Raw genomic sequence first — 57,337 nt, forward strand, 5'->3', positions numbered from 1 at the left:
TTTTTTTTGTTTTTTCTCTAATATCTAAGATTTCTACTTTTTTTTAGTTTTTTCTCAAGATTTCTACTTTTTTGTTTTTTTTCTAAGATTTCTACTTTTTTGTTTTTTCTAATATCTAAGATTTCTACTTTTTTGTTTTTTCTAAGATTTCTACTTTGTTTTTTCTAATATCTAAGATTTCTACTTTTTTGTTTTTTCTCTAATATCTAAGATTTCTACTTTTTTTGTTTTTTTTCCTAAGATTTCTACTTTTTTTTGTTTTTTTCTCTAATATCTAAGATTTCTACTTTTTTTTTTTTTTTAATACTAAGTTTTCTATTTTTTTTTTTTTTTCTCTAATATCTAAGATTTCTACTTTTTTGTTTTTTTCTCTAAGATTTCTACTTTTTTTGTTTTTTTTTCTCTAAGATTTCTACTTTTATTTGTTTTTTTCTCTAAGATTTCTTTTTTGTTTTTTCTCTAAGATCTAAGTTTTCTACTTTTTTTTTCTGTAATATCTAAGATTTCTACTTTTTTGTTTTTTTTTCTAATATCTAAGATTTCTACTTTTTTTTTCTGTAATATTAAGATTTTTACTTTTTTGTTTTTTTTTTCTCTCTAATATCTAAGATTTCTATTTTTTTATTTTTTTCTGTAATATCTAAGATTTCTACTTTTTTGTTTTTTTCTCTAAGATTTCTACTTTTTTGTTTTTTTCTTTAATATCTAAGTTTTCTACTTTTTTTTTTTTTTTCTGTAATATCTAAGATTTCTACTTTTTTGTTTTTTTCTAATATCTAAGATTTCTACTTTTTTTTTTTCTGTAATATTAAGATTTTTACTTTTTTTTTTTTTTTCTAATATCTAAGATTTCTACTTTTTTTTTTTTTCTGTAATATCTAAGATTTTTACTTTTTTTTTTTTTTTCTCTAAGATTTCTACTTTTTTGTTTTTTCTCTAAGATTTCTACTTTGTTTTTTTCTCTAATATCTAAGTTTTCTACTTTTTTTGTTTTTTCTTTAATATCTAAGTTTTCTACTTTTTTACTTTTTCTCTAAGTTTTCTACTTTTTTTTTTTCTTTAATATCTAAGTTTTCTACTTTTTTTAGTTTTTTTCTCTAATATGTAAAATTTCTACTTTTTTTTTTTTTTCTAAGATTTCTACTTTTTTTGTTTTTTTCTCTAATATCTAAGATTTCTACTTTTTTTTGTTTTTTTTCTCTAAGATTTTTACTTTTTTTGTTTTTTTCTCTAAGATTTCTACTTTTTTGTTTTTTCTCTAAGATTTCTACTTTGTTTTTTTTCTAATATCTAAGATTTCTACTTTTTTTGTTTTTCTCTAATATGTAAAATTTCTACTTTTTTGTTTTTTTCCTAAGATTTCTACTTTTTTTTTTTTTTTCTGTAATATCTAAGTTTTCTACTTTTTTGTTTTTTTCTCTAAGATTTCTACTTTTTTTTTTTTTTTAATATCTAAGATTTCTACTTTGTTTTTTTCTTTTTTCTACTTTTTTAGTTTTTTCTTTAATATCTAAGTTTTCTACTTTTTTTGTTTTTTCTCTAATATCTAAGATTTCTACTTTTTTTTTTTTCTCTAAGATTTCTACTTTTTTTTTTTTTTTCTCTAAGATTTCTACTTTTTTGTTTTTTCTCTAAGATTTCTACTTTTTTGTTTTTTTCTCTAAGATTTCTACTTTTTTTGTTTTTTCTTTAATATCTAAGTTTTCTACTTTTTTTAGTTTTTTTCTCTAATATCTAAGTTTTCTACTTTTTTGTTTTTTTTTTAATATCTAAGTTTTCTACTTTTTTTTTTCTCTAGTTTTTTTCTCTAATATCTAAGATTTCTACTTTTTTGTTTTTTTCTCTAATATGTAAAATTTCTACTTTTTTTGTTTTTTTTTCTAAGATTTCTACTTTTTTTAGTTTTTTCTGTAATATCTAAGTTTTCTACTTTTTTTGTTTTTCTGTAATATCTAAGTTTTCTACTTTTTTGTTTTTTTCTCTAATATCTAAGATTTCTACTTTTTTTGTTTTTTCTCTAAGATTTCTACTTTTTGTTTTTTTCTAATATCTAAAATTTCTACTTTTTGTTTTTTTCTGTAATATCTAAGTTTTCTACTTTTTTTGTTTTTTTTCTCTAATATCTAAGATTTCTACTTTTTTTGTTTTTTCTCTAAGTTTTCTACTTTTTTGTTTTTTCTTTAATATCTAAGTTTTCTACTTTTTTTGTTTTTCTCTAATATCTCAGATTTTTACTTTTTTGTTTTTTCTCTAAGATTTCTACTTTTTAGTTTTTTTTTTTTAATATCTAAGTTTTCTACTTTTTTTAGTTTTTTCTGTAATATCTAAGTTTTTACTTTTTTGTTTTTTTCTCTAAGATTTCTACTTTTTTGTTTTTCTTTAATATCTAAGTTTTCTACTTTTTTTAGTTTTTTCTCTAATATCTAAGTTTTCTACTTTTTTTAGTTTTTTCTCTAATATCTAAGTTTTCTACTTTTTTTAGTTTTTTTCTCTAATATCTAAGATTTCTACTTTTTTTTTTTGTTTTTTCTCTAATATCTAAGATTTCTACTTTTTGTTTTTTCTCTAAGATTTCTACTTTTTTAGTTTTTTCTGTAATATCTAAGTTTTCTACTTTTTTGTTTTTTCTCTAATATCTAAGTTTTCTACTTTTTTGTTTAATATGTAAGTTTTCTACTTTTTTTTTTGTTTTTTCTGTAATATCTAAGTTTTCTACTTTTTTTTTGTTTTTTCTCTAATATCTAAGATTTCTACTTTTTTGTTTTTTTCTAAGTTTTCTACTTTTTTTGTTTTTTTCTAATATCTAAGTTTTCTACTTTTTTTTTGTTTTTTTCTAATATCTCAGATTTTTACTTTTTTTCTCTAAGATTTCTACTTTTTTGTTTTTCTTTAATATCTAAGTTTTCTACTTTGTTTTTTTCTGTAATATCTAAGATTTCTACTTTTTTTTTTTTTTTCTCTAATATCTAAGATTTCTACTTTTTTGTTTTTTTTTCTCTAAGTTTTCTACTTTTTAGTTTTTCTTTAATATCTAAGTTTTCTTTTTTTGTTTTTTTCTTTAATATCTAAGTTTTCTACTTTTTTTGTTTTTTTTCTGTAATATCTAAGATTTCTATCTACTCTTCTATCTACTTCTACTATAAATGTTTCTCTAATATATACTAATATCTAAGCATTATTCCAGAAAGTAAGCGTATAAATCTTCGTTCATCTTCTTGGTTTCCACTGGTTTCAGTTTCTTTCTTATGTTGTTCGAAGGCTGGGTACGTGGCATCAGCTTTTTTCCAGGCTGCAATATAGACGAGATTTAACTCACGCTACTGATTCACGTTACAATATTTAATAAGCAAAGCCAAAGTACTGGACATGTATTGCTGGTTCTGTGCACCACTTACTACTCTCAGCGGTTGAGAAAGTGATCTCTCCAGTCTTTTCTGCCTCCGTTCTTCAAATAAAGCTTCACGTCTGAGGCGTTCCTCTTCCTGCTCCTGTGAAAGAGAAAAAAAATAGGTTTTAAAGAGCCACTCAATCCTGTACTGAACTGCTGATGATCACCCGTCAGCTTGTAGCTATGCATTCATTTATTTTACCTGTCTTTATTTTGTTTTGCAAATCTGCTTTTGTAATTTGCAGAGGTCCTCAGGAGGTATGTGTTCCGTCGAATCAAGAAAGACAGAAATACATTCCTCGAGGTGGAGCATCGTAATTAATGGATACACATCCCAGAAATCCGGCAAGCCATAGCTCTCCGTGACCTTCCCGAGCTCCTCACACAACTTTTTGTTCTCTGCCCGTTTCTGGTGAGACAGACAGAAAGGATGAGCTCGAGCTCGAACGCTGACAGAGATCTCGCAGTCTCTTACTACATTCGGACGCTTGCAGGACGCTTACTCGGATTCTTCTGGAGACCCGTTTTTATTTGCCATCTCCAGATTTGCTTTCACTTGATTATATTCCTTGTGCTTTTCTTGAATGCAGAGAGTAAGCCTCTGTATCTCCTCCTCCATGCGGACTCTATTCCTTTCACTGGACAAAAACAAACATACAAAGGCAAAACTCAGAGGGTCTTGGGTTTCCTCAGATTGGAGACTATTAAGAAATCAAACTTACTTACTTTTTTTTCTTTTCGTCCCTGTTGTCCTGGAACAACTTTTTCTTTTCCTCTTTTTTGGACATCAATCTCTTATTCTTAAAGTATAACCGTTCAGAGTCCAGATGTCTAGTCCTGTCCTCTTCCGTTTTGCGCTCGTCGTCTTCTTTCCACTGCATCTCTTCAATTTCTTTTATGTCTTCAACTCGACAGATTTTTCTGTAACGGAGATGGTTATAAATAATAGTATGTGAAGCAGCATCTTCGCTTTCAGGACGTGCAGGAATAATTGTGCATACTAACATGACGGCGCTTACCTTTGAAGAGCTTTTCCCTTTTTTTCTAATTTGAGCCTCTTCTCTAGTAATTCCTGAGCCCTGAAACATGACCGTGTGAGTATAAGCACCTGGCAATTGAAACTGCTTTATTTACAAGGACCACAAAAGCGTGGTTTCTAAATTTAAAAGTGACAACTAAATACTTTTCTGGAGCTCAAGGGATTTGCGTCTTTGTAGGAGACCAAGAAATTGGCCTGGTCTTGTTTTGCTTCAATCTCCATTTGGGACATTTCTCTTTCCTCTGCAGAATATTGTTGAGCTCTAGTACGCAGAATCCTTTTGTTTTCTTCTGTAAAAAACTGAGAATAGAACAGAAAAAAGAAATTAGGAGAGTACAGACACACAATCCACATCCACACAAGAGCAGTGGATATTTCACTACGTGTACAATTTAAAAGATTAATCACTCTCAAAAGAAAGGTTTTTGTGTTCCATGATATATGTGCGTATGTATATAGGCTATAAAATATAAGAATGTGAATACACTGACAGTATGAACACAAATAAAGTACACATTAAGTTGATATGGATGAATCAAAACATGCTAAATTAGCTTACGTTCAAGCGAGCAGCTTTTCTAATATCCTCGTTGTACTCCGAGATGCTTTGACACTTGGTCTTCTGCACACTGAGTTGTGGAAGGATGGTTTTGCTTCGGGGTCCTGATGCGGGGCGTTTCTGTCGTCCCTCTCTAAGGAACTGCCTGACTTCTTCCCCTGTTTTGTCCTCCCTGCATCGGAGACCAAAGTACTGAAACTTTTCTTCAGCACTGAGGCTGGATCCGTTCCCCTTCTTCTTAGGGCGGCGGATGTGGGCGCAGTCCTGCATAACATCGCATTTATTTCATGTTAGCACTCATGAAGGAACTTGTGTCTACTTCACACTGCAATCAAACTTAGAAAACGGGTTTGAGGTTGTTTTAACAGCTCACCTCCGGCAGGGAAGCTCCGTGGATGGGGAAGCTTCACAGTCTGCATTCGGCTGGAGATTGTGGTGATGTTGCTCATCTTAGTGGTGTGCTGTTGAGCTCTCGCACAGGTTTGGAGCCTGAGCTTGCGGAATTCGTTACAGTTCATTTTCAGGTTAAAAAGGGCTGAAAAGTACAACTGTATGATCTGAAATAGATACGGCTGCAGGCTGAACGCTAATGCAGATTCACAATCAGGCGCTGATCTGGAATCTAACGTTGATCAAAAGCCAACCGACACGAAATCAAACCGGTTTCTCTGATCAGGCCGAGAAGTTCTAAAAGCCATCGGTGCAGTGACGTCACAACCAGAAAGAAGTCACGCGCCACGGATCGTTGGATTCGAAATAGAATTCTTTTCGTTTTGTTTCAAAAGTTTAAACAGCTCGTGTATATAGGCAGCCCAGGAGAGTCCAGAATCAAAATAACCCACTTGTAAAAATATATTAATCCTCTGCGTCTGCGCTCGTGCAAATACACAGGATACTGACCGAATCGTGTCTCAGGAAATACTGAGCACATGTTGGCTCTGCTTGATAAGTGATGAGCGTGACAGCGGAACTGTCTTGTATTCTTGTTTCATAAAGCTACAGTTTAATAAAAGTAATTCAAAAGCCCACCTGTTGATCGTTTTGCTCGCACCTCCGGGAACCACTGTAAAAACGTCAAAGTTCTGTTGCTTTATTCGGGCACGTGTATTAATCACGCCGAGAAACAACCACGTTAGTTATTAGTTGATAACGTATATAGGTCGGATCTCTCGTCAGCATGATATTTCTCAATGCCAAATCAATTTATAAATCATACCTAGGTCGATAATGTGAAGCTGATTCCAGACTGCTTCAGCACACGCCCGGTAATGCTAATACTCAGTACTGAGCGTCAAGCAGACCTGTGTCGATTCAGTTAAGCCTTTTAAAATGCTTTTTATGTAAAAAGGAAACTATAACACTACAAGGATATACTTTTAAAGAGCAAAAGAGTAAAAAATGGCCAACGATTATTATAATATCTACAGTAACTCAATTGCGCATTATTCAGTAAATGCAGATAGTAACACCTACTTTGTTCTGCGTAACGAAAGTGCTCATATTATGCCGTATCGGAGCTAATTGCAAAAGTTATATATTACAGTAACGTATTACTTTTTTTCCTGTAACGCAGTAGTGTAATGAATTACTACTACGTTTTAAGCAATATTTTGCATGTACACGTTCAGTAAGGCTTGCGTTACAAGAAAACATTTCGCCCGCAAGACATGAACAAATCAAAAAGTTCTATTTCCTGTTAGTGAATAGACTTGCTGGGGAACTTTTATACTCGTAACGCTTAATGATTCAGCCTCTGAGCTCGGCGGTCCGAGGCTATTGGCAGGAAGTTCGCGGTAAGCCCTGGCGCGCATTGGAAACGCGGCAAATGGATGAAAACGGCGCGAGACGGTACGTGCGCGCAATATTTCGATTTTGTCCGAGATGAGGACAAGAACGTTATTGTCAAATGCAACTTTGTATTAGCAAGATCCCCGTGAGGTAAGCTAACGTTTGCATGATGACCAGGTAGAATTCTGTATAATCTAGTTCAGGAATGGGACCGTTTTGTATTTAAATACCTTTGAAAAACATTAAATGTATTTTGTATTTAAATGCGTTTAATCTCAGTATTTTCATATATTCAAGCTAAAATACTTTTTACCAATTAACCTTCTTATTAGGCTGCATTAATGGGCAGTATTTTGAGTACATCCATAGAAAAATAAAAAATACTATTATTTTGTAATATTGTATTTGAATGCATTTAATCTTGTATTTATTTTTGTATAGCCTAATACAATAAATCAGCCGTCTAATAAATAGGTTGATTGGCAAAATGCAAAGATTAAATTAAAATAAATATTATTTTTGAATTTCAAATACATAAGTCGGAACGGGCAATAAATATGCGTATGTGTGATTTTTAGCATAGCATGATCATGAACTGGAATTTTAATATTTGTGTATTTATCTTATTTTTTTCAGCATGTCCTGCCATGCAGAACAACAACACTCGCCAAGGAACTGGTTAGGAGCTATTCTGGCGTGGAAACAGAGCTAAAGAAATCAGTTGACGAACAGTAGTTTGTCAACAACTGCAGACATTTGGACTGAATACGACAAGAGCTTTTTGGGGGTGACGGTCCATTGGATTGATTCAGAGACGCTGCAACGGAAGAAGGCTGCTATCGCTTGTCGTAGGTTCAGAGGTAGACACGCATATGATGCAATTGCATATAAACTTGAGGATATTTTTTCCCAGTATGGATTAACTACTGAAATAGGGACAGCATGTGTGACAGACAATGGCAGCAACTTCATTGAAGCATTTAAGGAATACCAACAAGTTGAAGAAGAGGAGGTAGAGGAGGATGATGGGGAAGTGGCCTTCACCGATCTCTACAGCGTTCTCACTGGAGGATATGATGAGGATACCCAGCAAGGGCTGTGTGCTTCCTGCACATTCCAGATGTGCAGCTCACACACTTAACCAACATTGAGATTGGCAAATGGTTGGCATCAAACCCAGAATCCAGAGGTGTTTACCACAGTTCTACAGCTAAGTGTTCAGCACTGTGGACCAAAGCTAGCCGGTCCACAGTTGCATCTGAGTTCCTAGATAAGATCAGTGAATGGAAGCTGATTGTGCCTTCAGTAACCCGGGGGAACTCATTTTATGATGCTTATCTTTGGGTCGTAGAAATGCCACTAACTGATATTAACAATCTATGCGCACAGCTTCAGGGAATTCCAGTTTCTGACGGAATACTGTACCGTTATGAAGCCTTTCAGCATTGCATTGACATCCTACAAGGTGAGGAAACAACTTTTTTATTTTATTTTTTCTATGGGGCACTTCAACCAACACTTGAAGTTCTAATAGCCAAAACCTTAGCGATGCAAAATGGCCTTTCACAAATGACCACTGGGTTGCCGGAAGTAATTGTGGGAGCAATTAAAACTCGCTTTGCCACAACAATTGACTCCAAGGAAGCTCTACTGGCCGCCGCCTTGCTGCCCAAGTTGAAACTGCGCTGGGTAAAAGAGGAAACCAGAAGAGATCACCTCAGGTATCTCCTCACCACTGAGTGTCGCTCCCTAACAGTACAAGAGGTCCTCACTTCCTGTGAGCAACCCCTATGATTGATGCTCCTCAACCTGCTGCAGTCACTTCCTGTGAGGATGACTTCTTTTCATTCAATGTACAGCCCAATGGCATGGCTGATGCACATGGCAGAGATGACATCTTTTTTTTTTCTGGTAATGGAAAGCCTGCATCAGTTTCCAAGAATTAAAACAATTTCACTATGCTATAATGCACCAACACCATCCAGTGCACCGGTTGAAAGACTTTTCAGCCTTGGGAGTATGGTACTCACCCCAAAACGCTTTCAGCACCTTATTCTTATGCGCTTTGACAGATATTTCAGTCAAGGGGGTATAATGGAATAGGCTAGCTATGTCTGACCATTACTGACGGTTTTTGAGTTTGATTATTGATTCATATTTGCTGTCAGGCCATGTGGGCCCAAACATCTTAATTTCAGTTTTGTATTTCTAAGATGTTTCATTTTTATATTTTGTTGGACTTCCCTTTTTACTGACTTTTTTTTCCCCCCCAAATTGTACTTAAATGACTGAACCATATTTTCTGTTAGGCCTTGTAGACTCAAGCACTTTAATTTCATTTTTGTATTGAAAGGTGTGTCTACTTCTATAGTTTCATAGAGCCAATAGCTATCTGTCTTGTTGTTGTTGCCTAAGTGGATTAATTTAGTCTTTTTAGAGGCATTTAGATCTCTGTTTGATCTGTTTTCTTTTTAAGCAGTTAGGCTATGTTTAGCCTATATGTTTATTTCTATGGTCTAAAAACCTGTATTTCTATGATTTCATGTGTTTCTATGATACAACCTGTGTTGTTAAAAAAGCGCTATATAAAAAAATAAAATGACTGAGGTCGAGGGGTTGGTCCGTCCTCTAATTGTAATTTATGGCTATTTGGGGCATGTTATTACAATATACAGAGTATCAGAGCCGGGCAGACATTTTGAGGGGCACTGACTCAAACTAAAACAGGGTTGATAAGGGGGTGGGTGCATGTTAATACAAATTATTATACTATCAGTCAAATGTTTTTGAATATTGTTTTTTTTTTTACGTTTAGTGCTTTTTTGTTTTGTTTTTCTTCAGAATCCTCCTCTGCTCACCAAGCTTGCATTTGTTTAAACCAAATTACAGCAAAACAGTATTATTCATTATTATTATTATTATTTTAATTTACTGATTTCTATTTTAATATTTTTACATTTATTTTATTCACATTGTCCTTCCGAAATCATTATAATATTCTGATTTACTGTTCAAGAAACACATTTTTCAGGGTTGTTTGATGAATATAAATATCCAAAGATTAAATTAAAACTGATGAAGACTTTATGATAAATTGAGAATTTACAATGTTACAAAAGAATATTTTTCAGACAAATGCTGTTCTTTAGAACTTTCTATTCATCAAAGAAACCTGACAGCAATTTTACTCAACTGTGTCAACATAATACTACCAATAAATGTTTTTGAGCAGCAAATAAGAATATCATAATATTCTTAGGGATCGTGTGACTGGAGTAATTTAAAATCACAGTAATCCATTAATTTAATATATTCAAATAGAATATATAGAATGAAATAACTACTTCAGGTCTGGGCTGATAGGGGTGGGTTTTGCTGAGAGGGGCACCTCAGCCAATGAGGGCAGAGTATGTTTTTACGATAGGATTCTGCCGGTAGGCTATATTTAAGGCTTACAAAACTTTACTTGGTCTTAAAAAGTCTTTAAAAAGTCCAATTTATCCTTCAGCTTTTAAACAGTTCAGCTTTTCAGTTGTAATCTGCCTTGCCACAATGTGCGTTAAATCTTTTTTTTTTTTTTTTTTTTTTTAAGCTATTAAAAAGTTAAGATGACATTGGAATTTTAAGTTGGAGGACATAACCTGATTTGCTCTATGCTATTTTTGTTTGATATGTTCTTGAAGTATCAAAAGAAGATCGGTTAACAATACAAGTTGTTAAGCCAGTTAGAAACATCTTTTAAAGCAATTAGTGATTTCTGTAAATGAAGACCGATGATTTGTGAGCACGCATTTGTTTGCTTGCCTTTGTGCCATTGCTGACCTTTCACCTTTTCCCCCCGAATAGACCATCTTGTTCCTCTGCGTGAGGTTTTTAGATACAAAGATGCTTTTTAAATGTACAATGCGTTTTAATGAAAAATACATTTAAATAAAACCCAAAGAATGCAAAACAAAAGGCCCTTAGAGGAAAACGTTTGGCTGTTTAGTTTTCTTCCCTGTGTCGTTCTCAAAATGAGAAACCACCAGACTGAGACTTCTGTGTTTGTTTTTCCAGAAGAGCTCACGGTGAGAGGGAGCAGCACAAGACCTCAAGATGCACCACATGTAGCTCTGGGGTCTGCAAGCTGGAATTCAACCCATGTCTGTGGATGCAATTATCAGCAAACAAGACTTTACATTAAACACACCAAACCAACCCATGCAAGATCCAACGTTACATAGTGCCATAATAATATCCTAAATAAGTGTGATTTATTTTAAATGGGGGAACAGAGAAAGCTAAATCTTTTTTGGCAATGATAAAACTTTTCTACAATAAAAAAACGTAATATTTTATTAGGCCTGCAGGATACATTTATTAAAACTAATACACTTGCAGTCAAAAATGTGGACTGAATTTATGTTTCTTGGGACCTTTAAAATCAGGGTTTACATTGTGCTCACAGGAGTTTCTTTTCAATCTGTCTGTCTTTTTTTTTTTTTTTTTTTACCAATGAGCTGAATAGTAAAGGACAAGCAACCAAAAATTGCGGATGCATGGAAACTCCAGTGTTGTTTAAAAAGCATCCCAGGATGTACCTCATGAAGCTGGTTGAGACAATGACTGGACTGTGCAGAGTTGGAATCTACACACAAAGTTGCTACTTTGAAGAAGCCAAAATATTAGACACATTTATACATAATTTTATTATTTTTATGACTTCACTATTATTCTAAGAGTTTAGGCACTTTTTTTGTCACATTTTATAAAATCACATTTCTTCTTGTTTTTAAAAGTGTATTATTATTATTATTATTATTGGTGATCCCGACCACAAGATCAGTGATATTTATGGTCAGTTTGAATAAATCATCTAATAAGCTTTCCACCGATGTATGGTTCGTTAGGATTGGACAATATTCAGCCAAGATACAACTATTTGAAAATATGTAAATAAAAATGAAAATAATGAGAAAATCACCTTTTAAGCTGTCCAAACGAAGTTCTTAGCATTCCCTATTACTAATCAAAAGGGAGTCTTGATATATTTACGGTAGGAAATGAAAAAAATATCTTCATGGAGCATAATCTTTGCTTTGCATCCTAATGACTGTGGCACAAAAGAAAAGTCAATCATTTTAATCCAATGCTTATAGCCATTTCATGTGTTATGTTGTCAAATTGCAGACATGTTTTAGCGATTTTCACACTTCGATCACGTTAACAAACCCCATCTGGATATAAAAACTGTGTTTAATGTTTAGCTCTATTTACTTGCATTCTTAACACGTGTGTCTGTGTTGTTTCGTGTGTGTGTGTGTGTGTGCGTGTGATTACAATTCAAGGCTGTTACACGTGAACCTCGTGAAAGGTGTGATCTGTAAAGAGCCAGACTGCAGATGACGTCAGCGAGGTGGTATAAAAGAGACACAGACACGCTCAGAAGCTCAGATCTGTGGTCCTCCTGCCTTCACTCAGCATGCTGTGGACTCTTCTGTTCAGCTGCAGCTTTTATCTGCGCGGGGCTCTGGTTTCTGCTCAAGGAGTATCCAGAGGTGAGTTGACTTCTGCACGTTTCCGATCACTGAAAGAGCGATATTTGAGGTTTGCTTGCTTTTTGCACTTCTATTATTTCTCTTAAGTTGATCGTAAATGCATGCTTTTGCACGCATCCAGGATTTATAAAACATATATATATATATATATATATATATATATATATATATATATATATATATATAATAAATGACTTTTGTTTATTCGATTTATTAACATCTTCACCCAAAAAGTGCTTTAGTTCAAACGGATCTCACAATTAAAACTAAAACAAAGTGTACTGCAAGAGAGCTCGAAAGACAATATTCATATTCATACTTTTTCTGGATTATAAACATTGTCCTTGCTAAATGAATTTTTTTCTTTAAATTAGAGTAATTAAAAATGACTCCTTTTATGCTATAGAATCTTTTAACAGATACCTTTGTGACGTGTAAGATGAGAGAACCTGTCACGTGGGTAGATTTTGGTTTTAAAACACGTAACACTGCTGAATAGAACATTTATTAAAGATGAACATTTTTAGTGACCCACCGGGCAAAGATGAATAACTGATAAACCGAGCTTTTTGGAAGCCTGGAATGCATGTGGAAAACACTGATGGCGCTAATGGAAAGAGCACACTTCCCTTCTGTTTGTCTGGTCCGCCCTCTGGGGAGGGGAACCTCTGACAGAAGCTCCTCCTATTACATTTAGAAGTTGGATTTTTCATTTATTTTTTACTTTAATTTGACCACAGTCACTAGCGTGAAAAAGCTAACCCGAACCCCCAAGAAAGAAATGGATTCGGGTTAATTTGATCATTCTAGTCGCTGCTTGTGGTTTAGAAAAAAAAATAAAAGCTTCATAAATCACAACTGCAACGGTTTATGTGCTGTCATAACAACATGTTCACCCATGAGATTAATCAAAATGAAGCATGATATTTGGATTACATGTTACGGTCATGTCTAAACACAGACAACAGGATCCAGCGTTAGCCCTCGCCGAGGCTGCAGACTTGGACCGGGCTTTGCTTTTCACAAAAACACAGCATAAGTGAGAGAGTGAGTTCTTGGCAAATTGCTCTTATACGTTTCCTGACCGATGTAATGTCAGATGCTGAAAATCAACCGTGGGGCCTGCAGGAAAAGCCATTATGTTCCGACCGAGCTTTGTATGCATTAATCATGAAACCGTGCCTGTTCACCCAAAAATGAGTTTTTTCACTTTTGGCTCATTCCAAATCTGTATGGCTGTTTTTCTTCTGTTGTGTTAAAGCAATAATAACTATAAAGGTGCTTCATGTTGTATCCTAAGCCATTAGATGGCTGTAAACCGAATGAATCAGAAAACAAGAAATGGTGAGGGGAACTCGGCATGTTGCTATAAATCATCTTTGTGATTCTACATTGTTTTTACAGATGGAGAGATTATCAAGCAGATTAAAGGCACAAACCACGAGCTTGCTGAAATCAAAGAACTGCTGAAGCAACAGGTAATCATCTAAAATACTGGACTTTCTCGTCTGTTAAAGACCAATCTTAGTTCTTACGCATACTATTTTTTCATACTACTGAACTCTTTGCTTTATAGATACAGGAAATAGTTTTCCTGAAGAACACGGTTATGGAGTGTGAAGCCTGTGGTGAGGAATTCTAAGCTTGTGATTGCATTAGATTCATAACTGAGAGTGTATCTGCTAAAAGTTGCATATCTTTTCTCCCGTGTCCCGCTGTAGGCATGAGACCAGTAGATCCAATAGAGCCGTCATGCGTTCCCAACCCTTGCCATCCTGGTGTGGAATGCCTAATGACTCCCAGCGGGGGTGAAATGTGGTCCGTGTCCAGAGGGCATGACAGGAAATGGAACTCACTGTACAGATGTTGATGAGGTGAGCGGGCGGACTTTTTTTCTTTTGATATGTAAAGCCTCTACATATCAACTCTAACACCATACAGCTTGAAAGTCATATACATCTAGGGTGAATAAAATATGGGGTGCTTTAATTTTTGGGTGAACTGTACCTTTAAGACAACTGTTCTTGCAAAAACATCATTTGGAATTCACCCAGTTTTTTAAAGAACACATTTTGGTACAACTTTATATTTTGAAAGATGAATTTTTATGAAAAGACAAATCAGTGCTGACATGAATCGAAGGGGGATAATTGAGAAAGGTCCTCAGGACAACACAGGCCCTGTATGTCAGCACAGACAATAACACTTTAGTTTCATAATCTGCTTTAAAAATACTACTAAGTTACTAAACGCAACTATTAGTTTGCTAATAGTCTTATAATAGATTTTTAGTGGACTGTGGAAAAAGTATAATCCAGATATTTCCATTAAACGAATATTTTATGTTGACTAATATTTCTGTTCTCTACTGTATTTGCTTTGTACAGTGTGCTGTAATGCCATGTCACATGGGGGTGAGATGCATCAACACATCACCTGGTTTTCGCTGTGGCCCCTGTCCTGCTGGGTACATGGGCCCCCAGGTGCAGGGGGTGGGGCTTACCTATGCATCTGCCAATAAACAGGTATCATTTTTAAAGTCTTGCTTCACCCCAAAGTTAAAATGCTGTCATTAATCACTTACCCCCATGTCGTTCCAAACACGTGAAGGCTTCGTTCGTCTTCAGAACGCAATTTAAGATATTTTAGATGAGAACTGGGAGGCCTTTGACCGCATGACTGCAAAATTATGAACGGTGTCAAGGTCTATGGTCAAAATAGTCCATCTGCCATCAGTGGCTCAGAACATTCATCTTGATCCACTGATGGCAGAAGGACTATTTGACGACGCCTTTCCATAATTTTTGGACCTTCATGGCGTACATTACTTGGCAGTCAATGGGAGAGTCACAAGCCTCTCAGTTTTCTTTTAAAACATCTTCAACTGTGTTCCGAAGACAAACAAAGCTTTAACAGGTTTGGAACGACATGGGGGTAAGTGATTAATGACGAAGTTTACATTTTGCGGTGGAGTAACCCTTTAAATGGGAATCTTTTCATTTAAATACAAGCACTCAATGGATAAAATGGTCGAAATTGAATGTAAATTCTTGCATGCAGGTGTGCAAAGACGTCAATGAGTGTGAGAACTCGAATGGAGGCTGCGTGGAGAACTCCAACTGCATTAACACACCGGTGAGTGATGCGTTATGCTTTGTCAGTACCATCTGTTCTGGTTCGCAAACCAAAAATGGTTCTGTTTTGATAGACTGCGAAAAGGGAACAGTTGGTTACCTCAAGGAGCTATTTTTACCTTACCTTACCTATTTATGACCGAATGAGGTCTTATTTAGGAATATTTAGCTTGAATAAAAGCAGTTCATTTAGATGGGAACTTTGATTTGATGGAACGTTGCTTCAACACACCATAAATAGTCTACAACATTTGAGAAACGGGTTCATATCAGTCATTCTGTTCATGTGAGTCATTGTGTGTCCATGGCAGGGCTCTTTTCGCTGTGGCCAGTGCAAGGCTGGTTTTGTTGGGGATCAGGTGAAAGGCTGCAAACCTGAGCGGGCCTGTGGTAATGGTCAGCCCAATCCTTGCCATGCCAGCGCAGAATGCATTGTTCATCGCGATGGACAGATTGAATGCGCAGTAAGTCAGCGATCATACGGTATTTCAGATATTAAACTCATGGTCTGCATGGTCTGATGTAATGATATAATCTGCTTCAGTGTGGAGTTGGATGGGCTGGGAATGGGTACTTTTGTGGAACGGACACCGATATTGATGGCTTCCTGATGAAAAGCTGGAATGTGTGGAAAGGAACTGTGCAAAGGTAAAAAAAAAATGTATAAACATGTAATGCACTAAGCATTAATACTAATTAAAGTACTAAAGCATTCTCTTGAATAAAATGATTTTCTAGGACAACTGCCTCACCGTTCCAAACTCTGGCCAAGAGGATGCAGACAAGGATAACATCGGTGATGCTTGTGATGATGATGCAGATGGAGATGGGATACTAAACACAGAGGTCAGAGGTCATAACACCACTTTAATTAAAAGCAGTCACCATATACAAGAAAACCAATACCCTGCACGTGAAGCGCATAGGAGACTCTACTCTATATACAAAGAAAAGAAAATACAATGATGTAACCAAAATTTGATATGAGGATATTTTATTTCACAGTAATGATATATATCACAAGGTTATTTTTACTTTAAATAAAGTCTGTATGATATCAACATTTTGAAATTTCATAATTTTTGTCATCAGTGTCCATATCACAAAAAAGAAGATAATACTAGCCTAAAAAAACTCACTGAAGACAAGGAAACGTAATGTCATTACAGAAGAGTAATAAACTAATTACAAGCAATAGGGCAAAACATACAGTATAGAACAAATGTTTCATACATTGTATCAAGTAATTAAAATAATAAAAACATAATTTTCTTCACTGTGTAAATTAAATATATATTTCTTCTTATTAAAAATTTAGCAGTGAGAGTATTTTTTTTTTCAGATGTTTCTCAGTGCTTGCACTTAAGACCTTAATTATTTTGTTTACGATAATGCTTATAAATACAGGCATTTTGACACATCCAACTGCGTGTATTTAACTATTCAAAGCCTGTTAAGTGGCAAAATTAACTTTTCTCTGCCTTTATGTGGTTGTGACTCTCTGATAGTGCTCAGTAATGCATATGAGTTCTCTTTTACTGCCAGTTGCATATCAGTGGCTTAAAATCGCTGGTTTTAAAACTGCAATGCTTAAAACTTGTGCTACTTATACCTTTTTCTGGCCACATAGCATAGCAACATCACGTGAGAGTGTAACCTCTATAGAGGCGATAGTTCGGTTGACAAAAACAATCGGTTAATCATGTCTACTTGTATTCTTACTCATGATAATCTTACCGATTGCTCTGATAGGACAACTGCGTGCTTTCGCCCCCAACGTTAATCAGAAGAACACTGATCAGGACGATTATGGAGACGCTTGTGATAATTGCCGTCTGGTAAAAAAACAATGACCAGAAGGACACCGATAGCGACGCCAGGGTGATGAATGTGATGATGACATTGATGGGGATGGTAAGACTTCAGATGTTTTTTTCATTAGGGTAATATGCTTATTTGCATCGGTCAAACTAGTGTGATGTGTTTTGCTGTCCAGGAATCAAAAACAATAAAGATAATTGCAAAAAGGTGCCAAACCGTGACCAGAAAGATAGAGACGGTGATAATGTTGGTGATGCTTGTGACAGCTGTCCCTATGTCCGCAACCCTGATCAGGTCTGATTAAAACACTACGCTTTCTAACACTGAAGGTGTTGGAAGGAGATGGCATCAAACTAAGACATTGAGGCATGGGATAACACAATTTATCTTTTTTCCATTACAGACGGATGTGGATAATGACTTGATTGGCGATCCTTGTGACACCAACAAAGATAGGTATTACATCTCTCCGATTGGTGATTTTCATTGATCACACGCCAATTAATATGAATATTTTCAATCCAGTGCTTTGTTTTCTATCGTCAGTGATGGAGATGGGCATCAGGACTCTCGGGACAACTGCCCTGCAGTCATCAACAGCTCCCAGCTGGACACGGACAAGGATGGCATCGGAGATGAATGTGATGATGATGATGACAACGATGGTATTCCCGATCTTCTTCCACCCGGTCCAGACAACTGCCGCCTGGTTCCAAACCCACTGCAGGAGGACTTTGATGGTCAGGATTTAATGTTTAGAAACTTCACTTTACATCAAAATCAGTCACCCGCTTCATTTTCTCAATTTGTGGTTTACAGGTGATGGGATTGGCAACGTTTGTGAGAATGACTTTGACAATGACACATATAGTGACAACATTGACGTTTGTCCTGAGAATGCTGAGGTGACTCTCACCGACTTCAGAACCTACCAGACTGTGGTTCTGGATCCAGAAGGAGATGCGCAGATCGATCCAAACTGGGTGGTGCTCAATCAGGTCTGTCCACTGCCTCATGGAGATTTTGGGCTCAAAATTTCCACAGCATAACATTTTACCAAGGAATGCTTATATTTTTTTAACAGGGAAGAGAGATTGTACAGACCATGAACAGTGATCCTGGCCTGGCTGTAGGTAAAAGACTATTTCCATCCAAAGTTGTGAATTCAACATTAAATATTGCACAAAAAATATGTGAATAAAGCACCAAAGAGAACAAAATCCTGATAGTCTGGCACTATAGGAAAGTTTTGAATATAATTTTCATATATAATAAATTACTTGTGTCTTCGGCGTGGGCAGATGAAAAACAATAAAATGTGGTTATTTCATTGTGAGGTGGATGCCTGGACTTTGAGAATGCAGAAGTTCTTTGACGACAGACTTTGACAAGAAAAACTTCTGGTTTTTCTAACAGGCTACACGGCATTCAATGGTGTGGACTTTGAAGGACGTTTCATGTGAATACTGAGACAGATGATGACTACGCAGGCTTTATCTTTGGCTATCAGGACAGCTCCAGCTTCTATGTGGTGATGTGGAAGCAAGTGGAGCAGATTTATTGGCAAGCCAATCCTTTCCGAGCTGTGGCCGAGCCTGGCATCCAGCTGAAGGTCTGATCTGGTGGCTTTAATTACGGAGTAACAACTTACTTGATTTCTTAGGCGTAGTATGGTTCTTTGTTTCTGTATTTTTTGGCAGGCAGTGAAATCAGACACGGACCTGGAGAAAACCTGCGAATTCGCTCTGGCACACAGGTGACTCGACAAACCAGGTGAAACTCTTATGGAAAGATTCCAGAAATGTTGGCTGGAAAGATAAGACTTTCCTACCGCTGGTTCCTGCAGCACAGGCCCCAAGAAGGCTACATCAGGTAAATTCAGATCGGACGATGTTCCATATGCAAATCGTCCTGTCATTGCAATATTGTGCTATGCATGTTTAGGCAAACACTCTGCATATCTTGCATACAGGGTTCGGTTCTTTGAAGGTCAGCAGATGGTAGCAGATACAGGAATTATCATCGACACAACCATGAGAGGAGGCAGACTGGGAGTTTTCTGCTTCTCCCAGGAGAACATCATCTGGGCCAACCTGCGCTACAGATGCAATGGTCAGTTCTTTTAATCAAATACCTTTGGAAAATGGAAACAAGTGTACACTCGAGCAAAGAGCCACAAATGTTAATTTAACTACCAAGCATTTACAAGGTCCTACACATTTTTTTTTGGCTCATTTGAAAATACACTACATTGACAAATGTATTGGGAAAGACACAGCTTAATTGTTAAATCAAATTCAGTTCCCACAGATGTATAAAATGATCCGCCTAGCTATGAAGTCTTTATTACAAACATTTGGGGAAAAAAATGGGTTATTCTGAAGAGCTAAGTAAATTCAAATCGGCATGCCACCTTTGTGATAAGCCAGTTTGTGAAATTTCACCCCTGCTAGATATTCCACGGTCAACTGTAAGTGGTATTATTGGAAAGTAGAAGCAGAAGACCATGCAAAGTCACAGAGCAGGGTCAACTGGGCAGGGTCAGCTGCTTCCATAGCTGGAGAGTTACAAACCCTCACTAGCATTATTATCAACTGTGGTTGGAGCTAAATGTATTGGATTTCAGTGACAGAGCAGATGCATGTGAGCATCCTATTATCCAACGTAAGATAGAGTGGTGCAAAAACAGCCCTACTGGACCCTGGAGCAGTGGAAACCTGTTCTGTAATGAGTGACGAATCGCACTTCTCTGTTTATCAGTTGAGTTTTTTATCAGATGGTTGATGGTCAGGGTTTGGTCGATGCCTGGTGAATGTCATCTGCTTGACTACATTGTGCTGTTTGGTGGCTGTTTTTAGGGGTTGGACTACACTTCTTAAAAGAATAGTTTACCCAAAAATTTTATTACAATACAATCTACACTTTTAGGCTGGCTTGGAAAAGCCAGGACAAATTTTAAAAAAACTGTTTGTCTGAAAGTCATATACACCCAGGATGGCTCGGGGGTGAGTAGATTATGCCGTAATTTTCATTTTTGGGTGAACTATTCCTTTAAAAGCGATTGAAAGGAAATCATTTTGGACAATGATATGCCCCGTGCGCACAACGCAAGGACCACAAAGGCATGCTTGGATGAGTTTGGTGTGAAAGACCTTGACTGGCCCAGACATACCCCATTGAGCACCTCTGGGATGAACTGGACTTAAATGTCACACATTTAAATCTATTGCCTCCCAACATGCATACTATCTGTCCTAATAGGATTTGAAAATACAGTGAGTTTGCCCTAAAGCATAGTATGTTGAAATGAGTATGCCAAGATTGCCAGATGTTCTGCTATACTTCCAGTGAGAATTGGTAGTGCACATCAAGGCACACTCAACGCAGTATTTGACAAATATTTGAACTACAAACATAAGGAGTGTTAAAACTACAAACATGGTGGATATGCGAGAAGGATGGACAGGTAGAAATAAGGGTTTGTTTGATAATGTCTAGATTCATTCAAATTAAATATTTAATATATTCACCTTATATATGATCTGCAGCTACACTGCGAACTTTCATAATGGTATGTTCATTGTTCATTAACGTTAAAGACAGAGTTATGATGAATACTCAAGAGTTGGAGTTATGCTACATACTCAGAAGTATGTACTTTTTCCCCACAAAAGTTTCTTACTTTTAGCTGCCAGTAGGAGTACAGTACTCCTAGATCCGTTGAACACATAATTTATCATGAAATGGAAATTCTATTTATATTCTGCTTTATTGATACAGATTCCAGGTCTTTTAGCATGATTCACCGGAGCATGTTATTCCAAATTTATGACAGAAAGTAGTAGTTTCACAATCCATCTTCTTAACGTGGTCTTGCTTTTCACGATCCAGTTCCCAATTGATTTTCAAATAGATTTGAAAGAATCTGGGCCTGCTTGTTGTCGTCTTTTAACTAAATTAAATAGATTTTGAGCATACAAAATTCACAGTCACATCTGAGGAGAGAATGAATAAATCAGCCAGATTGTATTTGTTCTTTTTTTTTTTTTTATGCAGATACAATCCCTGAGGACTTTGAGACATTCAGAAGCCAGCAAATCCAGCTTTTTGAACCCAAACTTTTTTTTTTTTTTTTTTTTTTTTTTTTTTACAAGATTAATGAATGTGAGTTGTATATTTCTGTCGTGTGTGTCATATTTTATACTCCATTTTTTTTATAGCTTTCCTCATAACCCCTAATCACAGACGTAAATTGATGACACTGCATTAGCACTGAGAATTTAAATATATATATATATATATATATATATATATATATATATATATATATATTTATAAAAAACACGTACAGAAATACAGGTTACAAAATATAAATGATATAACAAGAAGGCTCTGATATATGCAGCTGAGACATCATGCACATCCATATTTAGCTTTTTTTTTTTTTTCTGAGAAAGGAAAAGGACCAGCAAAACGACAAAGACGAAATCAGTTCCTTCTACAATCAGTTACCACAAATAGGAGACAAAGATGACCACACCAGCACAGCGACTATAGAACTGGGCGCCTGGATAGATCCAACCCAATAAAAGCTCTAGACAACCACAAATTATATGTCCTAATATACCGTTAACTCAATAAAGAGTGAGCATTGTCTACGCTCACGAAATGAGAGATCACAAAGATTCGATGCACATTCTGCAAGCTAACGCTCTCTCTCTCGAGCGCTTCGATTACAGTGTCTTTTTAAATACTTATTAAACCTGCCTTAAGTGAGATGACAGTTGGCGCAATCAAAAATAGATCCATGTAGATGGCACTTAGTTTACGCTAATGCTATGATTTAAGGGGAAGGGGTTGATATACTGCTCAGCTCTATCCTCACGGGTCACTATCGGGCACGCTTATCAAGAAATACATCCCATCTAGTCAGCTACGTCCTTATTAGTCTTAATGGTACGGACATGGTAATCATGGTCACTAACTGCTCAGCAGTTCTATTAAGGCTTAAAGGGGAATTTACGCTAAAGGGGGTTTGCTCTCACACGAATAATCAGGACACAAATGAAGACCGCTCCAGTTTGGCTGCATGCCGCATGTGCATCAACAACAGATTATTTGTCCAGTAAACACATGCAGTCTGCCCACATCTCCTAATGTTTCACAGGGTAAAGCAACAAACAGACTGAGCCCTTTTTTTTTTTCGTTTGCATTTGCATTGGGAAGTATATATATACGCTTCCAGAATCGATTTCCCTCTGAATTATCAGTGCAATACAGAAAACGGTTCACAAAGAACACCTTCACGATAAACCAGAGTTTGGGAGTTGGGGCGCACGCACAGGGTCGAACAGTCGGCATTCTCAGAAGGTTAAACAGTCCAAGTTTCATGAGCAAAAGCTGCGGCTGAAGTTTCCAGAAGCAGCAGCCAGAGGATTTAGAAGAAATGCACATACTTCGGTATGAAAGCTGCCGTATCTTTGAGATTTCTGACGGGATTTCAGACGGAAATCCAAGATGCAAGGGCCGAGCAAATCGACAGGGAGCGGGTTGGGGGGGTGGGATTGGGTACGACCCAAACATGCTACAATCGCGATGAGCGGAAAAATGCTACCGTGACCGAAAACGAACAGAAAAACCAGCAATGTAACAGATCAGGAGAAAAAAAACAGTAGTGCTTTGGTCAAGCATTGTCAAGCAGGTCATTTGGTGTAATGCACTATCATAACACGGAGCCCCATAAATACATTCTGTTTCTAAACATGATCATAGTCGTGGTAAAGTGACACCACTAGCATTAACTAATACATGCACTGTGTCTCAGGGGTCTACATTGGTTTATGTGCAGTGAATCTTTTACTGGAATCAGCCAAGCTAATGAAGACTTCATACCAAAAGCTAACGGACACCTCGTTCTAAACATTTTTTTTTTCTCATTTTGACATGCAGTCGTCATATTCCAGTGATAAGCTTTATGTACACTATTTTCAGGAGAGAAACGCGCTCATGGTAAACATATGAAACACTATTCTGAATGGCACAGTTTGAAGAAGAAAAACTGAAGCGAGTATTGCAGTTTTTTGTGTTACGGCTAAATAAACTACAGTGTATCCACCGCCATCTGAGACCATCCCTATTTCTCAGCCCTAAATATGCTGCTTATATTAAACCAGAAATATTCCAGATTGTTGGTTGATTAATGCTTTTAGATTGCATAGGAATCACGAATTGAATTTGCACAGTTTTAAGGGTTATTATTTCTTTCAAGTACCCAGATGACCAATGTATCTGGCTGAAACAAAACGGCTAAAACTTCAGCAGGAAACATCTCGTTCAATTGCCAAAGACTTCAACTTGCTCTTCATCCCCTGTATTATAAACATGTTTTTTTAGATTGACAGATACAGTGGGGTCCAAAAAAAAATTTTTAAAATTCTCTCTCTCTCTCTCTCTATATATATATTCTATGGAATCTTGTTTTCACCATGGGATAAAAAAAAAGTTATCTGTGACTTAATCTCACAATTCTGACTTTTATTTTCTAAATTTGAGAATGTTTTTTTCTTCTAAAAAAGATAAAAAAATATATATAGATTTTTATTTCACAATTTTGTCTACTGAAATTTTGCGCTATTATTTTTTGATAAATTGCTAAATAAAACATTGTTACGATATATAAATATATAATATAATTGCATGAAACGATTGTACAATTAACACTTACAAATTTTTACTGCATGGCAGAAACAAGATTGTAATCAATAATCTCAAAATCATTTGATATATATATATATTTGATGATATGATATATATATATATATATTGATCGATCTTATCACACTTGCTTCATTGACCGCATGTACACAATCAACCTGTTCATAATTTTCTTTGTTTTTAATACAGTTCGCTGCAGGTTTAAACCAATAAGCTGTGTTTTTGGACCCCACTGCATACAGAGATCATAACTGTGTCACTGAATTGTAAATGAGTGATTCCTTAGATCCTTCCTATAGCACTCGAAGGAAAAACACGTCCACTTGATCAAGGTGCGACAGGGCTTGAACATACGCATGGGAATGACGAACACAACTCCCGTAAACAGCACAGAATAAGGAGCATTACTCTCCCAAGCCAGACGACCGACAAATGATCAGCTTCACGACAAAAACCTTGAGTTAAGTTTGGCAGTACAAGTACAAACTATACAGCATTCAGTACTAAACAAAATGGCATCGTTAAAACAAGAATATCGAGAGGAGAACGATTAGAAAACACGCTAACAGTTAAAAACAGCATTTTGTTCATGTAAGGCAAAAATCAGGTCCTCTCACAGTGAAGTGTTCAGCAGGTTTCTGCAGCAGCTCGAGGGTCATATATTTACCGACCGCCGTTGAAGCGCATATTTCAGCCATAACAGACCTTCAATTTCGGATAAATAACATATGCATACAGAGAGTCACGCGACAGTCCACGAAAAACGCCAAAAGATGGGTCACATTTCTATTTAGAGACTGCTGTCCTCCTGCAAGAAAAACTGATAGCGAATGAATGAAACCCAAACACGGTTTTTGAGATATTTGATGATACGAAAAATGCTAGCAAAACGAATCGTCATGGAAGCCATTTTGTAAAAGCAAACTTTTGCCTTCCGGCATACAGTGAGCAACGCCCTTAAACCCTTGATACACAATCTGGGAGAGTAGTGCTCCTTACGTAAGTATGATTAAATAATATATATTCATAAAAAAATAAGTATAATAAATACAATCTCTAAATAAATAGGTCGATTTTTCACACATCATCACACGGATGGATATTTCTTCAAAGACATGGCATAGTTACGTAAACGCTCAAATTTGGCAATTCACTTAAATGTACTAATAAACACGGGACGATCCGTGAAATCAAAAAGGTGAAACAACCGAAAAGGAATAAATAGAAACGCACGTTATAACATGAATACGTGAAGAGAGTGGATGGTGGATGGTATTATGCGCATTGAAACGATCCAGTGTGGATACAGCACTTCCACCTTCCACCACCCCAAACCCCTGGCCCTCGCCCCCTGGCACGCCGCCTCCACCGGCCCCTGGCCATGAGCGGTTCGGCAGCATGCTGTTATGTGGGTGGTTGGGGGGACGTGGCCGGCCACTGACCAGATGGTGAACAGAGAGGCCATGCAGCGGAGTGTCTGGCTTCGGAGTGCGTTCACAGCTTCACAGTCGATCCATCCGGAACGTGTCCTCGGTGGCCGGGTCGGCGAGAACCATGTCCGGGTCGTTGAGCATGTGCAGTCCGTCCAGGGTCAAGGGGTCGATCTTCAGCTCGTCCAGCGGGAACTGAGAGTCCGCGTCGAAGCTGACGTCACCGACGCTGGCCAACAACGAGCTGGTGAGGTCTTTGGAGAGACTCCGGCGGAGATTCTCCCGTCACTAATGTGAAAAACAAACCAAACGCTATTCCTGGGAACCAGTGTTGGGAAGGTTACCGTCTAGGAAGTTGTATTTATTTATTTACAGATCACACGCCTGGCTTTCTGGCTCCGTCATCATTTTTGGGGGGAGTTTTTCACAAAAATCCTTCAACACTGAGTCTGACACATATTAATCAGCTTTTTCAGAAGTGTACTAAATGGAGCCTTAAAAGCAGTGAGGATGATGATCTTGCTTCTTAAAAAAAAAAATAATAATATATATATATATATATATATATATATATATATATATATATATATATATATATATATATATATATATATATATATATATATATATATTATATATATATATATATATATATATATATATATATATATATATTATATATATATATATATATATATATAATATATATAAAAATATATATATATATATATATATATATAAATATATATATATATATATATATATATATATATATATATATATATATATATATATATATATATAAATAAAGCAAAAAGTTTGGACTAAAGTGTACAATGGTGCTGTACTCTACAAATAATTAAGATAATATAAAGAATAAAAAGAATTAAAACCTTATTTAAAATGTAATAAACAAAAATATTTCAATTACTTTATTATTATAACTGGTTACATTTGATTACGTTAACAACAGGCCTTAATTTGTGTTCTGAAGATGAACAAAGATCTTACGGGTTTGGAACCACATGAAGATGAATAATGACAAATATGTAATTTTTAAGCAAAGTTTATGAGTGCAATTAAAATATAACTAGCTGTTAGTGTTAAACAAAGCTGGATACATAAAAATAACATTATTACACAGATGCATGAGAGCTCGGTTTAAGCGCTAAAATGTAAAAAAAAAAAAAAAAAGTTTCATTTTGGCTGTGACGATAAATCGTGATTCGTGGATGAATTTGAGATTTTCCGAATGCATTGCGATTCACTCTGGAATGAATTCTAAGCATAGATTCTAACATGAAGATAGCACTCGACTTCTAGTTTTTAATCCACACACTGCACTTCCAAAGAAGAAGAGCGCTGAAGAACTGTAAATGCTTTTATGACGTGGCATTAATGCAAACACAGCCAACAGCGAATGCTCTTTTTGCAATTCAGCTTAAAACGTTTTGAAATATTATTTAAGTTGTAAGGACTTAGAGACAAGTAGTGTACGGATGTTTCTAAAGCATGCAGTGCCATCTGCTGTTCAAAACTAAGTTCAGAATCGCAGTGCAATCGAAAAGTCTCAGAATCCATGCCGAATCATTTCTCGATGCATCAATTTACTTCTACAGCCCTAAGTTCAATACGTTACTAGCGAAAGTGCTTGGGAAACTGAAGTAATGAGCTGGAAATATTCAGTGTTTGGAACAATCGGATGCCTCAAGACAAACGCTGATTTCACTAAACAAACTAGAAATTTAAGTGAAATCCTTAATAATGGTTATTAAGCGTGGGGACCCGAATAATAGATTTGACTCAAAAAGGTAGAGAGGAACAGGTATAGACAGAGAGCCTAGGCGCAATTATAAATGCAACTCTCTAACATTTGTGGTAAAAGATATAGAGAAGTTGAAGCTGAAGCGAAAGACGATACCTGTGAGAATGATGTTGGATGTTGCCATGGCTACTGTAACCGAGCTGCTGTGAGTCCTGCTGACCGCCGTGGTTCCCGGTGAGACCCATCATGGCGGCCTGCGTGGCGTAGTTCAGCGTTGAACAGTGACTAGAGCCGCCCGGGTTCTCCATCATGTTCATGTTGAACTGCTCCAGCTTTAATTGACGGCATCAGACAGATTGAAAGTCATTTGAACAATAAATGAAATTAAAAAGCAGTTATACACACACACACACACACACGCATATATTGTTTTTCATTTATTCATTTATGCATGCATATAGGTCATGAAACTATAGGTGCATTGCTTAAAAAAATATTATTATTATTAATATAATTTCATCATTTTTCATTATAAAATAAAATCAATATCACTACAATACTGCTAAACTGTGTATACATAATAAGCAGAATCCATATGCATTATAGCAATAATAAAATAATTAACTAATTTATTAATTTAATATTAATTCTAGTATCATATGCATCACAAAACGAGTCCATCTGTGCTATAGTGCAGTCAGCATTGATTTTCAGTGTAAATATTTTTAATAAAAATTTATTTTTGTCTTAGTTTAAAAAAGAAAAACCATGAAACACATGTACCTGGTTTGATAGAGCATTGGTTTGTCTGGAAGGAAGTTGTTGATCATAAAAGGAATTCCCAAAGATGCTTCCTACCACCTGAATGTGCTGTAAAGACACACATTATGAGCAATACATCTGAAGAAAATTAGCCACATACTGATAATAATCCTTTGAATAAGGTTTGAAACAATTTTTCAGTGTTTTTGAATGAAGTCTTATGCTCACCAAGGCTGAATTTATTTAATCAAAACAGTAGTATTGCAAAATATTATTACAATTTTCTATTTGAATGTATTTTAACATGTAAATAATTCCTCTCATGCAAAGCTGAGTTTTCATCATTACTCCAGTCTTCAGTGTCACATGATTCTTCAGAAATCATTCTTAATATACTGATCATTTCTCAAAGCAGCTGCACTGCTTAATATTGAGTAAAACCACTAGTCAAAAAGTTTTTGATTCATTCTTTCAAAAGTAAAGATATTTATAGAAAAACATTACATTGTAACATATTTTAACAAATAAATCTGCTATTTTTAATCAATTAAATTCAGCCTTAGTGAGCTTAAGGGAAAAAAAAAAGTGTAAAGTGAGTGTACTGAAGCAGAGAGAAACATACAATGAAATGGCATAAAAATCAACAAATGAAGAATGAAAACAGAAGTTTTACGCTTACTTGTATAGCCGCTTGGCGAGAAGCCCTGATTGGACACCGGAGATGCTGGTGACTGATTGGCTGAAGAGCCGGTCTGACTGCGGTGGTACTACAGGGGAGGAAGAGGCATACTTCAATTCCTTGGCAGAACGTGAATCGTATAAGCTTCTCAAAAGCAAACTGTGCAGAGCGGAGGAAAATCGCACTCGAGCTGGCAGTTCCGCTTTTAGGTTGTCTGCGCATTGGCTGGCGAGGGAGGTCTGGGTGGCGTTGAGGCGGAGCTTACTGGTGAGAGGCGGAGGCGATGAGACGAATGTTCTGAGGGAGGCTGGGGGCTGTTTCTGCAGGTCGTTCAGTAAACTCAGCAGAGAGTACTGAGACAGCTGCTGCTCCAGAGACAGGCTGTCCATCGTGGATCGGCTGTGACAGACAGACCGCCAACATTAACACTAGACCATACAAAACATCCTTTAACATTTAAATAAAATAAGTGATTTAAAGGAATAGTTCTCCCAAAAATGAAAATGACCTCATATTTTATTGGTTTATTGTATATGACTTTTCTTTTCAGACGAACACAGAGTCTAAGTTTTTAATAAATTGATCCTATTCCTTTGACTGAGAGATTAAATTAAAAATCGCCAAGGCAATATTGCTAAAAACTAAATGGAAATTTAAATAGAAAACTATTTACATTCAAACAAACGCTAAAAAGCTAAAAACAGAAAATGTAAAAATTAATTGTAATTATTGAACAGAAGATATTATACAAATTCAAATGCAATTATAAAGCACTTTTATAATCCTTTTAGCCTGTCCAATACTCGTCCAATCCTAATAAACCTAATAAATCAAAATTGCTCATATGCTCTGAATTCAAACAGGCCAAAGCGGGGTTCGCTCACCTGCTGATATCTGGGGGGAGACGCGGGTGGCAGCGTGGGAGTGGGCGGCCGTGGGCTGATACTGGACGAGGGGCGGGCCTGTGTGCTGGGCGGGAGGGGATGGAGGGACGTGACTGGCAGCACTGATGCCCAGGTGCGTGAGGTGGTGGTGGTCAGGTTGCTGGCACTGCCGGAGCCGGATGTAGGAAGGTAATGGGGTCGTCTGATCCAGCGGGGTGGGGAGAGGAGGAGGGAACTGATGTTTGTCAGATCAGGTAAGGAGCCGCCGGTGCTGTGAGCAGCTGGCATCAAAGAGCTATTCATTTCTTGATCAGGAGATGGAAATATACTGGAAAAATCAAACGGAATATGCAGTGAAATGCTATATGATGCAACACTTAAGAGAGACATGTAAATGAGAGACATCATATATATATATATATATATATATATATATATATATATATATATATATATCATATATATATTTTAGTATTATATTATTGCATCCAAAATTTAAAAAACGTTTACTTAATATATGTGTGTGTACTGTGTCTTTATTATGTATATATAATACACACACAAATATATGTATATAAAATATTAGCAATATAATATTAGCAATATAAATGTATATTTTTAATTTTTAATTTTCTTATTTTTCTTAGTGGTGTATATTTCTAAATATACACAGTATACACATATATATTACATACAATTTAAAAAAATATGAAACAGATGCAGCTTTTGATTTTTCTAATGCATTAGTAAATGTTGTAAATAAACATTACTTTTGTTTGAAATTGTTCGATTGTTTGAAATGTAACCTTGATTGTTAATTCATGTTCAAGTAACGTGATTAAAACAATAAATTCAATACTAACAAATGGAGCCTTTATTGTTTAAAGTTTTCATGAAACATTTTTTCATGCCCGCGAAACTGCATTAAACCTTTTAGTTTTTCATTATAGATGCTTAGGGGATGTGAGGAATAATCCAAAGTAAAAATTTACAGATGAGTTGTGATAGATAGAAATTTGTACAGTATGTTCAATTCCTCTCGTACTCTTTGCACAGTTCAAATAAACCATGTAATATTGCATTTTTTATCGGCCAATTATTTAACAAACATTAAACGGGACATACTTTTTTTTTAAACAGGAGCATTTGTACTTCAATTTGGCACGTGATGAAAGTCAGTGTAGGATCTACAGCCTGTAAGGCTACAAAGTGCCGTGTAAGTGTTACGTGATTTGTGCAGCATGGAAAACGCTTTGGCCAATACGAACTCACTAATCCCCAGGAACGCCAGACTCTGTGTGCAGAGATGCTTTGGGCTCGCTTTTCTCCATCTCTGATTCGGTGTCCTCTGTATCTGAGGGGTGAGAAGCAGCACTGCAGAACAGAGAGAAATGGTGATGAACTCAGTACATGAGGTCAATGACAACAAAGTGTTCATAATAAAAAGGATCTTTGAAAGGAATCGAGTTTAAACACATGCCAAGTTCTTAGACATGTTCTTATATCCTCTTACAATTCATAATTGATCGCTTCTAATATTAATTCGCATCAATACATATCCCGTGTTTTATGTTTTGAGTGGTTATCTTGATATTTTAAGAGACTCAGTGATGAGTCCTTTTGTTTCTTGGGTATGTTAGTTCAAGTGGCTTTTGGGTAGACAAAAAGTTTTAAAAAATATCCATGGGTACAGAAATACTTTTGTTAAAGGAGCCACCCATCCTCATGCCAGCTTGGTAAAAGTTTGTAAAATGTATATTAATCACTTGTTCACGGATGGATTCAGTTGTGAATGGTGCCGCTGAGTCCAAACAGCTGAGAAACACATGGCATTGCACTACACCACTCAGTTTGCCGCCAAAATCCACAATAACTGTTTCAAAAAAAACATATTTGCACTATTTTTACCAGCATCTGGCATATTTCTCTCCGGATTCAACCTAGAAACATTTGTGTAATAAGACATGTATTTTAGTTAAATAGATAAACATACTGATAGATTTGTTTCCACAAACTCGCAGCTTTTGCTACACAGGACGTTAATCGATGACCGAGCGGGGTTTACTGTGATTATTATGATGTTTTATCAGCTGTTTGGACTTCATTTGACGGCACTCCATTCACCGGAAACTATCAATCGTGAGCAAAGGCTAAATATCTCTTAATGAAGAAACAGGCTCATCCACAATTTAAAGGCCCAAAGATGTATTTGAAATCATTGCAATATTAGGTACCAAAAATGGGGAAAACTCTCAAATACGTACACTGCTTTTACTCCTTTCGACTGCAAGTTCCTGAGATCCGCCAACAAAAGCCGCCCTGTGAGCTGATTCACAGCGCTCTGGTGTAGAGCTGGTCAGGAGTTGGTTCTGCAGCAGAAGGCAGGAACGTAAAACACTGTGATTTACGACCTTCTCGAAAGCCATGGTCGATTGGCTTAGCTTAGCTTTACCTTCCAGCTTGTGTCGGGAGGCGGTGACAAGATACACCGAGCCATAGGGACAGCTGGTCATGTAATCAGGGTAAAGGACAATGTCTCACACACGGGAAAACACCAAAAAAGTTCACCCAAAACTGGGAAAATGTAGTTCAACACCTGCACGAATCTTTGCTCTACTGATCACAAAGGAAAAGAGTTTTTCATCAGGTTACTTCAGGGTCACCGCTGACCAAGGCAGTCACAGACCCAAAACACATGTTCCCCAGCAGAAACTAAATTCAGACAGGTTCAAACAACTTGAGGGCGGGTAAATAATGACCTAATTTCACCTGGGTGAGCTCTTTCCTTTGGAGGAAACTGGACTGCGCTCTCTAATAAAGCTGAAGGATATCTGGCGTCCGTACTGTCCACAGAGAGAGGTCTATGTGTGGAGAAGCGATGGCGATTCCTGTCCTCGAAGCACACGCGGTCCACCAGGCCGATGCCGGACACCGACTGGTGTCTAAAACCGTCGTCTGTAAAGGAAATGGATTCGAGTGATCTTCAAATGTCTTTCACAAGGCATCAGGACTTTTGCTGCAGTGTCAAAACAAAAGCATAAAACATGGACTAGCGGCATGAAAGCTCAGAGCGACAGAACCATCCCGCACAGCCTCGTATAATGTGTCATAAATGAATAGCAATGATGTTAGCGAAAATGACGCTGTTTCCATCAACTTGCTACATTTAAACCCCCGTAAACCCCTGTTCCGACAAAAATGCCAACTTATGGTTATGCATTACTTTGTAATGTCGACCGGCCAAGCCTTACTATACAGTGCAAAGAAGTAGAACCTTAATTTGAAACAAACAAAACAGAATATTAGCGCCAAGTGCATTTCTTAAACAAAAACATTTTCACATAAATATGCTTTGTAACCAAGAAAAGCTCCAGAATTACTGATTTTGATACTTGACACTGCATCACACTTAAAAATGTCTGCACACTGCATAAGATACAATACACTTTAGATCCTACTATTGGAATAATATTGTCTTTATGAACTATAATGATATAGATAAGACAGATATATATATATATATACACGATAAACTGGGCAATTTCTTAAGAAACATCGCAAATGCCTATTTATAGTTTTTCTATCTCTAATCTAAATGGTTTCAAACAACATGATTTTAGCTTCATAATATCACTTATACATTATTCTTCTGTCCTTAACATCAGTTTCCATCTTGTTCGGCTTCTGTAACATCCTTTTAATTAACAAAGTCTTAATGGCCCATCTTGCAAGAAGCGGGCGGTGAACTATTGCCAGTCTAAAACTATTTTACATAAAAGCATTGAAAATAGACATTTTTGGCCCAAGATAATCAACTTTTAAGTTAATCGTAAAAATTTCACAGAGCACCAAATGCACCGCGATTAGATCATCTGAAGGGAAATTCATTGATAAAGGCACAGCACAGAGTGTACGACAGAACTTTCAAACTTATGAAGTTTCTAAGGTCTCACCTGAAAAGGGAGGTCAGTTGCTATTTCCAATCTGATTGACATTGGGCAGTGACCCTCCATAGCACTGAGCTGATTCTGGCCTAGTTGCAAATACTGTCTTCTGTAACTGCAGCTGTGCAAAATAATGAAAGGAAAAGCAGCAGTGAGTACTAATGAACGCATGAACAGAAACCAGATAATCGTGATTAAGACACTTTATCACGTGAAGAATGAAAAAGCAGACCAGTGAGAGAGTTCAGAAAAAGTAGGGGGCTAAACTCAAACATCAAAGAAACTGGAGAAAAATATCTAACGTTGTCCTCAAATTAATGCTCGTTTAGTTTATTTTTTCATTATTTCTTTTTATTATTGATTGATTTTCCTCATGAAAAACATAACATAAAATGAATCGATATGTTTATCTATTAATTGAAGAATTGTTTTTCTGTAGAAATACTCTTTAAAGTAAGCTAATAAACAACATAAACCGAATAATAACAAAAAGTAGAAGGCTAAAAACAAAGCGCTTGGACAATTTACTCTGACCTGAAATCGACATGGCCTTATTTTTGTATCACTCATACACTATTAAAGATAAGCATGATATTCGAATTAAACTTCCCACAAAATAAATAAATACTTCTAAAAATAAAATAACAGAAAATATTTAAAGTTCAAAATTCCATGTATAATTCAGTGCTACTTTTAATTATGTTGTTTATGAACTTTACAAGCAATTTCTAAATGCACAGTTCACGATTCTTTTCAGTGTTGGCAACTAGGTTTATATATATATATATATATAGGTCTATAAACGTAGGTTATATATTTTACATGATTTCAATGGATTTTTGGTTTCGTATTTTAATGGTTTCACCAAACAGTTTCCGCATAAAAACGTGACAATCTTAGTTGGATAGACTTTATCAAAATCCGACCACCTTCGATTTAAAAATCTAGTCAATTAGGATATATTCACTGCGTGACAGTTTGCCCTCCACCGACGTTTGTCGTTAAATAAGTAGCCAGATCCACACAACGATCGAGAAAATAAAAGAGCGACGATGCCCTTCGAGGCCGAGCAGGTCTCTGTGCAGATGCGCGCGACATCTGTCCAGCACTTTCCAGCAGCATCCTCAGCATCTCCCGCTACGACACCGCCGCCAATCCTTCACCGATTTGTCACGGCTCTCGGCGACAAAAGAGCTTTGAATCAAAACACAGGCTACCTCCTACATAGCAGCCGCCATGCGCGCTTAGCCGCCGTTTCTGACGCACGTACCCGCGCTGCCTGCGTGATGCTCAGGTCTTTCATGACCTCCCCGAACGCCGCCGTCTCCTCCGCCTGCTTGGTTGTGCAGGCGATTTTCTCGCCGAATTTTCGCGGATTGTTTGAGGTCGCCATCTTCCCGTTCTTCTCCAAAACACAGAGCGTTGCGCGAGATGCGTTAGTGCAGGATATGCTGACGACGCGGCGCGTCATCACGGGAAGAGTTGTGGGCATTGAGTCCACCGAGGAGGTTCGATTGATACACACACACACACACACACACACACAAATGAAACGTCTTCATGTGTCTTCCATGTTTAAAAAAAGGGTTTGTTGCCAGTGGTGTTAAAGGAAAACTTTACACTCATTTTGAGATTTAATATTCTTTATTACAATAAATATATCTTAGCTTTTGCTTATTATCAAAGGCTATTTTGCACAACACCCAAACAGTCTTGCTGATTAGTTGATAATCGGCTTTCTGCAGGTTTTATAAAGCCAAATTAAGGAACAGGATTCATTAGAACCCTTCAGGACTCAACATCAAAATACAACTTCCAAATATTTCCACAGGCTGCCTTATTTCAGAGAACAGCTAATGGCACAACTCTACTCCAAATTACTAGAAACCAAAAAAATGCTCACAGCATTGTCTTGCTTACATTGCAAATGTGTCAAAATACATTTAAGAATACGTAGTCATGTTTTCCACTCAAAGCAAAGTTAGCTTATGATTAAAGAAAGATGAATTATTTACAACGTGGATAAGAGTTTATAAGCATTTATATACAAGAAAAAATTATCCCAACACTTTTTTCGTTAAAAACGCAGTTTGAATTGCAAAGTTTGTTTGCACACAGCAAAATAACTGTTTGTCATACTCAGACATTTCTTGCTCTGAGAAATAATTATTTTAGCAGTAGTACAATGTGAAAAAAAAAAAAAGGAGAAATGATTTTTTGTTTTATTTCATTTATACATTTCCATGCATGTTTATTTAGACCTAACTGCAATAGACACAACATAGAAAATGGATAAAACAAGAAAACAAAATGTAATTTCACACACGGAAGACAAATGCGAAAAGGATAACTGCAATAAATGCTACTTCAGTACCAATACATTCAGTGTTATTTATTAAGTACACAAACACGCCTGAAAAGTTCAACACGTAACTGCATATCAAAATTGAACAGGATTGAAATAATAAATTGAAAGTTTGAAAGTTTTTTATGATTTAACCACATACATAAATTTGGATGTTCATAAATGCACTTATACAAAGGATTTTCAAGTAAATCTAAAACAACTAGAATGAAAGAAATAACCTAACAGCACTTTAAATGCTTTTATCAAGTTGATTGGGCTGATCTGCATATAAATACAAGATTAAAAGGCCATTTGTTCATAAGACTCCAGCTGACTTGCTCAAAAGTCTTACTATATTGTCCATATTTAAGATTTATATCAGCATGTAAATGAGTCCTGAGCTAAGGGCAAGCCACACTACTGTAATCGTGGACATTTACCCATTTATATACATAAATGGTGTTGTTGAAAAAATTGAGATATTTAAAATAAATGTAATAAATCACAAATGTACAAATAAAAAAAAAAAAAAAGGAATTTTCTAGAATGTAGTGTGTAATTCATACAAAACATGCCAACAATGTCACACGAAAATGTTTGTGCCATAGTCCCATATACGTGATCCAGTACCTACTGTGTAATACTGTATATCTTGTCTAAATTACATGTTCACAGAAAACAAAAACACATTTCAACTGTTCAGTAATCAAATCACTGATTTACTCACACTGAATATTAAAGTGCATAATTGAAATGTGCTTGTTTAGTTTGTGATAGGAAAAAAAATCCTAAAATGTAATATCTTAAATACCCTAATTTTTAGGAATAATACACACACACATAATAAATATTAAAACAAAAAAAACTAATATCAAAAGAAGCCACAAAATAAAGGCCACAAAATATTAGTCACACCAGCTACTACATCTTGCTAGTGGCGCTTTCTACAAATGATCACAAACAAACAAGTTTGCCTAAAACATATAGACTGTGGCTCACTGCTTTTGCATGAATTCAAGGTCATGTCTAATTTAGAGGAATACAGGCTGTGCCTGGGACCATCTGCATCCCAACGGTGATATAGAGATCTGTGCCACCTAAGAGATCTACACTGTGGTAATCTACAAGAAGAACCAGAGCCGCTTTACATCTTGAGAAGAGCATGCTAACGCTCAACAAGCCAGAGCTTCTTCAAATCCTGGCAAAGGGACAATTTTGTCCAAATTAAACAATCTCATGGACCAAATTCAAAATATCATACTGTAATGTTTGCCAACTCTGTCCTAGAGGTAAAGTTTTTAATTGTTTGGATGTCAACCAATCTATCCATCCATCCCAAAATGACATGAATTGACAAAGAGTCAGTATAATAATTGCTTGCTAATAGTTTTGATTAGGCCATTTAGTCGCACCATAAATCCTTCATGAAGTCATGATGACATTTGCTCCCAGTGTTGCTGGGCCCATTCAAGTTTATTATCATTGCAAATCCCACAGGCATTTGTACTAAACCCTCATTAGTATGAAATGGGGTACCATAAAAGACAACATTACTAAAAGGAGAAGTGTGCAGAAAGATACTTCACATCCTCAGAAATCAAATATAAAGACAATTCCTGTGCTTAGCTCTGGTGGTTGTTTGGGAAATACAATATGTAAGTACCAAAAGAGATTACGGAAAATGAAAATCTCTTTTTCCCACTCATCGGTTCTGCATTATAAACTTGCACTAACTTCTGTTGAAGCATTGTGAATACATGTCGGATATTCACAAAGATGAAAACTTGATGACATAGCTCCAATGTTGTGGGTCCATTCAAGCTCTGCTGTCAGTGCAAATCCCATAGGACTTGTACATAACCTCATTAGTATGAAACATGGCAATCTACAAGAAGAGCCGAGACAACAATATCAAGCTTGAGAAGTGGCAGGAAGATGCTTCACATTCTCAAAAAAAAAGTGTGCTTTATAATGTTGTGAACAAACCTCAATCAAGCATGCTTCAAAACCAAAGACAGACATTATGGCAAAGCCAATTACACCACATTTTCACTGCAGTCCAGGTGGACGCTAAATCTAAGCTTAAATATGGTAACGTATTGGCGTGCTTAGCGCTGTGGTTGTTTGATAGCTACAAGCTATCTCTCGCAAAAGACTCTGGAAAATGAAGATCTCTTTCCCACTCCATCGGCTCCGTATTATAAACCTGTACAATACTAGTGACGTTACGGTGCCAGTTGTATCCTCCGACTATATAGATCTTTTTTATCCAGCAGACAGCAGCCAGCCTCTACTGACCAGCTCGCATCGTTGGACTGTTGTCCATTGATCGGCTTCTGGAACGTAATACTCTACAGCTAGTACATCAAAGCAGCGGTCAACATGGTCCATTCTGCCAATGAGCATAAATACGGGTTGTTCACACTGATCATAGCATGCAAGACTCTTGGCTCATTCATGGGACACTTGAAGTCCCACTGATCCGAGGTCGACTGGCAGTAAATGGAGAGTCTTCATCCTCCACAGACACGCTGCACTCTCCTGAGACGAGAGTTTCTCGCCGCACGTCGCTCCGGCATTTATCTTGTTATCCGCTTTGAGGAATCCACAAAAGTCCATTCGCTTTTTCCTCGACAATAGCACTCTACAGAGGACAAGCTGTCAGATCGGGTTAAGGGCCCCCAGCAGCATAAATCTGTTCATGCAACACGTTGAGCTGAAACTGAAGTGCTTTCGGCATGGGTTGGATTCAAGCCACTGGTTCAAATGGGGATCGAAGGAACAGATGTCGACCGCGCCTCTCCACTGGCGATACTGCAAATGCTGGTCCACCCACCGACATACACAAAATTGTCAAGAACAGATACACACCGCATGGCTGCATCCCCATCTCCATTTCCTCTGTCAACTTTGAACTGTCGCACTGCATGGCCAGGCAGATAGTAGACTTTGCCGCGACCGTCCGATCGCGTTATCGCGTATAGGCTGCCCACCGAACGTATTGAGACGTGACGTCTGGAACGAATGGAAGTTCGAGGTGATTGCAGTGCTCATTAATTTTCCCAGAGGCCTTCAATTATCAGATCCTTCCATTCGACAAAGACGAAATGCAATCACCTCGAACTTCATCTGCTCAGACGTCACGCCTCTTTATTACTGCTCGTGGAACGCCCTATACCGATAACGATCGACGGTCACGGCAAAGTCTATCTGCCTGACGTCACAGCGCGACGTTCAAAGAGTTGACGAAACGGAGATGGGATGCAGCCATGCGTGTATCTGTTCTTGGACAATTTTGTGTATGCGTCGTGGGTGGGACAGATTTGCAGTATCGCAGTGAGGCGAATGGCATCTGTTCGCCATTTATCCCCATTTGAACCAGTGGCTTCGAATCCAACCTATGCAAGAGAGCCGCATTCAGTTTCGGCTCAACGAGCTGCATGGACAGATTTATGCTACTGGGGGACGAACTCATCTGGCAGCTTGTCTCTGTAGAGTGCTATTGTCCGAGGAAAACGTAATGGACTTTTGTGGATTCTCAAAAGGCGGATATGGGGTCAGCGTGAGCGACGTGGCGGCGAAATCCCACGTCCCAGGAGGTTACGGCGTTGGTCTGTGGAGGATAAGAAGATTTCCATTGCTATGATCCGACTGGATCAGTGGGACTTCAAGTGTCCCATGAATGAGCCAAGAGTCTGCATGCTATGATCAGTGAACAACCGTATTTATGCTCTCGTGGCAGAATGGACCATGCTGACCGCTGCTTTGATGTACTAGCTGCAGAGTATTAATGCCCAGAAACCATCAATGGACAACAGTCCAACCGAGCGCGAGCGCTGGTTAATCAGAGGCTGGCTGCTGTCTGCTGGATAAAAAGATCATATAGTCGTGAGGATACAACTGGCACCTCAATAACGTCACTAGTATTGTACAGGTTTATAATACGAGACCGTGAGTGGGAAAGAGATCTTCATTTTCCAGAGCTCCGCGGGAATAGCTTGTACGCCTATTGTACTTCAAACAACCACCCAGCGCTAAGCACATAATGCATTTACTGCATATTTAAGTTTAAGATTTGAAGGCCCACCTGACTGCAGTGAAAGTAATGGTGTAATTGGCTTTGCCATAATGTCATGTCTTGGTTTTGAAGCATGCTTGATTGAAAGGTTTGTTCACAACGATATAAAAGATTACTTTTTTTGAGATCGAAGCATCTTCCTACACACTTCTCACAGTATTGTTGTCCTCGGCTCTTCAGATTGCCATGTTTCATACTAATGAGGGTTATGTACAAGTCCTCAAGTGGATTTGCACTGACAGCAGGCTTGAATGGACCTACAACATTGGAGCTGTCATCGGGCTTTCATCTTTGTGAATATCCGACATGTATTCACAATACTTCCTAACCTCCAGAAGTTAGTGCAAGTTTATAATGCAGAGATCGAAGAGTGGAAAGAGATTTTCATTTTCCGTAATCCCTTTGGTACTTACACTTATTGTATTTCCCAAACAACCACCCAGAGCTACACAGGAATTGTTCATATTTGATTTCTGGAGGATGTGAAGCATCTTTCTGCACACTTCTCATGCAGTAATGTTGTCTTTTGCAGATTGCCCCATTTCATACTAATGAGGGTTCTCTGCATAAGTGCTCGTAGGGATTTGGTAAATGACAAACTTGAATGGGCCAGCAACACTGGGGTAACAATACTATGACTTCATGAAGGATTTATGGTGCGACTCAAATGACACACAATCAAAACTATCTATAAGCAATTATTATAACGACTTTATTCCAATTCATGTCATTTGGGATGGGATGAATGAATTGGTTGACATCCAAACAATTAAAAACTTTACCTCTGGGACAGAGTTGGCAAACATTACAGTATGATATTTTGAATTTGGTCCGCAAGTTACAATTTGGACAAAATTGTCCACTTTGCCAGGATTTTGAAGAAGCTCTAGGTTTAAAACATTGAACGTTAGCATGCTCTTCAAGATGTAAAGCTGGCTCTGGTTCTTCTTGTAGATTACCACAGGTGAATCTTGCACAGCTCAGACCCTATATCACCGCTTAGATGCAGATGGTCCCAGGCACAGCCTGTATTCCTCTCTAAATTAGACATGACCTTGAATTCATGCAAAACGGTAGACCTGATCTATATGTTTTTTTAGCAAACTTGTTTGTTTTGTGATCATTTAGAGAAGCGCCACTAGCAAGATGTAGGCTGGTGTGTTAACATATTTTGTGACGCTTATTTTGTAAGGTTCCTGATATTAGTTTTTTTGTTTTAATATTTATTATTATTATTATTATTATTATTATTCCTAAAAATTAAGGGAACATTTAAGATATTACCCTTATCGATTTTTTTTTTTCCTATCACAACTAAACAAGCACATTTTCGTTATGCACTTTAATATTCAGTGTGGTAACCAGTGATTTGATTACTGGAAAACAGTTGAAAATGTGTTTTTGTTTTCTGTGAATACAATAGACAAGATATGTTGCATTACACAGTAGGTACTGGATCAATGAGTATGGGAATATGGCACAAACATTTCGTAATGACATTGTTGGCATGTTTTAAAAGTGAATACACCACTTTAGAAAAATTCTTTTTTTTTTTTTTTTTTTTATTTGTGCATTTAATGATTTATTACATTTATTTTAAATATCTCTAATTTTTTTCAACAACACCATTTTATGTATATAAATGGGTAAATGACCACGATTACAGTAGTAAATGACTTGCCCTTAGCTCAGGACTCATTTACATGCTGATATAAATGTAACCAATATGGATAATATCTGGTAAGATTCTTGGACAAGTCAGCTGGTCTTATGAACAAATGGCCTTTTAATCTTGTAGGACATTTATGTCACAGATCAGCCTTAATCAACTTGATAAAGCATTTAAAGTGCTGTTCGGTTATTTCTTTTCATTCTCGTTGTTTTTAGATTTAACGTAAAATCCTTTGTATAAGTGCAGCATTTATGAACATCCAAAATTTATAGCATGTGGTTAAATCAAAAAACTTTGAACTGAATCGGCTATTTCAATCCTGTTCCAATTCTTTTGATGTACGGTTACGTGTTGAACTTTTTCAGGCGCATATGTGTGTAATTTTAATAAATAACACTGAATGTATTGGTACTGGTAGTACTTATTGCAGTTATCCTTTTACGATTTGTCTTCCGTGGTGTGAAATTACATTTTGTTTTCTTGTTTTATCCATTATGTTGTGTCTGTTACGGCAAGTGTCTAAATAAACATAAGAAATGTATAAAATAAAATAAAAATAAAAATGCGCTCCTGTTTTCATTGTACTACTGCTAAAATAGTGTTTTCTCAGAGCAAGAAATGTCATTAATTATGACAAACAGTTATTTTTACAAAAAGTAAACAAACTTTACAGATTCAACCATGCTTTTAACTAAAAAAGTGTTGGGATAATTTTTTTCTTGTATATGCAAATGTATAAACTCTTATCACGCTAAGCAAATAATTCATCTTTCTTTAATCATAAACTAACTTTGCTTTGAGGAAAACATGACTGGCATTCTTTAAATGTATTTTGACACATTTGCAATGTAAAGGCAAGACAGAAAATGCTGACGAGCATTTTTTTTTTTGGTTTCTAGTAATTTGGAGTAGAGTTGTGCCATTAGCTGTTCTCAGTAAATGCAGCCTGTGGAAACAGTTGTATTTTGATGTTGAAGGTCCTAGAAAGGTTTCTAATGAACTTGCTCCTTAATTTGGCTTTATAAAACCTGCAGAAAGCTGACACAACTGTCAGCAAGACTGTTTAGTAAGTGCAAAATAGCCTTTGATAATAAAGCAAAAGCTGGTGATATATTTATTGTAATAAAGAATATTAAATCTCAAAATGAGTGTAAAGTTTTTCTTAACACACCACTGGCAACAAACCCCTTTAACATGGAATACATGAAGACGTTTCATTTGTGTGTGTGTGTGTGTGTGCAACAATCAGACATCCGGTGGACCTAATGCCTGCCAACTCTTCCCTGCGGGATGACGTTGCGCCGCGGCAGCGCAACGCATCTCGGCGCAACGCTCTGTGTTTTGGAGAAGAACGAAGATGGCGACCAAACAATCCAAGGCGAAAATTCAGCGAGAAAATCGCCCTGCACAACCAGAAGCAGGCGGAGACGGCGGCGTTCGAGGAGGTCATGAAAGACCTGAGCATCACGCGAGCGGCGCGGGTACGTGCGTCAGAATGTATACGTTATGGCGTACAGCGCGGCTGCTGGCAGGAGGTAGCCACCGTGTTTGATTCAAGAGCCTTTGTCGCCCGAGAGCCGTGACAAATCGGTGAAGGACGGCAGCGGTGTCCCGTAGCGGGAGATGCTCGAGACGCTGCTGGAGAGAGATGCTGACAGATGTCGCGCGTACCCGACAGAGACCTGCCCGGCCTCGAAGTATCGCTGCTCTTTTATTTCGATCCGTTGTGTGGATCAAGGTTACTTATTTAACGACGAAACGTCAGTGGGAGGGGGCAAGCCGTCACGCAGTGAAGAGAATCCTGTGCGACTGATTTTAAATCGAAAGGTGGTCGGATTGACAAAGTCTATCCAACTAAGATTGTCACGTTTTTTATGCGAAACTGTTTGGTGAAACAAATGCATGCGAACCAAAACTACTGAAATCATGTAAAATATATAACCTACGTTTATAGACTCTATATATATATATAAACTTAGTTACAACACTGAAAAGAATCACAGAGACTGTCATTTAGAAATTGTTAAAGTTCATAAACAACATAGTACAAAAGTATAGCACTGAATTATACAAGTGAATTTTGAACTTTAAATATTTTCATTATTTTTTATTATTTATTTATTTTTGTGAAGTTTAATTGTATATTAGTAAACATCTTTTTAATAGGTATGAGTGATATAAAAATAAGGCCATATCGATTTTGTGTCAAGGTAAATTGTCCAAAACGCTTGTTTTTTCGCTCTACTTTTACATTATTATTCGGTTTATGTTGTTTATTACTACTTTTTAAAGAGTATTTCACAGAAAACAATTTTTCAGTGTCGATAAACATATCGGTCGGCACATGTTATGTTTTTCATGAAAATCAATCAATAATAAAAAAGAAATAATGAAAAATAAACTAAACGAGCATTAATTTGAGGACAACGTCGGCGGTATTTTTCTCCAGTTTCTTTTGATGTTTGAGGTTTCATTTACTTTTTCTGAACTCACTGGGTCTGCTTTTTTCATTCTTCTACGCATAAAGTGTCTTAACCACTGCATTCGGTTTACGCTTCATTCATGCTCATTGCGCCACCATCGCTGCTTTTCACGCACCGTTATTTTGCACAGCTGCAGTTACAGAAGACCCAGCATTTTGCAAGTAACCAGCAGAATCGAGCCTCAGTGCTATGGAGTGGTCACTGCCCAATGTCAATCAGATTGGAAATAGCAACACTGATCTCTTCAGGCAGAGACCTTAGAAACTTCAGTAAGTTTGGAAAGTTCTGGTCGTACACTCTGTGCTGTGCCTTTATCAATGAATTTCCTTCAGATGATCTATCAAGGGTGCATTTGGTGCTCTGTGAAATTTTTACGGTGCTGCATATGCGTGGCCAAAAATGTCTATTTTCAATGCTTTTTATATGTAAAGGAGCAGACTGGCTGTCGCTTTCACCGCCGCTTGCAAGATGAGGCCATCAAGACTTTTTGTTAATTAAAAGGATACAGAAGCCGAACAAGATGGAAACTGATGTTAAGGACAGAGAAGCAATAATGTATAAGTGATATTATCAAGCTAAAATCATGTTTTGTTTGAACCATTTAGATTAGAGATAGAAAACTATAAATAGTAGCATTTGGCGATGTTTCTAAGGAAATTAAGAAGGTTTATCGTGTATATATATATATCTGTCTATTTTACTTCATTATAGTTCATAAAGACAATATTATTCCAATATTAGGATCTAAAATGTAATTGTATCTTATATGACACTAAGACATTTTTAAGTGTGATACAGTGTCAAAGTATCAAAATCAGTACTCCTGAGCTTTTCAGTTCTAAAAGCATATTTATGTGAAATGTTTTGTTTAAGAAATGCACTTGACGCTTGAAAATATTCTGTTTTTTGTTTATGCAAATTAATAGTTCTACTTTTTTGCACTGTATAGGAACGGCCCGGATCGCATTACAAAGCAATGCATTAACCATAAGTTGGCATTTTTGTCCGAACAGGGGTTTTGGGGGTTAAATGTAGTGGTAAAGTTGATGGAAACGCCATTTTCCTCTTTCTTTATCATTGCTATTCATTTATGACACATTAGCACGAGGCTGCACGGACGGTTTCATCGCTTCCGTTTCTTCATACCGCTTAGTCCATGTTTTATGCTTTATCGTCCCGTACACTGCAGCAAAAGTCCTGATGCCTTGTGAAAAGACATTTGAAGATCAATCGAATCCATTTTACAGACGACGGTTTTAGACACCAGTCGGACGCCCCGCATCACGCCTGGTGGACCGCGTATCGGGACAGGAATCGACGCTTCTCCACACCAAGCAGACCTCTCTGTGGACAAGCACGACGCCAGATATCCTTCAGCTTATTAGACGCAGTCCAGCTTCACTCAAAGGAAGAGCTCACTCCAGAATTGAAATTGGTCATTATTTACCCGCCTCAAGTTGTTTCAACCTGTACGTAATTTAGTTTCTGCTGGGGAACATAGCCTTTGGGTCACCTGACTGCCTTGGTCAACGGTGACCAAACAGCCTGATGAAAAACTCTTTTCCTTGTGATCAGTAGAGCAAAGAAATCATGCAGGTGTGGAACTACTACTTTCAGTTTTGGGTGAACTTTTTGGGTATGTTTTTCCACGTGTGTGAGACATTGTCCTTTACCCTGACTGATTACATCGACAGCTGTCCCTATGGCTCGGTATTTGTCACCGCTCTCCCGACACAAGCTGAGAAGGTAGCTGTTGGCCAATCGACAAAACGCGCCAAGGTCAGAATCACAGTGTTTTACACGTTCACACTTCTGCTGCAGAACCAACTCTGACTCAGCTCTACACCAGAGCCGCTGTGAACCAGCCCAGGATCACTACTGCGATCTGAACTGCTAGAGTAAAATGTACGTATTTGAGAGGTTTTTTCCCATTTTTGGTACCTAATAGCAATGATTTCAAATACATCTTTGGGCCTTTAAATTGTGGATGAGCCTGTTATTTCTTCATTAAGAAGATATTTAGCCTTTGTTTCACCGATTTGATAGTTTCCGTGAATGGGTGCGTCAGAATGAGAGTCCAAACAGCTGGATAAAAACATCATAATAATCCACAGTAAACCCACTCCAGTCCATCGATTAACGTCCTGTGTAGCAAAGCTGCAGCTTTGTGGGAAACAAATCTATCAGTATGTTTATCTATTTAACTAAAATACATGTCTTATTAATAACAAAAATTGTTTTCTACGGTTGAACTGGGAGAGAAATATGCCAGATTACAGGTAAAAATAGTGCAAATATGTTTTTTGAAACAGTTATTGTGATTTTGACGCTTAAACTGAGTGGGTGTGAATTACTTATTACTTGTATTTGTTTTATCAGCTGTTTTTGGACTCCCGACGGCACCCATTCACAGCAAAGTTGGATCCATCCGTGAACAAGTGATGCAATGCCACATTTTACAAACTTTTACTTAAGCGCTGGCATGAGGATGAATTTGGCCCCTTTAACAAAAAGTATTTCTGTACTTATGGATATTTTTAAAACTTTTGTCTGCCAAAAGCCGTTTGAAACTAACATGCAAACAAAAAGGGACTCATCACTGAGTCTCTTAAAATATCAGATAACTTCCTCAAAACATAAAACATGAGGATATGTAATGATGATACGAATTAATATTGAAACGCACTCAATTATGGTGTAAGAGGATATAAAGAACATGTCTAAGAACTTGGCATGTGTTTAAACTCTTCATTCCTTTCAAAGATCCTCTTTTATTATGAACACTTTATTTGTCATTGACCTCACTGTAGGAGTTCATCTGCATTTCTCTCTGTTCTGCAGTGCTGTTACTCACCCCCTCCAGATACAGAGGACACCGAATCAGAGATGGAGAAAGACGAGCCCAAAGCATCTCTGCACACAGAGTCCTGTGACGTTCCTGGGATTAAGTGAGTCTGTCAGTGACTAAAACTGTTTTTCCCATGTACTGGAAATCACTTAACACTCTATACAGCCTTTGTAGTAGCACGAGCCTTAGATCCTACACTGACACTCCATCACGTGCCAAATTGAGGTACAAATGCTCTGTTTAAAAAAGTATGTCCGTTTAATGTTTGTTAAATAATTGGGTTTATAAAATGCAATATTACATGGTTTTATTTGAACTGTGCAAAAGGTCCTTAGAGATTCAGACATACTGTACAAATTTCTATCTATCACAACTCATCTGTAAATTTTTTTACTTTGGATTATTCTCACATCTAAGCATCTATAATGAGAAAAACTAAAAGGTTTAATGCAGTTTCGTGAGGCATGAAAAAATGTTTCTGAAAACTTTAAAACAATAAGGTTCCATTTGTTATGTTAGTTATTGCTTTAACACACGTTGAATTGAACATGAATTAACAATCAAAGGTTACATTTCAAACAATCGTAATAATTTCAAACAAAGTAATGTTCATTACAACATTTACTAATGCATTAGAAAAATCAAAAACTGCATCTTGTTCATATTTTTTTTAAATTGTGTAATATATGTGTATACTGTGTATATTTAAATATACACCACTAAGAAAAATAAGAAATTAAAAATTAAAAATATACATTTATATTGTTAATATTATATTGCTAATATTTTATATATATATATTTGTGTGTATTTATATATACATAATAAAGACACGGTACACACACATATATTAAGTAAATGCTTTTTAAATTTTTTGGATGCGATAATATAATATAATATATATATATGATATATATATATATATATATATATATATAAATATATATATATATATATATATATATATATATATATATATATGAGATTTACTCATTTACATGTCTCTCTTAGAAGTGTTGCATCATATAGCATTTCACTGCATATTCCGCTTGATTTTCCAGTATATTTCCATCTCCTGATCAAGAAATGAATAGCTCTTTGATGCCAGCTGCTCACAGCACCGGCGGCTCCTTACCTGATCTGACAAACATCCAGTTCCTCTCCTCTCCCCACCCCGCTGGATCCAGACGACCCCATTACCTTCCCTACATCCAGGGCCCGCAGTACCAGCAACCTGACCACCAACCTCACGCCACCTGGGGCATCAGTGCTGCCAGTCACGTCCCTCCATCCTCTCCGCCCAGCACACAGGCCCCGCCTCTGCTCCAGTATCAGCCCACAGCCGCCCACTCCCACGCTGCCACCCGCCCGTCTCCCCCAGATACCCTCATCACAGGGTGAGCCAGACCGTGACGGCCTGTGTTTGAATTCAGAGCATATGAGCAATTTGATTTATTAGGTTTATTGGGATTGGACAGTATTGGACAGGCTAAAGTTATAAAGTGCTTTATAATTGCATTTGAATTTGTATAATATCTTCTGTTCAATAATTACAATTAATTTTTTACATTTTCTGTTTTCGCTTTAGCCGTTTGTTTGAATGTAAATAGTTTTCTATTTAAATTTCCATTTTAGCCTTTTTTAGTAATATTGCCTTTTGCGATTTTTAATTTAATCTCCCAGTCAAAGGAATAGGATCAATTTATTAAAAACTTAGACTCTGGTGTTCGGCTTGAAAAGAAAGTCATACAATAAACTAATAAAATATGAGGTCATTTTCATTTTTGGGAGAACTATTCCTTTAAATGCTTATTTATTTAAATGTTACTGATGCTTTGTATGGCTCTTGTACGGTTTTTAGTGTTAATGTTGACGGTCTGTCTGTCACAGGCCGATCACGATGGACAGCCTGTCTCTGGAGCAGCAGCTGTCTCAGTACTCTCTGCTGAGTTTACTGAACGACCTGCAGAAACAGCCCCACAGCCTCTTCCCTCAGAACATTCGCCTCATACGCCCCGCTCTCACCGTAGCCCGCCCCAACGCCACCCAGACCTCTCTCAGCTAATCGCAGACAACCACATAAGCGGAACTGCCAGCTCGGGCACGATTTTCCTCCGCTCTGCACAGTTTGCTTTTGGGGCGATATGTCGTTTCTGCAAGAATTGAAGTATGCCTCTTCCTCCCCACAGTACACGCAGTCAGGACCGGCTCTTCAGCCAATTCAGTCACTAAATATCTCGGTGTCCAATCAGACTTTCGCCGGCGGTAAGCTCGCCACAAGTAAGCTGTAAAACTTCTGTTTTTCATTCTTCATTTATTGATTTTTTTTTTTTGCCATTTCATTGTATGTTTTCTCTGCTTCAGTACACTCACTTTACAATTTACACTTTTTTTTTCCCTAAGCTCACTAAGGCTGAATTTAATTGATTAAAAATAGCAGATTTGTTTGTTAAAATATGTTACAATGTAATGTTTTTTTCTATAAATATCTTTTACTTTTGAAAAAGAATGAATCAAAAACTTTTGACTAGTGGTTTTACTTCATAATATTAAGCAGCAGCTACTGCTTTCGAGAAATGATTCAGTATATTAAGAATGATTTCTGGAAGAATCATGTGCGACACTGAAGACTGGAGTAATGATGAAAACTCAAGCTTTGCATGAGAGGAATTATTTACATGTTAAAATACATTCAAATAGAAAATTGTAATAATATTTTTGCATATCTACTGTTTTGATTAAATAAATCAGCCTTATGAGCATAAGACCTCATTCAAAACACTGAAAAATTGTTCAAACCTTATTCAAAAAAGGATTATTATCAGTATGTGGCTAATTTTCTTCAGATGTATTGCTCATAATGTGTGTCTTTACAGCACATTCAGGTGGTGGAAGCATCTTTGGAGATTCCTTTTATGATCAGCAACTTCCTTCCAGACAAACCAATGCTCTATCAAACCAGGTACATGTGTTTCATGGTTTTTCTTTTTTAAACTAAGACAAAAATAAATTTTTATTAAAAATATTTACACTGAAAATCAATGCTGACTGCACTATAGCACAGATGGACTCGTATTGTGATGCATATGATATTAGAATTAATATTAGAATTAATAAATTAGTTAATTATTTTATTATTACTATAATGTATATGGATTCTGCTTATTATGCATACACAGTTTAGCAGTATTGTGAGTGATATTGATTTTATTTTTATAATGAAAAAATGATGAAATTATATTAATAATAATAATATTTTTTAAGCAATGCACCTATAGTTTCATGACCTATATATGCATAAATGAATAAATGAAAACAATATGTACGTGTGTGTGTGTGTGTGTGTGTATAACTGCTTTTAATTTATTTATTGTCTCAAATGACTTTTCAATCTGTCTGATGCCGCTGGTAAAGCTAGAGCAGTTCAACATGAACATGATGAGAGAACCCGGCGTCTAGTCACTGTTCAACGCTGGAACTACACGCAGGCCGCCAAGATGGGTTCTCACCGGGAACCACGGCGGTCAGCAGGACCCACAGCAGCCGGTTCACAGTAGCCATGCGGCAACATCCCCAACATCATTCTCACAGGTATCGCTTTTCGCTTCCAGCCTAACTTCCCATATCTTTACCTACAAATGTTAGAGAGTTGTATTTATACTGCGCCCAGGCTCTCTGTCTATACCTGTTCCTCTCTACCTTTTTGAGTCAAATCATTATTCTGGTCCCCACGCAGCCATAACTACACACAAGGATTTCACTTAAATTTCTAGTTTGTTTAGTGAAATCAGCGTTTGTCTTGAAGCATCCGATTGTTCCAAACACTGAATATTTCCAGCTCATTACCAGTTTCCCAAGCACTTTCGCTAGTAACGTAATTGAACTTAGGCTGTAGAATAAAATTGATGCATCGAGAAATGATTCGCATGGATTCTGAGACTTTTCGATTGCACTGCATGATCTGAACTTAGTTTGAACAGCAGATGGCACTGCATGCTTTAGAAACATCCGCACACTCACTTGTCTCTAAGTCCTTACAACTTAAATAATATTTCAAAAACGTTTTAAGCGATTGCAAAAAGAGCATTCATTGTTGGCTGTGTTTGCATTAATGCTAATGTCGCCATAAAAAGCATTTACAGTTCTTCAGCGCTCTTCTTTTTTTCTTTAGCAATGAGTGTGTGGATTAAAAACTAGAGTCGAAAGCTATCTTCCTACAAAGAATCTATGCTTAGAATTCATTCCAGAGTGAATCGTAATGGTATTTGAAAATCTCAGAATTCATCCACGAATCCACGATTTATCAATACTGCTCAAATGAAACTTTTTTTTTTTTTTTTTTTTTACATTTTAGCGCTTAAACCGAGCCTCATGCATCTGTGTAATAATGTTATTTTTATGTATCCAGTTTTGTTTAACACTAATAGCTAGTTATATTTTAATTGCACTCTATAAACTTTTGCTTAAAAATTACATATTTGTCATTATTCATCTCTCATGTGGTTCCAAAACCTGTAAGATCTTTGTTCATCTTCAGAACACAAATTAAGGCCTGTTGTTAACGTGAATCAAATGTAAACCAGTTATAATAATAAAGTAATTGAAATATTTTTGTTTATTATATTTTAAATAAGGTTTGAATTCTTTTTATTCTTTATATTATCTTAATTATTTGTGAGGTACAGCACCATTGTACACTTTCATCCAAATTTTTGCTTTATAAGATATATATATATATATATATATATATATATATATATATATATATATATATATATATATATATTTTTTTTTTTTTTTTTATAAGAAAGCATCTATCATCTCACAATGCTTTTAAGGCTCCATTTAGTACACACTTCTGAAAAAGCTGATTAATATGTGTCAGACTAGTGTTGAAGGATTTTTGTGAAAACTTAAGAAAATCTCCCAAAAATGATGATTTGAGCCAGAAAGCCAGGCGTGATCTGTAAATAAATAAATACAACTTCTAGACGGTAATCCTTCCCAACACTGGTTCTGTGAAATAAGCGTTAGTTTGTTTTCACATTAGTGACGGAGAATCTCACGCCGAGTCTCTCCAAAGACCTCACCAGCTCGCTATTAGCGCCGGTGATCGTCAGCTTCGACGCCGACTCTCAGTTCCCGCTGGACGAGCTGAAGATCGACCCTTTGACCCTGGACGGACTGCACATGCTCAACGACCCGGACATGGTTCTCGCCGATCTGCCACCGAGGACACGCCCGCATGGATCGACTGTGAAGGCTGTCGAACTGCCACTGCCAGACACTCCGCTGCATGGCCTCTCTGTTCACCATCTGGTCGGTGGCCGGCACGTCCCCAACCACCCAGTAACAGCATGCTGCCGAACCGCCATGGCAGGGGCCGTGACGGCCGGTACAGGGGTCAAAAGGGTTTGGGGGGGTGTGGAGGTGGAAGTGCTGTATCCACACTGATCGCTTCCAACGCGCGAATACCATCCACCATCCACTTTCTTCACGTATTCATGTTATAACGGCCGCTTCTATTTATTCCTTTTCGGTTGTTTCACCTTTTGATTTCACGGATCGCCCGTGTTTATTAGTACATTAAGTGAACCACAAATTTGAACGCCTGCGAATTATGCCATGTCTTTGAAGAAATATCCATCCGTAGTGATTTATGTGTGTGAAAAATCGAACTCTATTTATTTAGATTGTATTTATTATACTTTATTTTTTATGAATATATATTATTTAATCATACTTACGTAAGGAGCACTACCCCAGATTGTGTATCAAGGGTTTAAGGGAGCATTGTCTCATCGTAATACGAAGGCAAAGTTTGCTTTTATAAAAATGGCTTCCATGACGATTCGCTTTTGCTAGCATTTTTCGTGATCATCCAAAATATCTCAAAAAACCGTGTTTCTGGCTCTACATTCATTCTATATCAGTTTTCTTGCAGGAGGACAGCAGTCTCTAAATAGAAATGTGACCCATCTTTTGGCGTTTTAGAGTGCGGACTGTCGCGTGACTCTCTGTACGCATATGTTATTTATCCAAATTGAAGGTCTGTTATGGCTGAAATGTACGCCAACGGGCGCGTCGGTAAATATGTGACCTCGAGCTGCTGCAGAAACCTGCTGAACACTTCACTGTGAGAGGACCTGATTTTCGCCTTACATGAACAAAATGCTGTTTTTAACTGTTAACGGTTTTTCTAATCGCTCTCTCTCGATATTCTTGTTTTTAACGATGCCATTTTTGTTTAGTACTGAATGCTGTATAGTTTGTACTTGTACCGCCAAACTTAACTCAAGGTCTTGTCGCGTGAAGCTGATCATCCGTCGGTCGTCTACTGGCTTGGGAGAGTAATGCTCCTTATTCTGTGCTGTTTACGGGAGTTGTGTTCGCCATTCCCATGCGATGTTCCAAGCCCTGTCGACCTTTGATCGAGTGACGGTTTTTCCTTCGAGTGCTATAGGAAGGATCTCAAGGAATCACTCATTTTACAATTCAGTGACACAGTTATGATCTCTGTATGCAGTGGGGTCCAAAACACAGCTTATTGGTTTAAACCTGCAGCTTGAACTGTATTAAAAACAAAGAAAAAATTATGAACAGGTTGATTGTGTACATGTCATGTAAATATAAAGGGGGTGATAAGATCGATCAAATATATATATATATATATATATCATCAAATATATATATATATCAAATGATTTTGAGATTATTGATTACAATCTTGTTTCTGCTATGCAGTAAAATTTGTAAAGTGTTAATTGTACAACTGTTTCATGCAATTATATTATATATTTATATATCAGAACAATGTTTTATTTAGCAATTTATCAAAATAATAGAGCAAAATTTCAGTAGTCAAAATTGTGAAATAAAAAATATATATTTTTTTATCTTTTTAGAAGAAAAAACATTCTCAGAATTTAGAAAATAAAAGTCAGAATTGTGAGATTAAGTCACAGATAACTTTTTTTATCCCATGGTGAAAACAAGATTCCATAGAAATATATATATAGAGAGAGAGAGAGAGAGAGAGAGAATTTTAAAATTTTTTTTGGACCCCACTGTATCTGTCAATCTAAAAAACATGTTTATAATACAGGGGATGAAGAGCAAGTTGAAGTCTTTGGGCAATTGAACTGAGATAGCTCTGCTGAAGTTTTAGCCGCTTTGTTTCAGCCAGATACATTGGTCATCTGGGTACTTGAAAGAAATAATAACCCTTAAAACTGTGCAAATTCAATTCGTGATTCCCCTATGTAATCTAAAAGCATTAATCAACCAACAATCTGGAATATTTCTGGTTTAATATATGCAGCATATTTAGGGCTGAGAAATAGGATGGTCTCAGATGGCGTGGATACACTGTAGTTTATTTAGCCGTAACACAAAAAACTGCAATACTCGCTTTCAGTTTTTCTTCTTCAAACTGCAGCCAATCTAGAATAGTGTTTCATATGATTTTACCATGAGCTGCTTTCCTGAAAATAGTGTACATAAAGCTTATCACTGGAATATGACTTACTGCATGCCAAAATGAGAAAAAAATGTTTAGAATGAGGTGTCCTATAGCTTTTGGTATGAAGTCTTCATTAGCTTGGCTTGATTCCAGTAAAAAGATTCACTGCACATAAACCAATGTAGACCCCTGAGACACAGTGCATGTATTAGTTAATGCTAGTGGTGTCACTTTACCACTTACTCATGATCATGTTTAGAAACAGAATGTATTTATGGGGGCTCCGTGTTATGATAGTGCATTACACCAAATGACCTGCTTGACGATGCTTGACCAAAGCACTACTGTTTTTTTCTCCTGATCTGTTACATTGCTGGTTTTTCTGTTCGTTTTCGGTCACGGTAGCATTTTTCCGCTCATCGCGATTGTAGCATGTTCGGTCGTACTCCAATCCCACCCCCAACCCGCTCCCTGTCGATTTGCTCCGCCCCTTTGCATCTTGGATTTCGTCTGAAATCCCGTCAGAAATCTCAAAGATACGGCAGCTTTATACCGAAGTATGTGCATTTCTTCTAAATCCTCTGGCTGCTGCTTCTGGAAACTTCAGCCGCAGCTTTTGCTCGTGAAACTTGGACTGTTTAACCTTCTGAGAATGCCGACTGTTCGACCCTGCGCGCGCCCCAACTCCCCAAACTCTGGTTTGCTCGTGGAGGTGTTCTTTGTGAACCGTTTCTGTATTGCACTGATAATTCAGAGGAAATCGATTCTGAAGCGATATATATACTTCCCAATGCAAACCGGTAAAAAAAAAGGGCCTAGTCTGTTTGTTGCTTTACCCTGTGAAACATTAGGAGATGTGGGCAGACTGCATGTGTTTACTGGACAAATAATCTGTTGTTGATGCACATGCGGCATGCAGCCAAACTGGAGCGGTCTTCATTTGTGTCCTGATTATTCGTGTGAGAGCAAAACCCCTTTAGCGTAAATTCTCTTTAAGCTTTAATAGAACTGCTGAGCAGTTAGTGACCATGATTACCATGTCCGTATTCATTAAGACTAATAAGGACGTAGCTGACTAGATGGGATGTATTTCTTGATAAACGTAACCGATAGTGACCCGTGAGAGGATAGAGCTGAGCAGTATATCAACCCTTCCCCCTTAAATCATAGCATTAGCGTAAACTAAGTGCCATCTACATGGATCTATTTTTGATTGCGCCCAACTGTCATCTCACTCTAAGGCAGGTTTAATAAGTATTTAAAAGACACTGTAATCGGGCGCCCGAGAGAGAGCGTTAGCTTGCAGAATGTGCATCGAATCTTTGTGATCTTCATTTCGTGAGCATAGACAATGCTCACTCTTTATTGGAGTTAACTGTATATTAGGACATATAATTTGTGGTTGTCTAGAGCTTTATTGGGTTGGATCTATCCAGGCGCCCAGTTCTATAGTCGCTGTGCTGGTGTGGTCATCTTTGTCTCCTATTTGTGGTAACTGATTGTAGAAGGAACTGATTTTGTCTTTGTCGTTTTGCTGGTCCTTTCCTTTCTCAGAAAAAAAAAAAAAAAAAAAGCTAAATATGGATGTGCATGATGTCTCAGCTGCATATATCAGAGCCTTTCTTGTTATATCATTTATATTTTGTAACCTGTATTTCTGTATGTGTTTTTAAAATACATATATATATATATATATATATATATATATATATATATATATATTTAAATTCTCAGTGCTAATGCAGTGTCATCAATTTACGTCTGTGATTGGGGGTTATGAGGAAAGCTATAAAAAAAATGGAGTATAAAATATGACACACACGACAGAAATATACAACTCACATTCATTAATCTTGTAAAAAAAAAAAAAAAAAAAAAAAAAAAAAAAGTTTGGGTTCAAAAGCTGGATTTGCTGGCTTCTGAATGTCTCAAAGTCCTCAGGGATTGTATCTGCATAAAAAAAAAAAGAAACAAATACAATACGGCTGATTTATTCATTCTCTCCTCAGATGTGACTGTGAATTTTGTATGCTCAAAATCTATTTAATTTAGTTAAAAGACGACAACAAGCAGGCCCAGATTCTTTCAAATCTATTTGAAAATCAATTGGGAACTGGATCGTGAAAAGCAAGACCACGTTAAGAAGATGGATTGTGAAACTACTACTTTCTGTCATAATTTGGAATAATATGCTCCGTGAATCATGCTAAAAGACCTGGAATCTGTATCAATAAAGCAGAATATAAATAGAATTTCCATTTCATGATAAATTATGTGTTCAACGGATCTAGGAGTACTGTATTCTCTACTGGCAGCTAAAAGTAAGAAACTTTTGTGGGAAAAAGTACATACTTCTGAGTATGTAGCATAACTCCAACTCTTGAGTATTCATCATAACTCTGTCTTTAACGTTAATGAACAATGAACATACCATTATGAAAGTTCGCAGTGTAGCTGCAGATCATATATAAGGTGAATATATTAAATATTTAATTTGAATGAATCTAGACATTATCAAACAAACCCTTATTTCTACCTGTCCATCCTTCTCGCATATCCACCATGTTTGTAGTTTTAACACTCCTTATGTTTGTAGTTCAAATATTTGTCAACATACTGCGTTGAGTGTGCCTTGATGTGCACTACCAATTCTCCCAAACTGGAAGTATAGCAGAACATCTGGCAATCTTCGGCATACTCATTTCAACATACTATGCTTTAGGGCAAACTCACTGTATTTTCAAATCCTATTAGGACAGATAGTATGCATGTTGGGAGGCAATAGATTTAAATGTGTGACATTTAAGTCCAGTTCATCCCAGAGGTGTTCAATGGGGTATGTCTGGGCCAGTCAAGGTCTTTCACACCAAACTCATCCAAGCATGCCTTTGTGGTCCTTTTGTTGCTGTGCACGGGGCATATCATTGTCCAAAATGATTTCTTTCAATCGCTTTTAAAGGAATAGTTCACCAAAAATGAAAATTACGGCATAATCTACTCACC

General features: G+C 36.9%; 4 pseudogenes; 3 read left to right on the top strand and 1 right to left on the bottom strand.

Moving 5' to 3' along the window:
- The first annotated feature begins 12,211 nt into the window (after positions 1-12,211).
- Positions 12,212-21,587, top strand: LOC122353584 (annotated as a pseudogene).
- Positions 21,588-25,343: 3,756 nt separating this feature from the next.
- Positions 25,344-34,837, bottom strand: LOC122354465 (annotated as a pseudogene).
- Positions 34,838-38,529: 3,692 nt separating this feature from the next.
- LOC122353758 lies at positions 38,530-39,829 on the top strand (annotated as a pseudogene).
- Positions 39,830-42,806: 2,977 nt separating this feature from the next.
- On the top strand, positions 42,807-52,326 carry LOC122353759 (annotated as a pseudogene).
- Positions 52,327-57,337: the final 5,011 nt, after the last annotated feature.

Source organism: Puntigrus tetrazona, chromosome 11, assembly GCF_018831695.1.
Source record: "Puntigrus tetrazona isolate hp1 chromosome 11, ASM1883169v1, whole genome shotgun sequence".
Classification (NCBI taxonomy): Eukaryota; Metazoa; Chordata; class Actinopteri; order Cypriniformes; family Cyprinidae; genus Puntigrus; species Puntigrus tetrazona.